The sequence below is a fragment of the Rosa rugosa genome, chromosome 5 (assembly GCF_958449725.1).
Source record: "Rosa rugosa chromosome 5, drRosRugo1.1, whole genome shotgun sequence".
Taxonomy (NCBI): domain Eukaryota; kingdom Viridiplantae; phylum Streptophyta; class Magnoliopsida; order Rosales; family Rosaceae; genus Rosa; species Rosa rugosa.
Genome location: NC_084824.1, coordinates 25,547,439 through 25,608,386, shown reverse-complemented (window position 1 = coordinate 25,608,386; position 60,948 = coordinate 25,547,439). Strand labels below are relative to the sequence as shown.

The 60,948-nt window shown below is 40.4% G+C and overlaps 3 protein-coding genes across 19 annotated transcripts in view; 1 reads left to right on the top strand and 2 right to left on the bottom strand.

The window, feature by feature from the left end:
- Positions 1 to 1,861: 1,861 nt before the first annotated feature.
- On the bottom strand, positions 1,862 to 21,158 carry LOC133708058 (alcohol-forming fatty acyl-CoA reductase-like). Of its 2 annotated transcripts, XM_062133506.1 has the most exons (10): positions 21,012 to 21,158; positions 20,829 to 20,932; positions 20,482 to 20,684; positions 5,509 to 5,609; positions 5,097 to 5,292; positions 4,830 to 4,991; positions 2,859 to 2,940; positions 2,499 to 2,768; positions 2,260 to 2,387; positions 1,862 to 2,164 (listed from the first exon to the last, which is right to left on the bottom strand). In XM_062133506.1, the coding sequence occupies exons 1-10, from the start codon at positions 21,088 to 21,090 to the stop codon at positions 2,008 to 2,010; spliced, it is 1,482 nt and encodes a 493-aa protein (XP_061989490.1). In that variant the 5' UTR covers positions 21,091 to 21,158; the 3' UTR covers positions 1,862 to 2,007. The 2 variants fall into 2 exon arrangements, with proteins under 2 accessions (XP_061989490.1, XP_061989491.1); XM_062133507.1 differs by lacking the exon at positions 21,012 to 21,158 and having other exon boundaries at positions 20,739 to 20,879.
- Positions 21,159 to 25,332: 4,174 nt separating this feature from the next.
- LOC133711434 (uncharacterized) lies at positions 25,333 to 27,167 on the top strand. Its single transcript, XM_062137560.1, has 4 exons — positions 25,333 to 25,719; positions 26,001 to 26,132; positions 26,360 to 26,695; positions 26,772 to 27,167. The coding sequence occupies exons 1-4, from the start codon at positions 25,333 to 25,335 to the stop codon at positions 27,165 to 27,167; spliced, it is 1,251 nt and encodes a 416-aa protein (XP_061993544.1).
- Positions 27,168 to 48,392: 21,225 nt separating this feature from the next.
- The window catches only part of LOC133707925 (uncharacterized), a 15,388-nt gene continuing 2,832 nt past the window's right edge, over positions 48,393 to 60,948 (bottom strand). For 2 of the 16 annotated variants that reach the window (XM_062133381.1, XM_062133383.1), the window contains 9 exons: positions 58,910 to 59,027; positions 58,492 to 58,557; positions 56,365 to 56,452; positions 56,088 to 56,224; positions 55,877 to 55,932; positions 55,164 to 55,287; positions 54,973 to 55,079; positions 49,220 to 49,289; positions 48,835 to 49,135 (listed from right to left, as the gene is read on the bottom strand). In XM_062133381.1, coding sequence (XP_061989365.1) covers positions 49,056 to 49,135; positions 49,220 to 49,289; positions 54,973 to 55,079; positions 55,164 to 55,287; positions 55,877 to 55,932; positions 56,088 to 56,172 — 522 coding nt within the window. In that variant the 5' untranslated portion in view covers positions 56,173 to 56,224; positions 56,365 to 56,452; positions 58,492 to 58,557; positions 58,910 to 59,027 and the 3' untranslated portion in view covers positions 48,835 to 49,055. Of the gene's footprint in view, positions 48,586 to 48,834; positions 49,136 to 49,219; positions 49,290 to 54,972; positions 55,080 to 55,163; positions 55,288 to 55,876; positions 55,933 to 56,087; positions 56,242 to 56,364; positions 56,453 to 56,956; positions 56,988 to 58,491; positions 58,558 to 58,909; positions 59,028 to 60,948 lie in introns of those variants that run through there. The other 14 variants (XM_062133389.1, XM_062133385.1, XM_062133384.1 and 11 more) reach the window with 13 other exon arrangements.

Here is a 60,948-nt window from a genome sequence, read left to right as displayed (position 1 = left end):
TTGTAATTCGATAGTTGCTTATGTGAGTTTGTTTAATTAAATTTGCTTTACAGAAAACTTTTATATGTTTATCTTATTTGGGTCGACACTTATAGGATTTGCATGTAATTGGTGCTAGGTTTAAGAACATAAATCAACTTTTTGCTTTGTGTGACTTGAATCAAAAGTAGTAAAGGTTTTGGACAAAGATCAAATTTAATTAACGAGGATTGCAATTAGGTGGACTTTTCCATACTAAGTTATACACTTGAGTTGATAGCCTTTCTCTATGTCTAATGCGTTAAACATGTCATGATTGACTAGCTTTCTAGGGTTTGATTACATGTTTGATAGGATTAATCTAGGTGCTTTCACTTAAGTTAATTAGCATTGAAAAGTAAAATATGGGAAATTGTTTGATTTCGAACGTTTCACATGATCAACTCCTTTCTCATGACTTAGATGAACAATATTAGGGTTTGAATCAATTTTAATCATAGTTTCGGTTTTGATCTTTGTTTCTCTCATTCCATCAATATCTTTATGTTTTTGCATTTTAATTGTTTTACTTATTTAGTTTTATTTTCTAAAAACCAAAAACAAAATCCTCCTTTTTCGTAAATAATGTTTATACTTGTGAATATCTTTGTGAATATTATACTTTGTTTTAATTTTAATTGTTTAATTGTTTGACAATGACAGGTGTACCCTCAATCCCCGGAATAGAACGATCCCTATTTGCGTATACTACTAACGATATTTTCAGGGTTAAATTATGCGCTTGCTCTAAGCGTGTCACATGCACACGTGGGATAACCCGCTCTGATACCATGATAAAGTAATTTGGGGGTCACATTCAAAACCAATTGGAAATTGATGAAGTAACCTAACCCTTATAAATCTATAGGCAATGTCTCATTTTTCCCATATGGCATGGGATCTATATATTCTCAACATATACAGCGATCATCAATGTTTTCATTAAAACCGAAGGAGACAATGGTAAGGCCGATAGCTAGCTTCTTCCACATCGATCTTCAGGTATATACATCAATCAACAATTAAAACCGAAGGAGACAATGGTATCATTGAACTTGAGGTACCATTGTGACTACATGGCCATCAAACGTGACTACATTGCCAAGAGCATAGCTTAATAAATACTTGCAATGTGCAGAATAGTACAATACAAGGAAATGAAAATGCCAGTAATTTGGTACACATTGATCCATTTCTATTTTATAATTGTGATGGTCTGGACACACCTTATGTTAAGTGAGGAGGTGAGAGGCAATCAAATATAGTTGCGCGGTAGTCTTCAAGTAATGTCGTTGTTGAAGGGTTTTGAATAAAACTTGTGGATCTTGGATTAGAGATGATTGGCATAGACCCATACAAAATTGATAGATCCACTAAGAAGTAAATAAACCGGGATCTAAGACAAGGTGCTGAGGCTTAACAAGTTGAAGGAATGATTCATTGGATGATGGATTGATGATTTCGGTGAGTTCAAGGAGAAGAGAAGAAGATGCAAGTGTAAGAGGACTGAAGGGACAGAATAGAGAGAAGAGATAAAGAAATGAATATAATAGGAATTTTCAATGACCATTATCAAGTTTTAGTACAATAGGAATTTCCTTATCCACAATTGTAAGAAGTCGTGAGATAAAATACCAACTACATTGCACTCAAACAGTGAAAGCTCCCACCATTGTTTAACTCGTGGCAAAGCAAATGTTGCATTTGCCGATTATTATAGTATTGAAATAAAGAATACATAATGTCATTTCGAAGACTAAATCGCTAAAAAAATAACACACCCTTTAAAAATATAAAAATAAAATAAACCCGAAACAACAAAGAAAAGCGATAACTCTTAATATTGAATCAACCACAACGATAAACTGATCATCTATATAAAGTATAGGAAAGAACTTTGGACCACCTAATTTCCTTATCCAAATATATGAGTTATAACAAGATTCATGTATGACGTGCGACAATGTATGAGCTTCTCAAATGTAGTTATCATTTGATCAAAACATGTTTTAGGAGGCCAGGAATGTGAGTGTGCATGATGTACTCTTCCCAATCTATGCGTGTCGCATCAAAATTAAAACTTTCAACCTCTATGAAACTCTCCCCTGCTGTCCTCCACAACTTCTCTGTATTGGTGTCATCAAAGCTACACAACACACCAAACATTTAAATGTCAATGGATGATTATAGTAAATATAAGAAATCATTAAACTAAAGAATTAAATAGAAAAACACACGTACATTCCTTTGAACAGCATATAGGGTTCGTATAGCTCTACCAGGCGCATAACCAAGTTGAGTTTCCGACTATAGTTGACATATATCTCTTGGAAATACTGGCAGACTGCTTTGTTCATGAACTTCAATCCCTGAAAAGAAGAATGAAATTAAAATATATTACAAAGAATAAGAATCGTTGACTGTTAAAGAAAAAGAAACAATTATTCCATGATATAAATTTGTAGCTTGCTTGAACAAACCTTCAAAGGTAGCATGTAGCGAATATTCATGTACATGCGAAAAGTAGCCATAGTCGTCAATATTGTACCCTTGGTAACAATGACAGGCTTACCGTCCTTATCAAGCCAAGGATTCTTGGTGAAGTATTGAAAGATAAAGTTGTGCATTTGAAATAATTTCAAAGGGTTTCTCAATGAGGATCCGACATGATAAATAATATTTCCAGAAGACTGATTTGCATTTGCCACCATTGCTATGATTATTGAATTTACCAACATGTCAACAGGAATCTGCGGCCAAAGTTCAAAATTTAAGTCCCTTTAGATTATTCACATATCAAGCAAAAAAAAAAAATACTGGTAATTAACTGAATGACTTACCATATCGAGTACTGTTGCAGGATCGGCAAGCAAGCATGTCAGCTTGCCTTTGCAATAACCAGCAATTACACTATCAATAGTTCTGCATACACCAAGATTGAATAGTTAGTAATGACATGATTAAACAATGTTGGGTGTTTGAATTAGACAAAATTAATTTTATCACCATATAAAACTCATAAAGTGCATTGAACACTACTAGCAAAATGGGCAACTCACACAGATTTAAATCTGTGTGAAATACTAGTATTTCACACGGATGTCAGTATGTAAAAGGCTGTACCTACGGTGCAAGCACGGAATGGTTTTTCGGTTGCCTTCGGAGGGGGCGCTAATGCTCTATTCACACGGTTTTGGGAGTCCGTGTGGAATTTGATGTGGGTCCCACTTGTCCGTCCACATGCATACTTAAATTGGGTTCAATCCGTGTGAGTCGAAACTAATATTTTAATATCCTGATCAGTGTGAAATAGTTTCCTAACTCACACAGATGTCTGTGTGGAAGAGTGATGGCATTCAAAAAAAAAAGAAAAATTCTGCAAATGAATTAACAAATAAAATTACATCAGCAATCTGATTTTTTTGTCCATCTGAATCTTTTGTCTATCCCAGCAACTACCCCACAAATGCTATGGAAACTGAAAAGTATCGAAATTCTTCTTCAGACTCTCTTCATATTCTGCTAATTGTACTGAAGCGATGTTCTTTCTCTTTTCATCATGTTGCATACCTGTGAAGGAGAGAAGAGAGACCATCATTATATACACCTCTGCAGAATATATACATATATATGATTAGCAGATCGGGACTATAGAGAGACAAAAAGTGAAGAACACCCTCAGCCTTACAAACCTCTTTTTTTTTTCTTTTTTTCAGTGACAATATTTGAATCAGAAATATTAAGCTTGAACAGATCCAGGGAAGAAAAAAAATTTTCCTTTCACCCCTTGGATTTTTAGACAAACAAAATGAAGAAACAATTAAGAAGTTCATTGTGTACCCACCAATATCAACAGTAAAGAAAGTAAACTATATAAGTCAATCAAACTAAATAGAAGAAGCCAACTCTCAGACCAGCAACATGAAACATGAACAACGCCCCAGGTCAAAATGAAGAAGGGGAAAATAAACCCCATCATGCCAACAAAGATTGAAAATTTTTACAAACATATTAAAAAGAAAAGGAATTAAATTGGGTAAACTTCACCTATGAATCAAAGTAGTTTGCCTCAAGTAGGAAAGCCAGAAAGTGAAGTCTTGATGTTGAAGCCGAGGGTGTGAGAATAAAAAGAGAACCCCATTTCAGATCCATCTCTCTTGTATTTTTCCTCTCTCAGACTACCTTCACCTTCACAAAAACCAAGTGACCGGCCTCTCATGTGATAATGGGTTTTTATCATCTCTTTATTACCCCAAAGCAAGTGGCAGCACAATTTTCTATGCCCTAAATTAACAAAGCACACGGATGTTTGTCTAAATAAAGACTCGGCGATATCAATTGTCATTCAAAATTTCACACAGATTTCAGTCTGTATTTCATTTAGACACAGATGTTTGTATGAAAAAAGCTTTTGTAATAGATGTCCGTGTGAATAGGTGAGAAAGAATCGTAACGCTGCCACTGAAATCTGTGTGAATTGGTTTACACACAGACATCTGTGTGAATAGGTGAGAAAGAATCTTAACTCTGACACTGAAATCTGTGTGAATTGGTTTACACACAGACATCTGTGTGTATAGGTGAGAAAGAATATTAACTCTGATACTGAAATCTGTGTGAATTGTTGTTTCACACGGATTTTTGTTGTTATTAGTTACACACATACTCATGTGGGCCCAATTCTACTTAGTTCACACGGTTATCAGTGTGAAATTGTATTTCACACATATATCTGTGGGTGTTGAAAATCTGTGTGAAATAAATCTGTGTGAGTTGCCCGTTTTGCTAGTAGTGGAAGCTGGTTATCTTACCTGAAACCTTGGATCCAACCGGAAAATGGTTCCTTGTTGGTGCTAGTAACTATTGTTGGACGTACGACCACAAGAGGCAAATTGTCTTTCGAGCGTTGTAGAAATATTTCACCCATTGCTTTTGTGAACACATACGTGTTTGGCCATCCATATAGTCTAGCCCTAAAGTTTAATTTGTGTAGACAAAAATCCAAATAGAAATTAAATAGTCATATTAATTAGTGTAGTAGCTAGGCTTTGTTAATGCATGGATGCTAAGTTAAAGACCTTTTAATGCCAAAATCCTTCATTGTGTTTGTAACAACTTCTTCTGAAGCATCTAGTGCTTTTAGTTCATTCAATTTCTCCTGCACAAGGCCCTTTTCCAATGTTTCAAAATCAAAATTACCCATCTCCTTTACCATCTTATCCATTGAAGATGAGTCTTCTGGTATGAGCCCCGCCCTTTCCCCACACACATAAGCTGGAAACATATAATTCACCATCAGTGAGGAATTATATATGAGATTTCTAATTATATTCTTTTTAGTTTATGTAGTCTTCTAGTACGAGTCTCGCCCTAATCAATTAGTTTTCTTTTTCACTATACTTGTAAGCAGGCCACCATTAACTGAACCAAACTACACAATTTATTATGTAGACCAACCCATCTTAACTAGAAAAGAAAAGTAATCCTAACCAGTTGATACATGGAGAAGTATCTGTAGTTTGAAACATTTGTTCGCAAAGCTCAACACTTGCAGAACTCCAAAAGTATTTACCGCCAGTGAAATATCATATCTGCACACAAATATATATGTAATTGTTACATTGTGTAATTATATATCATAGTAATTAAGAACCGCCCGGGGGGGGGGGGGGTTGTGTGCCGGCCAATCATGGCAATGCCTCTGTAATACCCTGGAAAATCCAAATTAAATTCCGTGGATTTTTAGAAATGATTTCACGATAGTAGGAGCGAGTACGAAGCTTGGAGAAGTTGTGGAATTAGTTCGAACGGTTTTATTTTCGAAAACGAACGTTTTTAGGGGGTCAACAAAGTTGACTTTTTATACGTTCAAAATTTGGGAAAACTTCCTTCATGAAAGTTGTAGAGCTCGTCGATACGAGTTCGTGGACATGTAGAACGCAATATTCGGAGTTCGTATGATTAAGTTATGAATATTTGAAAATTGGGAATTTTCTATAAATAGGAAAAATATCTGATTTTTCATTTAAGGACGAAACATTTTCATTTTTGCTGAACAGTCCCCCAGCTCTCTCCGTTCTCTCTCTTCTTTCGACCGTCAGACCCAACGGGTCTTAGCCGACCCGACCCGGATTTTCCTTCCTCCTCCGGCGTCCTCCGGCCACGACCCGGACACCATGGTGATCGCCGCTCCAAGCCCGGCCTCCCTCCGGTGTCGCCTTGCCCCGCCGCTGCCCCCAGATGGAGATCGAAGAAGCCAGCCAAGAGGAATCCGACCCGACCGGAATTCCATTTTTCCGGCGTTGCATGGGCCGATCGTTCCCATTTTCGTGATCTCCTCCTCCCCCTGATCATCCCCATATAGGCCTTGCTTGACGATTTGGAGTGTGGAGTGAAAGATCACGAGTTGAAGATTTCGACGTCCCTGATTCAATCTGGAATCTGATCAGACGCACGAGATTAATCCAACTTCAACGCTTGATCTAGGACGATCTAGGCCGAACCAGGCTTAGCTCCAGGTATGAAAGTCGACCACGCTTTCATTTTGAACCAGTTTGTAGTTGGTCACTTTGCCATCTGAGGTGGTTGACCGGCGTTGACCGCCCACTGACCACCGCTTGTGGCGGCGCATCAGACCATATTTCGAGTTTTCATTATCTAGGCGATGATCTATGCATCCATACGAGCGTTTTGATATATAACATGGTCATGTTAGAAAAAGTTGATAAATAGTGGATTTACGTTTTGACGTTACTATTTAACGTTTTTACGTTTATCTTCGGTTTACGATCTGTGAAGATCTGACCATCGGTTTTGCTTCAATTTTGGATATGTTGATCGTATGACTGTCCCGGTGACCTTGTGAGGTCATGGGCGAAGATCCGACCGTTGGATCTTCGTATAATTGAGAAATAGTGATTCGGAAGGCGATTCGTGAGAATCTGACCGTCGGATTTTCATATAATTTTGTGGAGATGTTAGTAAAGGCGATTCAGGAAGATCTGACCGTTGGATCTTCGTGATAATTTTGGAGGATGATCCTAAAGGCGATCCGTGAGGATCCGACCGTTGGATCATCATTAAATTCAGATCCGACCGTTGGATCATCGTTTAATTTGAATCTGAGCGTTGGATCGTCGTTTAATTACATATTTGAGTTGTTGGCTAAGTCAAGATCATTATTGGACTAGGTGATTGACGGTTTGAGTTGGTGGACGATTGTGGATCGTATTTTGAGCTGAATTGAAGACGCAGCGGGATTATCGAGGTGAGTAAACCTCACGTGGTTCATATTACGAACCCAATATATTTAATTGCTTTATTTTGCAATCATATGAACTATTGTTGGTGTATTAGACATTCCTGTGTGAATGTCTGTATATATATTATTACGTGAAATAATATGTATTGTTGGAGTTGTGTTGAGTTTATTGTTGAGAAACAATATATTGTGAGAGGTATTGAGTTTATTGTTGAGAAACAATATATTGTGAGAGGTGTTGAGTTTTATTGTTGAGGAACAATAAATTGTTGTGATCTGTGGAGATCACTAGGTCACGAGGTGACCATGGCATCTATTAGTGAATCACGCTCTCGTACCGGGCTGGTGGTTATTAATAGTATTAAATCGTAATCACGTCTGTGGCCGGACGAGTGGTTACGTTCAGTTAGAGCTCTAGTCTGTCTGCCAAATGTGGAGTGACCTTATGAGTGAAATTGAGAGTAACTCATAAGTGTCAATATATATATGGTAACCTTATGAGGGAAATTGAGAGTAACTCATAAGGGTCTATATATATATATGAGTCTGTCTACAAAATGTTGGGAAATCTTATGAGCGAATTTGAGAGTAACTCATAAGTGTCTATATATATATATGAGAGTGAGGGATCTTATGAGCTAAATTGAGAGTAACTCATAAGTGTCTACATATATATATGAGAGTGAGTGATCTTATGAGCTAAATTGAGAGTAACTCATAAGTGTCTATATATATATATGAGAGTGAGAAAGTAACGTGGGTTTGTGGTAGTCTTGAAATCTAATAAATCAACAGTTCTTTCTTGTTTACTCATACTGGCTGTAAAAAGCTTACCGGGTTTTGTGTTGTTGCAACTCCCGGTACACTATTCAAATTGTGTAGCGGGTAATCCTACAGGACAGGAGAACCAGGACGGTGATCGTGCGGTTAGAGCAATTGTTAGAGTTTTACAACAATTGTAAGTTGTGAGGTGTGTTATGCTCATTTGAGCTTTATAATATATTGTGAGAGTGAATTGTAATAATGAACTCGAAGTTTCGAGATTTGGTTTTTTTGTAATTGTAATTATTCAGGTTTCGGATTTGAATTTATCATTCAAAATCCGAGGCGTGACAGTTTGGTATCAAAGCGTAAGGTGCATATTTGGTGATGTGTCAATACCTTCCGAGTGATGGCCCGTCTGCAGCGGATCCCCATCGTGTGCTCTTCGGTATTGGCTAAGTCATTGGGTATGCGTGAGTGTTGGGAGTTGTTTAGGCCGCTAGGTCGTTTTAGGAACGTGAATACCTTCCCTATAGTATTGACTTGGTTAATATGAATTTGTATTTGACTTATACTGTGTTTTAGGTGTTATACATGTATTAGCCAAGCATACTATACTCCTTAGGTGATGGAGATTCGAAGGGGTTGTACTTAGAACCTTACAGTTGTCTTGTAGGTTCGTATTGGAATAAGTTCAGTGGCCGCAAGTTACAATCCTTGAGGAATAGAAACCTCTTGATTCAACTCTGTTAAGTCAACGAGGATTGTTTTATGGAAATGAGGTTCTTTTGATTGTTGAAGTGTTTGGTTGAAGGCATGGTGTGGACCTATGCTCGTCTGTAATGTGGATACGAGTATTAATCGATAGTAATTTTGCCTTTTTAAGTTGGATATACTAATGTTTTTGAATAGATTCTTGACTCATGTGGAGTTGTGAGTAGTGTTGCGGTTAGGGAAGGAATTATTGTGGTTAATTCTTCCATGTGTTTGTAAGTTGTTGAGCAGAGTTTGAGGTGCGAGAACGGAGTTTGATCTTGTGTTTGAGTGATTGAGACGAACGACTATATATTTAAGTTATCTACAAGTACCTATAATCATAAGGGTTATTGAAGTGGGACTAGTAGTAATTTTAGTGATTCTAAAATTGAATCGAGTTCGAGGAACGTGTTTTATATACGTGGTTGATGTTGCGAGCATCATTTTTGATTGATATTTTGCGTTTCACAAAGACAACTGGATTGGAAATTCTCCATTTGGACACCTTGGTCTGTTGACCTGACTATGACTTGTGGACATAGTTTTATTTAAGTGAAGGAAATTGATTTTGTGAACTAGTTTTCTTAAGTTTTGGATCGTAGTATGGAGTTGGACTGAAGTGAATTTGAGGTTGTTTGTGTTTTAAGTTTAAGTAGGCGGGACACTTAAAGTTTTGAAATGGAGTTGATTTTGGTGTAATTAATTGGGAAAGTTAGAATCAGTTCTTGTGAAGGATGTTGGATGAGAGTGTGTGCCTTTGGTGATTGATCTTAGGTGATATAGTTAAACGCAATTTCGGATATTGATTTTAGTGACTTTGTTAGGTATATCCATAGTGGTTCAAGTGAATTACTATGTGATATGGAGTTTGATTCGGTTTCTAAATCGTAAATTCATAGGGTATGAATTGTGGTAAGTTTAATGGAGCAATTAATAGAGGAAATGGTTGAGATTTTATAAGATTTGTATGGGTAACTCTAAGGATGTGGGTTTTTCCTAGCTAACTCAGGATGTGTTTAGCTTTATTAAACCCTAATTCTAACGACGAAATTGTTTGTGTTTGGTTTGACTCAGAGGATACTAGCTAGACCTCGATGCGACTTATTTGATTGTTGGATTCTTTTTGAGTGATTGTTTTTATTGCATCATTATGAAAGATGTGTGCAGTAGAGTTGTTTATGGTTTTGAAAATAGTATTGGGTGACCAAGGTTCGATCCTTGGTGTTGTTGTTGGTTAAACAAAAAGAAAAGAAAACATGCACACTATCTTATTGATTTTATATTACAAAAAAAAAAAAAAAAAACGAGGACTATGCTATACTAAGCCTAGTCAGCAGCTCCGGATGGATTTAGGCTGAGCTCAAGAGAAACGTTTGAGCCACTGTGGTAACCGCCTGAGCCACCAGAATAGTAACCAAAAGCGCTACCTTCCTCGGAAGTAGCCTTCAGGTTACCAAAGACGTCCTCGCCGTGCACGGGGAACAGAGGAAGAGTTTGAACCTCCTGGTGATCTCCTCCTCGTTGTTGCAGGGATGTTTGTCCTCCTGTTGTGCCAAAAGAGTTGTACTGGTATTAGTGTTGAAGTGTGAGGAAGAATACGAAACAAAATTTAAGTAAATAAATCCTTCATTACCAGTAGAATAGGTGGAACCAAAGTTGAGATCAATGGATCTACCATCATCAGTAGAACTAGTGGACCCAAAATTGATGTCAATGGATCCACCAGCTGGCCCAAAATTGATGTCGATGGATCCACCAGCACCAGTAGAACCAGTGGACCCAAAATTGAGATCAATGGATCTACCAGTACCAAGAGAACTAGTTCTCATGGGCACTGGAGCAGCCTGATTACACCTATTCATCTGCTTCTCTCGAGCCCTGACGTTCTGGAACCAAAAGTAAATGTTCTTACCCTCAACATACCCATACTGGTTCAGCTGGAGACAGATCTCGTGAATCTGCTCTGTAGTTGGGCACTTAAATCCCTTGACATAGTAAAGATCCTTGAGGATTCTTATTTGTTCTGGAGTAGGAATCCACCTGGTACGGCTTCGCCAGAAATCCATGTTGGCACTACTTCCAGCTGCTTGGGTGTTTCCTCCCTCCTCTGTTGGTTGCTGTTGTTGTGGTTCCATTTGTTGCGGGGTTTGGAGCTCCATTAGTTGCAGAGTTCGTGGCTCTTGGGTCATGGGGTGAGAGGATGTGGAAATCGAGGAATACATGGTTTAGTGTTTGAGGGAGATTTTGTTAGAAGGATTGGAGTTGTTGAACTGGTAATTGGAGATCTGAGATTCTCAGAGGAAAGATGAGATCGAATCTTCAAATGGAAGAAAAGATCTGAGAAAGAAGGATTGAAGATTTGGAGGAAAATATTGAAGATCTGAAAGTTCAGAGGAAAGATGGGATTGAATCAACTAGATGGGAGAGAAGATCAGAAGAGAAGGATTGAAATTGATGAAGGAAGGATTTGAGAAGAGAAAGGCTGAAGAGTTGAGAGAGAAAGACTTGAGCTCGGAAGAAAAATTTCTTTTCTTTTGGAGTGAACAGTTTTTCTCCAGAATGCACCTATTTATAGAACAAGGTGAGCAGATCTCCACCGTTGGATGAACGATCTCAGAATTTGAATCCACGCGTTGGATTAAAGTCGCCCCGAAACCCGGAAAAGCTGTTGGCGCGTGTTGAGCGTGTAAGGGGACAGGCCGAACCTCGAGACGCTGTGGCAGACAGCTTTAGCCGAAAGTGATTTGCTTTCCGTAAATCACGGAAGAGACGTGTCGTGGCACGTGGAGTGTACCGACAGTTTGTTGTTATTCTATCGCTTATGATAGAATAAATAAAAGAAGTTGCATGGATAGTAACGAGAGCAGCTGGTGCTCTAGTGGTTGAAGAGCAAGGCTCATGTACAAGAGGTCAGAGGTTCGAACCTTGCCTCTCGTTTATTTTTATTATGTTCGCTTATGACATAATAAGTAAAACATTTGTACACATTATATTAAGCACAGCTTGTGCTCCAGTGGTTGGTGGGCAAAGCCCTTGTGCAGCAGGTTAAGGTTTCGAACCTTGCCTCCCCCGTTATTTTATTTATGTCGCTTATGACATAATAAATATAACACGTGAGCATATATTAATGAAGGCAGCTCTTGCTTCAGTGGTTGGGAGCAAAACCTTCGTGTTTGAGGTCGGGAGTTCGAACCTTACCTCTTACAAATATTTTTGGATCTCGTATATGCTTGATATACGACGTATATACGGTATGTACGGTATACATACGTATATACGGTCTGTACGGTATGCATACGAATATACAGTTGTACGGTATGCATACGTATATACGATCTGTACGGTATGCATACGTATATACGGTATGTACAATTTCATACCGTAGCCGAGCTGGAAGTGGGTGGGCCGATTGGTAGGCCCAAATAGTAAGCCCAAATAGTAAGCCCAAATAGTAAGCCCGAATAGTAGGCCCAAATGTTAAACCCAAAGTGGTTTGGGCCGGTTCGAAATGTGGATGGTCCGATTTCTTCAGGCCCAATTGGCCAGCCCTAGTGCTTAACCCAAGGATTGAGCAAGCCCAAGTCATCATCATTGGATGACATAATTTATTGGCGTGCTTTTGGGGATGATTTGTTTTGAGTGATGCATCTTAAGTTTTACTATGGAGATTTACCGTGATGCTAATTGAGTAGCGAAACACTTTGTGAGAGTGTTTACTGTGCTTGTATGCCAGTACAGAGTGATGATCTATGTGAAGATCTATGTGAGGATCTATGAGATGATCCATGTGATGATTTTGTGTAATTGATGTGGATTGATGTTGAACAGTTGTGTTGTGCGTTTACGTTTGTGATGAAAGGATTTAGTGGCTATAGGAATGTATTTTTATACAAGGGTTGAGGCTTTGTAGATTACTACAGCTTTGGGAAAGATGGAGATTCGATGGTTAGGTCAACCTTAATCGAGAGGAATTGACTTACGCTCAAATTTCGGGACGAAATTTCTTTAAGGAGGGTAGACTGTAATACCCTGGAAAATCCAAATTAAATTCCGTGGATTTTTAGAAATGATTTCACGATAGTAGGAGCGAGTACGAAGCTTGGAGAAGTTGTGGAATTAGTTCGAACGGTTTTATTTTCGAAAACGAACGTTTTTAGGGGGTCAACAAAGTTGACTTTTTATACGTTCAAAATTTGGGAAAACTTCCTTCATGAAAGTTGTAGAGCTCGTCGATACGAGTTCGTGGACATGTAGAACGCAATATTCGGAGTTCGTATGATTAAGTTATGAATATTTGAAAATTGGGAATTTTCTATAAATAGGAAAAATATCTGATTTTTCATTTAAGGACGAAACATTTTCATTTTTGCTGAACAGTCCCCCAGCTCTCTCCGTTCTCTCTCTTCTTTCGACCGTCAGACCCAACGGGTCTTAGCCGACCCGACCCGGATTTTCCTTCCTCCTCCGGCGTCCTCCGGCCACGACCCGGACACCATGGTGATCGCCGCTCCAAGCCCGGCCTCCCTCCGGTGTCGCCTTGCCCCGCCGCTGCCCCCAGATGGAGATCGAAGAAGCCAGCCAAGAGGAATCCGACCCGACCGGAATTCCATTTTTCCGGCGTTGCATGGGCCGATCGTTCCCATTTTCGTGATCTCCTCCTCCCCCTGATCATCCCCATATAGGCCTTGCTTGACGATTTGGAGTGTGGAGTGAAAGATCACGAGTTGAAGATTTTGACGTCCCTGATTCAATCTGGAATCTGATCAGACGCACGAGATTAATCCAACTTCAACGCTTGATCTAGGACGATCTAGGCCGAACCAGGCTTAGCTCCAGGTATGAAAGTCGACCACGCTTTCATTTTGAACCAGTTTGTAGTTGGTCACTTTGCCATCTGAGGTGGTTGACCGGCGTTGACCGCCCACTGACCACCGCTTGTGGCGGCGCATCAGACCATATTTCGAGTTTTCATTATCTAGGCGATGATCTATGCATCCATACGAGCGTTTTGATATATAACATGGTCATGTTAGAAAAAGTTGATAAATAGTGGATTTACGTTTTGACGTTACTATTTAACGTTTTTACGTTTATCTTCGGTTTACGATCTGTGAAGATCTGACCATCGGTTTTGCTTCAATTTTGGATATGTTGATCGTATGACTGTCCCGGTGACCTTGTGAGGTCATGGGCGAAGATCCGACCGTTGGATCTTCGTATAATTGAGAAATAGTGATTCGGAAGGCGATTCGTGAGAATCTGACCGTCGGATTTTCATATAATTTTGTGGAGATGTTAGTAAAGGCGATTCAGGAAGATCTGACCGTTGGATCTTCGTGATAATTTTGGAGGATGATCCTAAAGGCGATCCGTGAGGATCCGACCGTTGGATCATCATTAAATTCAGATCCGACCGTTGGATCATCGTTTAATTTGAATCTGAGCGTTGGATCGTCGTTTAATTACATATTTGAGTTGTTGGCTAAGTCAAGATCATTATTGGACTAGGTGATTGACGGTTTGAGTTGGTGGACGATTGTGGATCGTATTTTGAGCTGAATTGAAGACGCAGCGGGATTATCGAGGTGAGTAAACCTCACGTGGTTCATATTACGAACCCAATATATTTAATTGCTTTATTTTGCAATCATATGAACTATTGTTGGTGTATTAGACATTCCTGTGTGAATGTCTGTATATATATTATTACGTGAAATAATATGTATTGTTGGAGTTGTGTTGAGTTTATTGTTGAGAAACAATATATTGTGAGAGGTATTGAGTTTATTGTTGAGAAACAATATATTGTGAGAGGTGTTGAGTTTTATTGTTGAGGAACAATAAATTGTTGTGATCTGTGGAGATCACTAGGTCACGAGGTGACCATGGCATCTATTAGTGAATCACGCTCTCGTACCGGGCTGGTGGTTATTAATAGTATTAAATCGTAATCACGTCTGTGGCCGGACGAGTGGTTACGTTCAGTTAGAGCTCTAGTCTGTCTGCCAAATGTGGAGTGACCTTATGAGTGAAATTGAGAGTAACTCATAAGTGTCAATATATATATGGTAACCTTATGAGGGAAATTGAGAGTAACTCATAAGGGTCTATATATATATATGAGTCTGTCTACCAAATGTTGGGAAATCTTATGAGCGAATTTGAGAGTAACTCATAAGTGTCTATATATATATATGAGAGTGAGGGATCTTATGAGCTAAATTGAGAGTAACTCATAAGTGTCTACATATATATATGAGAGTGAGTGATCTTATGAGCTAAATTGAGAGTAACTCATAAGTGTCTATATATATATATGAGAGTGAGAAAGTAACGTGGGTTTGTGGTAGTCTTGAAATCTAATAAATCAACAGTTCTTTCTTGTTTACTCATACTGGCTGTAAAAAGCTTACCGGGTTTTGTGTTGTTGCAACTCCCGGTACACTATTCAAATTGTGTAGCGGGTAATCCTACAGGACAGGAGAACCAGGACGGTGATCGTGCGGTTAGAGCAATTGTTAGAGTTTTACAACAATTGTAAGTTGTGAGGTGTGTTATGCTCATTTGAGCTTTATAATATATTGTGAGAGTGAATTGTAATAATGAACTCGAAGTTTCGAGATTTGGTTTTTTTGTAATTGTAATTATTCAGGTTTCGGATTTGAATTTATCATTCAAAATCCGAGGCGTGACAGCCTCCAAGTCCCCAAACCATATTTTCTTTCTAGGAGGGGGTATGGGTACTTTTCACCCTCCCTCTCCCTCCCCGCATTATTGCTTTTTTTTTTTTTTGGCAAAGCCGCATTATTGCTTTTGGCCTAGGGCAACTTTGATGGTCAGATGACCTGAATATCATCAGTAGGGTGATGATTTGATCGATCGGGGGAAATATCTAGTCCTGTCTTCATGATCAGGGTGGGATTTATTTAATTCTGGCCTCTGGTCTATGTTTTTTCTAGGTGTGCGCACACTGGCTGTGAATGTAGAAATGAGGTATCCCAACTACTGTGAATTTTATTAGGTACCCGGGTGTTTGTCATACACCTATTTTGTTAAATATTTTGGACCATTAGATTAGTAATATATCCAATGATTCAAAATATTTTAAGTTTGGTAACCTGTTTAGCCCTTAGCCAATTGATTACCAATTGACAATTACGTTTTTTCCTTTTCAAAAAAAAAAAAATTAAAATTAAAAAAAACCTTCTAACTTAGGCTCACCAAATTACAATTAGTTAAATAGTATTTATTACTAATTAATTTTATCATTAGCCAATTAATGTTTGATTAATACTAGATTATCAACTAACAATTACACAATTGACAATTACATTTTTTTCCTTATTAAAAACAAAAACCTTCTAACCTAGGCTCATGAAATTAGTATTAGTTAAATAGTCTTTATTACTAATTAATTAGATCATAAGTAGTTTTCTTAACCAAATATAATTCTTTTTACATGCATTTTACGACAACCACAACCATTAATGTAAAAATAGATATTCTTTGTTATAGCTGTAGTAACTACTTCACGTACAACTTGTTATTACTACTTTTTGAACTAAATTACAAATGTTACCACAATGTGTTATCATATAGGTAAACCATTATATTTTGACTAAAATCACGTATGTCTTCATTGGTGTAATGAAGTTCTCCCTTGCGTAATTAAAGTAATATATTGTGTAATTTCTGTTGTTGAAATTATAATTACTTTCAGTCCACGTAATTTACCACAAACTACAACAATTGATATAAAAACAATACTTTTTGTTCTAATTGTAGTAATTACTCCACCTACAACCTATGTACTAGTTTATGAACAATTTAACAAGTGTGACAACAAATTTATTGTCAGAGTGGTAAATCTTCATGTTTTTAACATTAATGAAATTATTACTTCAATGACTATGCATTTTACCATAATCCATGTCAATTGATGTAAAAGCGGTAATTTTTGTTCTATTTGTAGTAATTACTCCACCTAAACTAATGTACTAGTTTATGGATAATTTAACAAGTGTGATAACAAATTTGTTGTCACAATGGTAAATCTTTATGTTTTTATCATTAATGAAATGATTACTACAATGACTATACATTTTTACCACGACCCCCAACAATTGATGTAAAAGTGCTCACTTTTGTTATATTTGTACTAATTACTTCAAAAACTGCATCATTTTACAAGATAATCAACCATTTTACAATTCTGACAACAATTGTGTTGTGAACATGGTAAATTTAATATTAGACCAAAAGATATGTGTACTTTATATTGTAAAAAGGTTCTCCATTTGATCATTAATGTTCTCCATTTGATAAAAGTTGTTCAATTATGATATTTACATCTTTGACTACTCAATTACAAATTTACAATAACCACAATAAGTGTGGTCATAAGTCGTAATTTTAGTTCTACTAGGTGTAATTTATTATTTTGACAATATATGTTACATGTTTCTGAACAGTATTACATACCAAGATAGAATGAGTTGTTAATATAGTAAATTTTATTTTTTAAAATGACACATTGTGAGCCCCGGAAAATTTATCGAGCTTAAATTAAGATCGTTCAACAAGTTATTTATTTACGATCTCGATAAATGTCAAGATGCTTGAGGAAATTTTCAGAAATTTTCGTAAAGTGAAATCCTCGATTTGAGAGTTGGATGATAATGTACACGACACGATGAGTTCGTGGAAATTTTCGGAGAATTGTTCGGATCACCGGGCTATTTATCGTGGTTTTCCGAACTTTTGAGATTTTAGGAAATTAATTCCAGAAAGAGAAACACGTGGCGCGATCCTAGCCACATACCTTTTCCACCGCTTGATCCCAGCCTTCCTTCACTAATTGGACACATGTATATAAGATGGTGAATAGTAGGAAGGTACATGAAGTTTCGAGAGAGAGGGAGAGAGAGCTCGGTGCTCTCTAACCCGGAGACAACCGCGACCCGAGAGAGAAATCCGACCGGAGTGACGCCGTCCGGCCATCGATCGGCGATGTACCACCACCAATAGCTTCGTCTCGGCGTCGCCTACCTCCCTGTACCCTCAGATCGTCCATGCACCCGACGAGAAAGAAGAATCAACGGTGAGAATGTCCGACTGCTCCGGCGAGTTTCTGCACATTCCGGCGACCGTTTGGGCCACCTGTGGTATGAAACCTCACCTCCTCGACATGCTCTACACCCCAGTATGATTAGTTTTCCAATTAGATCGAGTTTTGACATTTTGGTTTCTGGGTTGTTTCTGCCTCCGTCGCGCTTCCTCGCTGCCGGCGAATTCTCCGGCCTTCTGGGCTTCGTTTCTTGCTCGATTGCAGGACTAGGCGAGATGGTGTGAAGTTTTCTGAGTTGTAGCACGAGAAATCATCGGTTCATCACCATTCCGGTTCCGGCAAGTAGTTTGGTGAGGCCGAGCTCGATCAACGTGGACTTGAGAAGGTATAATCCCAAACCTTGAAATAAAAGGTTGCTCTTGGGTTGAGTTCGAAACAGTGGACTGAAGTACTTTTGATTTATTTCTGTTTTGGAGAGTTGGTTCAATCATGGTGTTATGTGTGGTTTGATCGAGTTGTGTAGTTTGGTGGTTTGTGGATTTCGCTGCAGAGTGTAGAACTGGAGGTGATATTGAGGTTGTTGATTGAAATGTTTCTGTTTGCTTGGCTGGAGAATAGATTAATTTGTGATTGTTTCTGGTTTTAAAATTTAAGGTTTTGTTAGTGTGCGAAAGCAAGATATTTGAAATGGTGGTGAAATAATTGGAATAAGATTGGTTGGGTGTCCATAGTAATTTCGATAACTATGTGACGAAATTGTTAAAGGATACTCGAATTTAGTGATTATTGAAGTTGGGAATTTGTTATAACATTGGTTTGCATAAGCGTTTTGTAAAAAAAAAAAAAATGGTAATGAGTAAGGAAAAGAAATGTATATATATTGGGTGGCCTTGGTAATTTGGGTGCGCCTAATATATATAGTCGATATCGTGATTTAAGTAAAATGTTCGATAATTTGGGTTTGTTATCAAACCTATTAAGATTGGTCAAACGTGGTCAAACGAGTCCATGTTGGTCAAACTAAGCATGTCGGTCAAAATGTGGTCAAACTGGTCAACTCCTGGTCAAACCAGGAAAAGTTGGTTTGGACGATATATTAATCGTCGAGATTTCCTATAATTGTTCAAAAGATATTAACTATCGAAATGTCGGAATTTAGGACTCCAGTTACCCGAGGAACGGAAGGTTCGCGACTCTCGGAGTACGTGAGAGAAAGTATTGGAATCCAGGTAGGGATTAAGGACTCTCCTCGGTTGGTGATTTTCTTATATATTTTCTGATCTACGTGATGCATGATGAAAGTATATGTTAGTTCAAATTTAATATGTTTTCAAGTTAACGTGCGTATAAGATTTTGATGGCGGTGTGTGAGAGCGGAAAGGTGGTCAATGACTTCCTTGGGAATTAGCCACCCCTAAACCTCCGGAGGGTTAGCTACACCGGTCGGATGGTGCGTAATCGCAATGATGACACGGTTCCGTGTGTGTAGCTAGTGTGTTAAGTTTGGCGCTCTGTGACTGGTAAGGTCAGATGTTGGTTCTACGGAACCAGGCCATCAGGTAAAGCGCACGTAGTTTTCTAATCATGCATCGGGTTTTTAAAGTTTGTCGTTCTTTTAAATACTTGGTTTAAGCAAGTTTCATACTGGAGCTCCAAACATTTATCTGTTGATTTTCAAACCTAGTCGAGTTAGAGTTCCTGTTGAGCAGCGAGGACGAAAGCTCACCCCTACAATAGTATGAATGCAGGTACTGTGCACTGGTGACGAGACAATAGCGGATGGAGCTGGGTGTGCAGAACAAGTTCGGTAAATTACCGTGTGAACCTTATTCTAAATTCTATTTCTCGAACTTTGTGTTCTGGAACTTGTGGTTATCTAGTCTCGTGTCATCATTTAGTTGAATTCTCTTCAAGTGAAATTCAACCTTGTGTGAGTCTTTATCCAAGTTCTGAACGAGTGAAATAGATTTCAGCAACTCAAGTTTTTCACCTCAAGCATATTTGTAGCTTCCGTTGTGTTTATACAAAAAGTTTTTCAAACAAAATGCCTAGCGGTTCTCTAGGATGTAAATCGAGAGTTCGGTTTATGTTTTAGAGACTCGCGGCACTGTGACGTGCTTAAGCTGGTGAGGTGCAGCTTGGGGCGTTACACACATGTTAACATTTAAGTGAATAACATGTTAACCGGTTCAGTAGGTTTCCACTACATTAATTTATTAAAAATAAAAAAATAAGGGTATTATGACATACATCAAGGTACCCAAGACGACCCCTCTACTGTGTGGTTTTTTTTCTTTTTTATAATTTGTATTTGATATTAATTGACTCAAGTGAGCACATGGTTTGGGGGGGGGGGGGGGGGGGGTGGGTGGTGGGGCCGCGAACGAAAATTGACTCGTTAGTTCACTTCAAAAATCATCAAATTATAAACTACTAAAACATCTTAATCGAATCGAAACTTCAAAAGTAGACTAGTACTTGGATGGATCATTCAAAGCACAATAAATGTGGTGCATGCAGATTTCTCTCCCTCTCTCTCTGCAACCTCTTAATTTACAGTAGCTGCATGTGCATCTTCTCGTACTTATATGCAGGTTGCATGATGTAATGGGTTTACCTTTCGTCAAAGTTGGTGGTGGCTGCAGAGTTGAATATTATCTGTATTTCATTGTATAGTTCTTCCACCAATCTGGGTTCTTTCACTCCGAGGTTCTCGAAAGTGACATCTCCTGGGAGAGCAACAACTTTTTCGGAAATGAAAGAATCAAAATCTGCCCCCCATTTCTCCCTCAGAACCCTGAACAATTCCTTCCCTATAATCTGTATAAGATATTGAAGATCTATGTTAGTCAATTAATAATCATAACGATTTACCTGCATCACGTACAAATTACATGAAAATGCAAGTCGTTTAATCTCGTTACTGATTATGGCAGGATTGGCAGCTGTGAATTATGTACAGACCTCATCTTGCATGCGATGTGTTGCTGACTTGGTATCAGAGGCTCTTACAAGAAGATAGAGCTTCTTCACATTTGGTTGCACCCTTAGAATTTTCTCCACAAACACTGCATGCCATGCAATATCCACATATTCACAAGTACTCAAATGAGAGAGAGAGAGAGAGACAGAGAGAGAGGTATATACCCATTCCAAGGAAGCCGGTCGCACCAGTGATCAAAATGGTCTTATTCTGCAGATAACCTAGTATGCTGTCCAACCCCATTGTACGGAAAGAAATCAAACAATATAAAAACTTGGGAGTTGATTGCTTATGTTAGATGATTTAAAAGCTTGTTTAGGTTTTATAGAGGACGACAAAATTATAGATGGAGAATTTATTTCCTCAATTATACATTCAGATCGGACTCGTTTAAATTAAATGTACCTGCCAACAACTAACTGTGAGGAGTTTTCAGTTTTAATGTCTGACAAACTTAAGTTGATTGAGAGAATGTTGTGTGGGGCAGTCACACCAACACGTGGTGGGGCGGACTAATCACTGTCCAGCAGGGGGGTGTTTTTGATATTGCCCTTTAGGGGGGCAGTTTCGAAAAAGATGAAAAATTTCATTTCTTCTGATTGGGTGGCCCTAAAGCCATGTGGTGGGGAAACCCCACCTAAGAATTTTCCAAGTTGATTGGGTGGCTTTACCTAAGAATTATAGAAGTTTTTCTGTAAGTTGTGAGGTTTTGTGTTTTTCTGCCCAAATCAGTGATCCTTCTTTTTGGTAGAGATCAACAATCATCAGTCATTTGGTCGTCGGGCAAGAATAACGTGGAATCATATCAATATTGGAATGACAAGTAAACGTGGAATCATACGGACTTTGCTTCGTATTTCGCAAAATGAGACAGATCATGTTCAAATCTTCGGGTCCCATGCTGGTTGCAACAACACGCATTCAGCCATTAATGCATACGATTTTTGGTAGCCTGGTAGGTTATTTTTATACATCTAAATAGATGCACAAAAATGCCTATAAATTAACTCTACAAGAAAGTCGAAAATAGTATAGGTAAATAGAGATCGTTCCCGCAAGAGATTGTGGTCTAATCACTAATCTAAATACTCAAAACAAAATAAAACTTAAACTGTCCAATTATAAAGATCTGACTGGCAGATGACTCTAAACTATTTTAAATATCATGAAAATTTATAGACAGACTTTACACACGATAAACTAACTACCGACAAAGTTTGATAATTTTTTAAGATGTTTTGGTTAACAAAATAATTTAATAAAGACTAAATAATAAATGACTCTGAAAATAAAAAGACTTGATTCAGGGTTTTGAAAATTAAAGATAAAACAAGTTAGGGGATTTGCATCCACCACCAATCAATCATGCAAACTAATCATGTTCAACCTAATTATATTAATCTATGGATGAAGATGCTCAAGTTAACCCAACGATTGAATTAACCTATTGTTTTTCCTTACTTGATCCATGAAATTAAGATAGAGTTGCGTTATATCTTTCACATACCCTATTCATAGAAGGGACTCTACATTCGATCTCCACAGATCGGTGACCTACTACAGGAGCCACCTTAAGACACAAATATAACCAAGTTGGCAAGATTCCAGGGATGGGGAGTGACATGTTAGTCATGTGAATATAACACTGGTACAAACTTCTTCCAGTCTCTCCCATACTTGCAATATCCTTCATAGAAGTGGTTTAGGGTTTAGGTGGTTCATTGGGGGTCCTAACATGTCAAACAATAACTTTCTCTTTTGCACGTAGGAGGAGAGGGAGTAGCACCCATGGATAGTTAACACTTAAGGGTGCTATCTACTACGTACCAAAAACATTGCCTCAGCTTAATAGTATTCGTACAAAATTTTAATTATAATCTAAGCTTTCCTATATATCTTCCTACTTTTGTAACTCTGACAGACAATACAGGCTTCTTAATTGGGGAGTAGGCAAGTATGAGCTGGAAAATTTGGAGAGCAGATCCATTGTTCTGGTTCTGTTTGGCTCCAAAACCAGTCTGATACAAACTGTCTCTTTTGAGTGCGTGAGCGTGCCAGCACAGTGGGGTGCAGTCGTCGGGGAATCCCTTTACCTGACTTCTGAATCAAACGATGTGGACGAGGAGAGCACCAACCTCGTCACAAGGTTCTTTTCTATGCCTTCCGGAAAAGGACTTCTTGCCTTACGGGTAAAGGCTTTGGTTGCGATCTCTTGGCGTCACCGAATCGATACTCAATATTATAGATTGAGCAGAGCAATCACTGGGAAGTTGGGAGAAAGCACAGGGTTTGCTAAAGCGTGACTTTAGCTTCGCTGGGTTGTGAGGGCGTTACCCTTGCTTCGCTGGTTTGCAACTAGGTTGCAGGTAGGTTTGCTCCGGAGAGGCTTTGATAATCTGAGAGATTAGTTGATTTGAGAGTTGTCCTTTGTTCGTCCTTGAAACTTGGTATTTATACCTAGGGTTTCGACCGTTCCTTGCCATAGAAGGATTATTGATTGAAGTTTCCTATTCAATCTCCGCTACTTGACTCCAATAAGGGCTCGTTTTCCTTATGGATTTTGGAATGGGTGAAGCTGTAACCCAAACCCAAGTAGACTTATTTTTGGGCCGCAGGTATCAGCCCGCTACGCTAAATCCACTAAAGGATCTTGTAGATACCTCTACTAGTAAGGCTATGTTCTATGTCACGTACCAAGCATAAGTAACACCCTCTTAGGGGGGCCCACAAGCCACGGTGGGGCCCAACCGCGACATGCATCACATAGCCGGATGTCCAAGCTACGTCACGGTAGTCGGAAGCGGCCAATACCTCACCGGGAAGCCACCTTCCCGGCCTCCCCAACATACCTCCACAATATGACTTTCTAGACTAGAATAATGGTTTCTTATCCCACATTGGAAAACATGTAAAGGAAGGAGCCTCCCTCCCCTATAAAAGGAGACTCCTTCCCACTTACTCAACCATCCCATTACACACTTTGTAATCCCCTTGGGCCGCAAGGCCCAAACACACATAGTTAAACATTCAAGTGGACGTAGTCTCCCGCTAAGGCGGGAGACGAACCACTATACTTCTTGTGTCACTCTCTCTCTCTCTTTCTCTAAAGCTAACTAGAGCCTTCGGTTCTAACTTTAACAGATCTTGCCAAAAATACTTTTGGGCTCAAACATTGCCCCCAGGCCCCGAAATCAGGCCCGCGAAAACGTAACTGATTGAAGGGGACTAAAACGACACGCCTACCGATCGAAACGAGGCCATTAATGAGGGTTGCGTCCATTTGCTTTGCAAAACGTCTTTTCATCACATCTTTTCCCTTATAAAATCTCTTATTTAAATCCCGCAGCCACTTCAAACCAGTCACATCAGAAACTCTTTCAGTCTCCTAAACCCAGAAACCCTCTTATTCCGAACATCTTCCTCACAGAAACCTAGAAATGGCTCCCCCAAAGAAGATAATCATCGATCAAGAGGAGGAACTCAATGAGAAGGCTGCTCACACTTGGGGAACCAGCATCGGTGCCCGCTGTCACATCCACACCACTATCCAGAGACTTCTGCTTCTCAGGCTCCCAAATCGTCATGTCGGGCTTGGTCCAGCGCCGCGAGATTCCATCCCAGCCGACGCTATCGCCCTCTACGGCCTGCCCATTCGTCAACCCATTCTAGCCTCCGAAGGACCCCTGGAGATTTCAGCAGTTGGGATGCGCAAAAACATCGAACAAAAATAAGGCACTGGCCATCCTCCATTAGTGCGGCGGAGCTTTCCTGGTATCGCGAAGCGCGAGCGCGAGATCTGGCTCGCTGGAACGCGGCAGGTATCACTCAAACTATCGATCTTTGCTTTCGCCTTCCGCACGGTAGCAATCGCTCACCACTCGCCGCCTTTCTCTGTTTCTGGAACACAGCCACCAACACCTTCGATTTTCGATTTGGCCAAATGAGTATCACCCTGCTAGATATCCTCACCATTACTGGATTACCCATCGACGGAGAGCCCTATGTGCATGGCCAATTTGACTCCGTCACCTTCACTTCAACCATGGCCCAAAACGGTCGCAGCGCTCATAGCAGTTCCTATCCGCGGTGGCTGGCCTATTATCGCAGAGAACACAATGCGACTGGCGGAATTGCTTTTCTGGAGTATTGGCTCTGCAAGTTCATCTTCTGCACCTCCGCCAACAAGCCTACTGGTCCTTGGACTTCTCTGGCAACGGCCGCCGTGTTGGGCTCGGACAACCGGTGTTGGGCGCCCTCTACCGCACTCTATACCAGGCCACCATGCATCCTTTCGAGACCAGCATTTCAGGCCCCTTTTGGATCCTTGATTTCTGGATTCAAACTTACTTTCCATATTTTCGCCGCGACAATATTCCACTGCTTCCACCGGCTGATGAACTCTTGGGTCAATGGCTCAGTCGCGAGGAAAGGTACATATCCCCTCCCTATTCTGAGTGTTTCACATATCTGTACCTTCTGTACGAAATGCCCTACTGCGACTTAGTGCTTGGTAGAAGATTCCCACCTCCGCTTGAAAATGGGTTCCTTCCTGGGGCTCCTAACTACAGTGATCGTGTGCACTTAGCTTTTCGCCGCGCGATCTCCTGTTCAGACATTAGGCTTGCTGTTGATGAACTTAGTTACGAGCTTTACGCTCCTAACCACTTTGCTCGCCAGTTTAGCCTCATCCAGCTAGTGCCATTTCCCCTCTATGATTCCTGGAACTACAACACTTCTTGGCGCAGAATTGGTCCCACTTCTGGGCCTCCACTAGCACAAAGCATGCTTGCACTGGTCGATCTTCCTGACTGGGCCAATGACATCGCTCCCGTGGATTGGAACGCTGAAGGATACGAGCGATGGTGGTCAGAAGTCTCTGTCAACTGCTGGAGATAAAGGGATGACGAACTCTTCGCGGTCATCTTTGAAGAGTTGAGATATCCCTATGATGATGATATTGAGTTGCTTGCTCGCTTTCCTGAAGATGAGGCACGATCCCCGCCACCTGAACCGGCTCCGCGACCCAAGCTATCCTCGCGCCCGGTCCAGGCTGGGATTGTAATTCGCGAGCCCCCTCAAGAGGTAATTGCCTTAGATTGTTCTTCGTTCACTCTTTCTGCTTTTCCCTTTTAACTCAAACTTTATTACATCAGGGAAGTGTGCCACCTTCTGGCATTCGTGCAGTTGATGCTTCTCCGGCCACTAGTCAGGCCGCTAAGCAGAAAGCAATAGTGACGGAGCCTGAAGTCGAAGACTCCTCCTCTGATGATGATGACCCACAAACAGTAAGGATCTCCCCCTTATAAGGTCTCGACATTTTCTTTCCAAGTCTAATCTTTTAATCCTGACAAATTGCCGCCGCTTTGGCCCGAAAGCGCAGTCGCTCTGATCCTCGAACTGATCCGTGGGCAGAAGATGAACCACTCGCTGATCGACTGGTAATACACACTTAAAGCGAGCACTAGAATCTTCGTTTCATTATGTATGACCGTATAACGCTCCTCACTTACAGGTTCGTCGTAGGTCCTCCAGACAAGTTGGGGAAGGATCCTCCGCTGCTGGCAACGACGCGTCTGCTTCACACGCCCAAGCACCAACTGGTTCCAACAATCCTCCACCTCCTATCAGTGCTGCAAACAATATGCAGTTGGCCCTGGTACCAGTTCAGGTCATAGATGACAGCTCGCCTGAGGTCGAGGAAAGAATGCCGCTCCCAGACACATCTCGCGAGCAACCAACTGCAGTACTCACCATGGAACAAGTAGCGCCTGATTTGGTTCCAGTTTCTGGCGAGGTCAATCAAGAACCAGTGCCAATAGCAATTCTCCGCGAGCCACCTGTTGAAGAGGTACACCTTCTTGCAAGCAAGCACTATATTCTGATTCCTGCCTTAATCTTTTGACATTTTAACCATTCACTTTTAGAATCAGAACCCTGGCCCTATCGAGCAAGTGGCTGCTGCTACCGTAGAGGTGCTTGGCGAAAGTCCTGCTGAACCAGATGGCGCAGACGCGGATAACCAAGAACCCGTCCCCGATGCCCCCCAAGCACCTGAAGTAGGAAATGGAGTGAACCCTGAGCCGGTGATGGAAGCGGTTCCTGTTGCGGAGCCTCTCGAGGCTCCTGTTGCTGCTGCCCCAAATCCGCTGCCTGCGCCTCCTTCCAGACTGGAAAGGCTAGCTCGCGTGCTTGAAGTGACTCCTCCTGGAGTTATAGATGATGCTAGAGAATGTCTCCGTCGTCTCTTGGGACCCGATATTCTGACTCCCGGCGCGCCCGCGAGAGCTTCGGAGTATCTGAGGGTACTTCTCTGCGAATGAGCCATTACTGAAGCTCAGTTTATTGATATTGATCAACTGCTGTAGGATCTCCCCCAATGGCTCAATGAGAAGGCGGCCGCGACCGCGCAGGCTAGGCAGACCCAAGCACACTATCAGACCCTTGCTCAACAGACGGACACTTCGCGCAATTTCTTGGGCGATCGGGCCAATCTCATCAGGGATTTGACGCTTACGAGAAACCATCTCCGGTCCCAGATTCAGGATCTTCAGGCCTAATTAACTGCTGTGACGGCCAGGCTTGCCCATGAGGAAGCTCAACTGGAGCAACCCCTAGCCGCTTTCGAGACGCTGTCTCAAGAACTGCCCAAGCTCGCGTGGCAGCCCAACAGGCCGCTCAAGCTGCTGCTGATGCTAGCTTTCGCCTGGATGAACATTTCCTCCGCCTAACTTATGCAGGCCGAGGACTTTAGGCCTCTAGTATTAGGCCCATTATTTTTTATTAACAATATTAATATTAATATTATTAAGTTATTATTTAGCCCACTTCATTGGCCCAAATTTATTTACTCTTGTAGGCAACGAAGCGTTTAAGCTTGCCTTAACTGTACATAACACAGTTACCTTGAAATGGCAAGAAAGGATAACCTCGAAACGGAGCAGTTACCTCCTTGGAGATCGCTCTATCGTCCACGCGTATTTAATTTCGTTCATTTCCGAGATCATAGCATTGAATTCCCTTGATGACCCCATTGATGGCGTTGAATCTACTTCAACTGCCCAGATCAAAGGGTTGAGGCCATTGAGGCTGGCCCCTATAAATATCTGTACTTTGGAGAAGTGAAAACATACGCCAACATGGCTTACCCAGAAATAACTCAAGCCCTGCTTCTTTTCCTTCTATTTCTGAAATCTTCTCCTTATGATCTCGCCCTTAGCCTCTAAATCTTAGGCTTTATGGCTTAATCTCAATGCCTGGGTAGGCCTTATGGCCTAATCTCAGGTCCAGCCGCATGTCTTTGGTCTCTGGAAATCCGGATGGGATTCACCAGTTTCAGTTAGGCTGAAGAACACGCGGCGTTCCTAACGCGGGGTACCACATTCTGGGGAGTCCCTCTCCTCAGATTTCTTCGCGTGGAGCATAACGAAGAAGGGCGGAAGGCCACTCGAGGCCGACTGTTCTTCTTCCGCGGTCTACCTCTGGGGTTTGACGAATAGATCGACTTCTGTTTTTCCCCTGGAGGTAGATGAGGCAACTGGGCTGCACTCCGCTCTGCTGTCCATCTCCATCCTGGAGGATAAACTACTAGAAGGGTTGGGATGGATTATTTCCTTCCCTCTTCTTCCAGTACAAATGATAGCAGCTGCAGTCCAGACTCAAGAGATGTGGGTGAAGAGAGGAAGAGTAAGAATGATCATCTCACTGCCTCTTCCTGCCACAAGATCCAGAAGCTCTTAGAAGATCTGAAATCCTTATGGTTTTTTAGCCACATTCTGGCTTCGTAATCCTACAAATGTAATCTTTGCGAATGTACTTGTATTGCTTTTGGCCACAAAGCCATTTTATGAATGCAAATATACTTTATGTTTGTTTTCGCTATCATCATATGTTTATAATAAGGCCTCGTTACACTGCTTTTTTTAAAACTTTTGTCAAAAAAACAAAAAAAATCTAAACAAAATTGAAAGATCTGAACAGTAAAGCCTCTGATATAGGCCTTGTTACACTATTACAAAATTAAATTGAATCAACATCTAATATTGTAAAGGCCGCAAGTACAAGGTCTGAATGCATATAGACTGTTGCCCCCTAGTGTTCTTAGGTGAAGTGAATACATGAGAATGAGGCCACAGAAAAGGCCTAAATGGAAGGGATGAGGCGAGCCAAGGAAGACTATGTTTGCCCCCCTGTTCGAGGAACAGGCTGATCCGGTGGGTCTTCAAACTCCCAAACATTGGGGTAATACTTCTTTAGGAACCTACCGTTGATGGGGTTGCGGTGGAGGTCACCATCCAAATCTTTGAGGTGAAAAGCCCCGCGTTCCAGAATTCTGTGAATAACAAAGGGCCCTTCCCAGCGCGAGGTCCATTTACCACGACCGGTCAACTTCTCGCCAAATGGAAGTACTGCCTTCCAAACCAGTTCGTCTTCTTTGTAACTGCGGCCGCGCGTCCTCTTATCATAGGCGCGAGCTATGCGTTGCTTTTCCATCACTAAGTTGTCCAAAGCCTCTAAGCGCTGTCCGCTAAGGTCTTCATGCTCCTGCCACATAGCCTGGACATAATCTTCACCGATCAAATGATGTTGATCTTGGACGCGCAGAGATTGAACATTGATTTCCAAAGGCAAAACTGCATCGTTACCAAACATGAGCGCATAGGGCGTTGTGGCGGTAGGATTCCACTTGGAAGTACGATAAGCCCACAACGTCTCATACAATGTTTCGTGCCATTGGTGAGGGTTTTCAACAAGCATCTTCTTCAGGAGGGTGATGATAATCTTGTTACTGGCCTCCGCTTGACCGTTGGATTGAGCGTAGTAGGGTGTGCTATGGATAAATTGGATGCCTAAGTCATTCACGAGCTTCTCTACGTCGCCACCCATAAATGCTGCCCCCTATCCGATACCAATACTTCAGGGATGCCAAACCTGCATGTAATATTTTGAAACATGAATTGGCGAATGGTCGCGCCAGAGGCCTCCTTCAAAGGCTCAGCTTCCACCCACTTAGTGAAGAAATCAGTAGCGACGATGATGAACTTGTGCTGGAGTGAAGAATGAGGGTGAATCATTCCAATCAAGTCCAATGCCCAGCCTCGTGCAGGCCAAGGTTTAATAATAGGTTGCATGGGAATATTGGGAATGTGCTGGACTAGTCCATGAGCCTGGCAATCTTGGCAGCCTTTCGCGAACACGATACAGTCCTTCAAAATGTTGGGCCAATAATACCCATGTCTCCTGATGAGCCAGCGCATCTTTGGACCCGCTTGATGGGCTCCACATATGCCTGCATGTGCTTCTCGCATTAATCGTTTTCGCTTCGCGGCCATAGACACACCTGAAGTCGACGCCATCTTCGCCACGTCGGCATAACTCGTCGCCTCTGAGGAAGTAATTTAGTGCCAGAAAACGGATCTTTTTGTCTGCGGTGGGATCTGGCTGCTTGAGGTAAGCGATCAAAGGATCACGCCAATCCACGTCAATAGGATCTAATGCTGCCACTGTTGGTTCGTCTGGCGGGTCAGGCCGCGCGAGCCACGAAGGCAGCGTGCGGCGCTCAACTTTCAGAATTCGCTCGCGAACCCCATATTTTAAAGTAATGCCTGTAGCCAGTTGAGCGAGTTCATTGGCCGCAAAGTTGCGCTCGCGAGGAATGTATTCTAAATCCACGTCATCAAATTGGTCCAGAAGTTCAATGGTGCGACTCAAATATGGTACGAGCAAGCAGCTTATACACCTGTACTTCTCACGAAGCTGATTGATCACGAGCAAAGAGTCACGGCGTACCTGGACGTCTTTCACTCCTAGTTCCAGCAACAGTTCTAGGCCTATAATGAGGGACTCATATTCTGCTTGGTTATTGGTGCACCGGAACTCTAACTGGAAATAATATGAAAAACGATCGCCTGCTGGGTTTTCCAGAACAACCCCTGCCCCTGCTAGTGTGTCTATTCTTGAGCCGTCAAAAAATAATACCCAGGGTTGAAGGGAGACTGTGGCTTGATACCAGACAACATATTCTGGAATGCACGCCAAATCTGGTCGAATTGTGGTTGCTGTCGTGATTTCTAACTCTTTCACCGCTGGGACATCCAGCATAGGGTGATGTGCCAGGAAATCTGCGATGGCCTGTCCCTTTATTGCTTTCTGCGGGACATATTGTAGCGAAAATTTTGATAAGGCGAGCACCCACTTGCCAATACGACCTCTCAGGATAGGTCGCGACTGCATATATTTGACTAGATCGGTTTGAGCAATGATGCAAGTAGTAAAGGATAACATGTAGTGTCGCAACTTGCATGCTGAGAAGTATATGGTAAGACACAGTTTTTCCATGGGAGTGTATCTTGTTTCGCAATCTGTGAGTGTCCTACTGAGATAAAAGATAGCGTGTTCGACACCTTCCGCATCATCCTGAGCAAGTAGGCTGCCAATAGAAGCCTCAGCTACTGAAATATACAGTTTCAATGGAAATCCAGCTCTAGGAGGAACAAGCACTGGCGGGCTCACTAAATAGGCCTTGATCTTGTCAAAAGCCTCTTGATGTTTAGGTTCCCATACAAACTCGTTCTGTCCTTGCAACTTTAGTAGCGAGGAAAAGGGCTGGATTTTACCTGTAGAGTTAGAGATGAAGTGTCTCAAAAAGTTGATCTTACCCAGCAGTCGTTGTAGCTCTTTCTTCGTTCGCGGGGGAGATGCATTGATAACTGCGCTTGCCTTATCTTCAGGGACCTCAATTCCTCTCTGGTAGACTATAAATCCTAGAAAGTCACCTGCCTGAACTCCAAAAATGCATTTGGCGGGATTCATCTTGAGCTTGTGTTGCCGCATGCGCTCGAAGACCTTTCTGAGATCTACGATATGGTCCCCTCGATTCTTAGACTTCACGACCACATCATCAATGTAGACCTCTAAAATATTCCCAAGTATGTCGTGGAAGATCATGTTCATGGCTCTCTGATACGTGGCCCAGCATTCTTCAAACCAAAAGGCATGACCACATACTCGAAAACTCCGGCGAAACATGGGCAGCGGAACGCGGTCTTGTGTCTGTCTTCCTCCGCGACCGGAATCTGATGATACCCTGCGGTACCGTCCATGAAGGAGTGGCCATGGGGTAAACATCTTTAGGAGTGGCCATATTAAGGCATGTCCTGCTACTGCATCTACCAACATATCCGCGACCGGCATGGGGTAAACATCTTTAGGAGTGGCCATATTAAGGTCTCTGTAATCCACACAGACCCTCATCTTGCCATTCTTCTTGCGCACAGGCACTATATTAGACAACCACTGATTGTACTTGGCCACCTTGATAATGCCTGATTTATACATTTTCACGACTTCTTTTTTAACTAGAACTTGGGTATCTGAATTCATTCTTCGCGACTCTTGCTTCACAGGCCTCTTGTCAGGGAGTGTTGGTAGCTGATGGCATACCAAGTCCGGTGACAGGCCTGGCATGTCTTCGTATTTTTCCGCGAAGCAATCCTTGAATTCTAGCAATAAGTCGATGAGCCTCTCCTTCTCGCTAGGCTCTAAATAAGCGCTGATAGCCACTTCCATGGGCTCATCAGTTGTTCCAAGATTGACCTTCTCAGTAGGGTCCCTGACCTTAGGAGGGGTATCATCCAGCGCTGCCGGAGCCAGCTGAATCTCTTCTTCTTCTTCTTCTTGGTCAGAAAACTCTTCGTTGACAATTTCTAAGGTCGCGACTCGATTATAGGCCTCCTTTTCCACCAGATACGCGGATAGTCTTTCGTACAACGAGTGGAAGGTTGTAATCCATTAATTATTTAAGGGTTTGGGCACAGCGTGGCCAGGCCTTTCCAGACCTTCCTTCGCGAGCGTGAGCCCCCACTGTGCCAATTCAGAGGCCGTCACCCCTGTGGGGCGGCCTTTGTCATCGATTCCACTGACCTGCAATGGAGTAATAGGCTCCAAGTAGTACCTAGCATCTACGTAATTTGCAGAAACAGGGAATAGGCGAGGATCAGCTTTAATCACTTCAGCCTTATCCGTAGCCTTGTTCCACATAATCAGTTCCTGATGAAGAGTTGACGAAACACAATAACTCCGGTGGATCCAGTCTCTGCCTAGAATGGTGTTATAAGCCGCGTAGCAGTCTGTCACAAAGAAAGCATAAACTCCCTCTGCGGGGCCGACCTTGATACGCAGGAATAATAGGCCCAATGTCTTCGTTACAGTCCCCGCGAAGTTCTTAAGCGTGAGGGACGTAGACTGGATCTTCTCCTTCTTAATTCCAAGCAAGTGCATAGTCCTTGTAGTAATGACATTAACTGCAGCTCCAATATTGACCATGATCTTGCTAACTTTGGTGCCGCCAATTTCCGCCGTGATATATAAAGGTCTCATGTGTTGGACCATAGCTGGTGTTGGCCTTGTAAAGCTCATGATCTTGCTAACTGTTAGCATCCTCTGTTTCAAGGAACACAGCCTCTTCAACAGGTGTCGCTGCAGCTGAAGTAATCTGCAAAGGTTGTTCACTATTTTCCTCAGTTTCAACACATTCTTGCGCGGCGACTGGCAGTGCATACTTTGCAGGAAGCACGTAAACCATGTTGCAGGAGGTGTCAACCATATTCGTCTCGTCCACGTCCTCCTCAAGGTTGAGCTTGGGCTCACCAACCGGGATGTCAGTGTTGAACTGCTTAGCCAACCGATCTACCAATGATTCTTTTGTAAGGTCCTTGACCTCACACTGCTTATGTCGTTCCTGCATCGCGTCCACCTGCTTTGGGTAGTCCGACCTTAGTTCCCCTGCTGTATTCTCCTTTGGGGGAGCGACCACTACACTTTTGACCTTTTTAGGTCTCCACTATAAAGCTTCTGCGGTGTTGTCTTTGCCCCCATTCTCTCAAAAACTGAGGATTTGGTTTCTGGTTCTTCGCGAAACAACCTGCGCTTGACATGTGGCCGCCTAGTTGGCGAGCTTTCTTTCCTAGCTGGCGGAGGTGTCCTTTCTTTCATAATCCTACAGAAAACACTAGGCTTAGAGGCCTCTGACTCCGAGCGCACTTGCTTTTGAAAACTGCGGGGGGCTACCAATGGCTTAGCGGCTAGTGCCTCCATCTCCTTCTGATATTGTTCAGGAGATTTGACCAGTTGCGAGGGATTGATCTGGCCCTGATCCAGAGCCCCTAACATGCGCTTGGCTTCTCCAAACCTGCGCTGCAGCTTTCTTTTCTTGGAAGGGCTAATTTCAACTGCCTTGCCCTTCTCTCTGGTGTACGACTTACCTTCCTTAACGGAGGATGTTGAAGAAGGTGGAATGTAGGGTTTGGTCAAGACGTCTCTATACTCGTTCTTAGTTCTCCCCTCTTGTTTCTGTTCGGTCGCGGCCGCTTTCAGTTTCTTGAACAAGTTGGAGCCCTTTGGGGATGGCGGTGACTCAATTTTGTCTCTGGCTCTGGGACTAGAAGGCTGATAATTTCGCGATGGCGAAGCCCACTTGATTGGCGGGAGAGAGCCAAAACGAAATGTCTGCTCGACCTCTTCATGTGACACTTGGATGCCACATTCTTCTTTGCATCGCGAGCATAGGACCACTGGTGAAGCCTCACTGACAGGTCTAGGCTTCTCCTTTTCTGGGACCTTGTCCTTACCTTCCTCTTTTCCCTCAGTGGTCAAGTCTAGGGTTGGTTTCCTCTGGTTCTGCTTAGTCCAGTTCACATCGACCATATTGACCCCAGTGTCAGGAAAAGGGTTCAGGTCTACTAGTGCCGCTGCGGTCGCCGGAGCTTCCACCTGCAAACTACCATTATTGAGCCATACCTGAATCTGGTCCTTTAGCTTCACACAGTCAGCTGTATTATGATTCCACAGGTTATGGAATTTGCAGTACTTTTTTCCTTTCAGCTGGTCTGGTCGCGGGAAGGGTTTGAAGTCTGTCTTTACCATTTTCGTGGCGATCATCTCATCTAAAATCTCGTGTGCCTTATTGGCATCATAAGTATATGTCGCGAACTCAGGTTTGGTGAAGGCTACAGACTTGAGTTTGACAGGTTCCTTAGATATTTTCAATTGCTTAAGGGCTGAGTTTTTCCTACCTATCAGCTCTAACGCGGAGACGTCATTCTCCTCTTCCTCATCTTCATCCTGGACAATTTCTTCCCCTTGATGGTGGTAGTAAGGATCAAAGGTAGTCGGCTGGTAGTTCAACGTAGCCACTATACGATGCTTCCCCGGCACGTATGTCCCTTTAGACGCATTCTTTCTGGCATCAGTCTCTCTGAGGAGATGCTCAAAGCTACCTACCTCTGTGATAAGCTCTCCCATTGACTGGATCATACTGCCATGCTGCTTCTTTCGCTGGCGTGGTTCCAAGCCCTTGATTGCCAACTTGACTAATTCTTTCTCAGGCAGGATGATACTCAGCTTGGCCTTCTGAATCTGGAAGCGTTGAAGATAAGCAACAGCAAACTCGGTAGGCTGTTGGGCCATCTGAGTGAGAGAAGCCAAATCAATCTCAGGCTCCATGGCTCCGAAAGTTTCTCGGAAGAGCTTTTCCATCGCTGGCCAATCAGCCACTGTTCCTGGTCGGAGCTTAGAAAACCATCTAAAGGCAGCTCCAGCAAGAGAAGTGCCAAAGATCCTGCACTTGAGGATGTCATCATTCTGATACTGACCGCATTGCACCCTGAACCTGGCCAGATGGGTTGCCGCATTCTCAGTGTCCTCTCCTGAAAAAGTAGAAAATATTATATTTTTGTAACCTCTAGGAAAAGGCGCGAGCATAATATGCGGTGGGAAAGGCCCTTCATAAACTCCATCGAGTTGGGCCCTAGGATTAGCCAGTCTGATCATCTCATCTACCTCTTCGCGTCTCACATACTCTGGACCAGGAGGAGGAGGTGTCGCCACAGTCTGGCGAGCAGCTTACAAGGGTATAGCTTGGCTAGCAGTCGCCGTTCCTTCCCCTAGGCGAATGGTCCTGGAAATGGTGGGTTGCTGAAGAGTCATTGCTGGCGCGGTCACATCCTTTACCAGAGCTATTATCTTGATCGGGTTGCCTGTTTGATCAATGCCATAGTAATTTCCTGGAAGTTCCTCATACACATTCTCCGCCCCGTCGCTGTCATATTGAGTGCACACGACAGGATCAGCAGGACTGCCTTCACCGGTTTTCAGAATCCTACTCTTCTGCGGGGCCGGTGGAGTGGCCTTGTTACCGCCAATTACCAGGGCTCTTTCGTTGCTCTTAGCTGACGTGGCCGTGGCCGTTGCGGAAGGCGTAGCCGTGCTGTTGCTAGCCTTCTCCCGAGCCTTTGGTGGTATATACTTGCCAGAACCAGAGGGTTGGCCAAGCGATCTGAGGATGGCATTAGGGTCTCCTAACGCTTTGTTTAGTACCTCTTTAGCCTGGTTCAACTCAGCTCTCTGCATGGCGACCTCTGTTGCCAGGTTAGAACCATCTTTGCGAAGAACTGCTAATTCTGACGCAGTATGCTTGCTCTAAGTAGCCTGACTGGTCATTATATCCACGAGCTCCTTGTGGTTTTCCTGGCTTTTCTTATACATGTCCTGCCAATGTACCTTCGTCTGTTGCGAACTTGCCTCAAGATTTCGCTGTGAGATAGAAAGCTCATCAAGCCTTCGGTGCTCTTCCGCGAGGGCTTTTTCCATCATTTCATTAAATGCAGCATTATTCTGTAGAAAGATAGCAAGCCGTTCCTCAATGCTCACATTCGCCGGGGCGATAATGAGCACAAAGGAATCATTTGTCTCCTCGCTCGCGGCCACTTAGGCAGTGTTGGACGCATTGCCAGCCTCATTAGGCTGGACAGGAGGATTTTCATTGCCCTCAATAATGGGCTGGGGAGTTCGATCAGTGCCTCACGGCCTTGCAGGAGTGCCTCAAGAGGAAGGCCGGTGATCCCAAAGTAATTCTCTCTCTGATTTGTTTATCAGGATTTTCGTGTGTTTGTTTCTTGTTTGAATTCAATTTATTTGTTTCGGTGAAGTGATTCTGTTTTTGAGTCAATATTGTATCAAATTTTTTTACTGACTTCCCAATCCTAATTCCCTACTACCTATGACAAAGAACCCCAAAGCAGCAATCTCAGCTCCAAAGCCTTCTTGGTTCTCCCCCCGAAAAGGTACGTCTTTCTCAATTGAAATTTCGGGTTTCCTGAAATTAATTAATTATGTATCTTTCAACATCAGCATTGATGATGGTGTTAAGGAAATTAGAATCCTTCCCGTCAAGGCTCACAGAGTAGACTGATAGAAAAGTAACAAACCACAATACAAGCAACAAGAGAACACCGAGATTTAACGAGGTTCAGCATAAATCTATGCCTACGTCCTCCCGAGAGATACCCGTTCTTCACTATGAGAATAATTACAGTACAAGATACATTGAGCTAAATCACCATAACCCAAACCCATAACCCTTGTACACCCACACTCATAGAATTTCCCAAGAACTCACTCTCACCCAAGAGCAGTATTCACTCTTGACATCTCTGCTCCCTTACCCAAGAGATATACACTCTCTTGTTGATGATTGCATGCACCGACCATACCTTGGTTTACTACCCATGCCCTCTATATATAGGCACCCCAATTATAATCCAATTGGTAGTAGGAAAACCAAACCTTCTTGTACAGGAGAAAGATCCTATTCCTTATAGGAATAAACTTTGACATCAACCATGTCCAATTAGGAAGACTAACCAAGTCCAACTAGGACTTGCCCTTCCTAATTAGTTCTCATCACATCCTAACAGATGAAGCTGGAAAGTGATCAAAATTTTTAAACTTTTGCCAGGTTGCTGTTAATCCTGTGTCTGGATAACTTGATAAAGAGGTGAGTAATTGAGGTATTCTCACTGATAACTTTTATCTAAGCTGTTATTGGTGTAGGTTGGTTTTGCATCTTACTACATATTAAGAGGATTATTATGATGTTAGAGTATTCACATTAAGTTGATTACACATGATTTCTTGTATTTATTGGCTGTATTTGGCTTAAGATGGCTTGTTTCTTACAGGGGGGGATTTTAAATTGAACAACTTTCAAGATGGTGTTCTATCATCTGCGTTTATGGTTGGGCTTCTCGTGGCCTCACATCTTTGCATCCTTGAGAAAGAGGTGAGTACTTGTGTAACTGGATGCTGTGAATTTATTCGAGATGTGATTTAGCCTATTTGATTTTTAAGTTCATGTGCACTGCAACCATAATCCTTTTAGGCTGATTGGACTTGGGTTATCTATTTGGACATTTGCCACAGCTGGGTGTGGTAGTATGTGAGTGTGACTATCTTTACACTATGTTTTGCTAGCTTTTAGTTGGCTTTGTATTACATCATTAGTGTCTCTCTGTACTAGATACTGAGTTATCACTGGGTTTTGCCATTGTAGGCTGGTTGGAGTCGGTGAGGCATCTTTGATAAGTCTTGCAGCTCCGTTCATTGATGACCATGCCCCTGCAGATCAGGTTTGACTCCTCCCCCTACATCTTTATCATTTCGTATTGGTATTCATAATTAGGAATTAGGATTGGGAAGTCAGAAATATGAGTTCTGTGGTAGGGAATTAATTCTTTGTAATGTGAGTTGTTGCCTGCCACATTCTTGATTGGATGTACAGAGAATGACTTCTGGAGAAGAAACCCACCTTATGTGTCAGCTAGGAAGATATTGAGGCATAAACAGGTTGTCAATTGAATGAGTGGTTCAACCACTTTTTGGTTTTGTCAATTTCTATATCAAATAATAATTGCCTGTATGCCTTACTAAAATTATTTCTCTGTTGAAGAGAGATGTTCAGGCTAAGTCCTTGAATATTTAGTCTTACTTTTTATCTTTCTCTCACAGTTTTTGTCAAATATGAAATTGTTAGAGGGTTAAAACTATATGATGTTTTCCAGCTCGGTTGGTCATTTTGTGGTCAGAGAAAAGTTTATAATCTTTTGGAATCATGTGGAATGCATTATAAATTAAAGTATGCAAACTGAGTTTACTACATGTCTTAAGGCCATCCAAAGTAGAATACTTTGTGAATAATTGAATTGAAGGTCTGTGTATATTTGTCTATGTTCCTTTTCAAGAGATGTAATAATGCTCTTTCCTTTCGTTTGCAGGCATCTAATCTGTTGTATGTTGACCAGCCTATTGGTACTAGATTCAGTTATACTTTTGACAGAAGTTAGGGCTGTCAATGGGTCGTGTCGGGTTGGGTTCGTGTCGGGTCAATGTATTTGTCGTGTCGCAAGATACAAACTCAAACCCAACCCATTTAATAATCGTGTCAAAAATTTAAACCCAAACCCAACCTATTTATTAAACGGGTTACCCGTTTCCAATCCGCTTAACTCATTTAATAAATAGGTTATGTCGTGTTTGACAAAATTACTCATTTAAGGGTTAACAATGCGACCCATTTAACTAAAAAAATGCATAAATTGATTAAATTCACTAAAAACTCCATAAGACGAAGAATATAAATAATTATATATAATTCATAAATAATTAAATCCAATAATTATAAAGCAAAATATTTCAAATTGTCTAATTCTATGATCAAATACTCCCAACGTCTAAAATTTCAGAATGAAGTATAGCATAATCGGGTTATATGGGTTCACTTCGTGTTGGCGGGTTGACCCATGGCTAACCCGCTTTTTAATCGTGCGGGTTCAACCGGCTTTATTTTATGCGGGTTTCGAGTCGTGTTATCGGGTCGTGTCGGAATTGACAGCCCTAACAGAAGTGATATTTGTCACTCTGAAGATGGTGTTAGTAACAACCTCTCTGACTTCTTACAGGTGTGTCATTTAAAGGATGTAATTGATCAAATCATTAAGTTTTTTCAGAGTAATACAGCTAGTCAGAAGATAGCTATGGATACTGCAGCTGCTATGCAAGTTCTTTTCCCCTTATGCTGTTTATTTAATGGACTAATTTCAGTTTACCCCCCTGAGGTTAGAGGTCGTCATCATGTTAGTCCCTCTAGTTTCAATTTAATCATGTTAGTCCCTGTACTCTCAAATTTCATCATCCGTGTCCAATTTCTACTATTCCGTCCAATTTGGACCGTTAAGTCTGACTTTTGAGGGCTAAAATGGTCATTTCAAGACAAAAAAAAAACTAATAAAAAAAAAAAAAGATTTTTTTTTTTTTTTGCATTTTTTTTTTCTTGTTTTTTTTTTCTTTTTCTTCGCTTATTATTATTATTATTTTTTTATAATTTTGTCTTCAACCTATACACCACAAGTTATAATAGGTTTATAAAAAAAAAAAAAAAAAATACTCTAGCTGGTTAAAAAGCCGCTCGCTGGTCTACGATATTTGTGATATATCTCCGATAAAGCGAAGAATTTTAGAATATATCTGTAAAATATAATAGGTTTATAAAGTGAAGAATTTTAAGATATCCTCAATAAAGTGAAGAAATATCTATAAAATATGATTAAAAAAATAAATACAGATATTTCTTCACTTTATTGGGGATATATCCTAAAATTCTTCGCTTTATCGGAGATGTTCCACAAATATCGTAGACCAGCGAGCGAAGAATTTTAGGATATATCCCCAATAAAGTGAAGAAATATCTGTATTTATTTTTTTAATCATATTTTACAAATATTTCTTCACTTTATTGGGGATATATCCTATTATTCTTCACTTTATAAACCTATTATATTTTATAGATATATTTTACAAATATATCCTAAAATTTTTCACTTTATCGGAGATATATCACAAATATCGTAGACCAGCGAGCGACTTTTTAACCACCTAGAGTATTTTTTTTTTTTTTTTATAAACCTATTATAACTTGTGGTGTATAGGTTGAAGAAAAAATTTATAAAAATAAAAAATAAAAAAGAAACACCTAGAGTATTTTTTGTTTTTGTTTTTATAAACCTATTATAACTTGTGGTATATCTCCGATAAAGTTAGAAATGCATTTTTTTAGTGTTTAGACAAATATACCCTCAATTTACATTTATTAGACTTTTTTCAATTTTTTAAATTTCTGAGATTTCTAATAAAAAATGATTTTTTTAACTTAAATATAATTTGAAAAAAAAAAATTGTCTTTTTAAAAAAAAAAAAAAAGTTAGAAATGCATTTTTTTAGTGTTTAGACAAATATACCCTCAATTTTAATAGCTTTTAACGGTAGAATTAACGACAGTGAGTTAAGTGAAAGACGGATGTAAAACTGAGTGAGTTAAGTGATATTGTTGAAAATACAGTGAGTTAAGTGTCGAATAAGTCATAACTCAGTGACCATTGGTGATGTTTTCCCTTATTTTTTTAATCATTTCTACAGATATTTCTTCACTTTGTTGGGGATATATCCTATTATTCTTCACTTTATAAACCTATTATATTTTATAAATATATTTTACAGATATATCCTAAAATTTTTCGCTTTATCGGAGATATATCACAAATATCGTAGACCAGCGAGCGGCTTTTTAACCACCTAGAGTATTTTTTTTTATTTTTATAAACCTATTATAACTTGTGGTGTATAGGTTGAAGACAAAATTATAAAAAAATAATAATAATAATAAGCGAAGAAAAAGAAAAAAAAACAAGAAAATAAAAAAAATGCAAAAAAAAAAAAAACGAAAAAAAAAAAAAATCTTTTTTTTTTAGTTTTTTTTTTGTCTTGAAATGACCATTTTAGCCCTCAAAAGTCAGACTTAACGGTCCGAATTGGACGGAATAGTAGAAATTGGACACGGATGATGAAATTTGAGAGTACAGGGACTAACATGATTAAATTGAAACTAGAGGGACTAACATGATGACGACCCCTAACCTCAGGGGGGTAAACTGAAATTAGTCCTTATTTAATATATGTTGTCCCTTAGAGTGCCTTCAAGTTTGTTGGTATTGAGCATGTTAACTATGATAAAATGTTTCATTCATTGTGTCATTTGTGTGTTGTTGCATTCTTTTTGTTTATGTTACCTACAACACTCTAATGCTGGTTTAGATAGAAAAAATTAAGTACACTATATTAGACATAATTCAATCACAGTTCTGTATTATGGATTAACATATAATATCAAATGACATTTCAATTGTTTTCAGGAGTATACATAACATCCTAGGTGCACACTGTTTCCCTCTAGCATGTTTAGTTGAATATATTATCTTTTAAAGATCAATACAGTATTGATGGGTTAAGCATATCTTCAGTCGTTTATTCAAAACTCTAATGTTTTAAGAAAATTCTGTTTTACTGCAATCTTTAAAGATATTGATATCTCCAGTGGTATATTTTTTTGCGAATATAGGATTTTCGGTTATTTCATTCATGCCCACATGAGTATATGCTAAATATTTAAAGCACAAAGCTAATTAGACCTTCACTCGGTGGTTCTACTGAATATCGTGATGCAAAATTAAGAAAAATGCACAGTATGCTGTCAAGATGGTATATATCCCAAAGCAATTTGCATATTTCCTAACATTCTTAAAAGATTGAATACTTTAGCTAACATAAACAGCATCACTTTCCCAACTACATTTTAAGCACTACTTGTTTTCCTTGGTCTCAGTAAAGCTAGAACTGCCTTGGTTACCAAGTACTTTCTATGCAAGTAATACTATACAAAAATTAGAGTTCTCTATTCTATATGAGCTAATTAATAGTATTAACTTTCTTTCTGCAGGTTGAGATTGAAGTGTAAAGGTTGGAGCAGCTCAAGTAAAGTAAGCTCAGAGATCATTCTGAAAAGGGAAAATTTTAAGAACAGTACATGAAGTATAGGCCGTTCCGAAGTTCGGTGTATTTGGTTTCAAAGAATTAACTTTGGTACATGAAGTTCCAATCCCGACCCACTTTTAGTACATGACGTCAATAACACCGTTAAACCTATGAAATTATTCAATTTTCAAAGGGTAATTTTGGGTTTTCACCTCTCTCTCTCTCTCTCTCTCTCTCTCTCTCTCTCTCTCTCTCTCTCTCTCTCTCTCTCTCTCTCTCTCTCTCTCTCTCTCTCTCTCTCTCTCTCTCTCTCTCTCTCTCTCTCTCTCTCTCTCTCGGACACCCATTTCTGGGTATCTTTCTTCTTCTTCCTCCTTTTTCTTCTTCTTATTCCTTCTTCTTCCTCTCTCCCTCCCTCTCTCGGACACCCATTTCTGGGTTTCTTTCTCCTTCCTTCTTCTTCTTCCTCCTTTTTCTCCTTCTTCTTCTTCTTCTTATTCCTTCTTCTTCCTCTCTGCCTCCCCGATTTGATTTGGATACCCAGATTATTTGATTTTTTTTCCTCCTCCTTATTCTTCTTCCTTCTTCCTTCTCCTCCTCCTTCTTCTTCCTTCCTTCCTCCCTCCCTCCCTCTCCGATATCAAGTTTTATTTGGACACCAAATCTAATTTTCTTCTCCTTCTCCTTCTTCCTTCTTCTCCTTCTTCTTCTTCTTCATTCTTCTTCCTCCCTCCCTCCCCGATTTGATTTGGACACCCAAAATCTAGGTACCCAAATATGATTTTCTTCTTCTCCTCCTTCTTCCCTCTTCTTTTTCTTCTTCTTCTTCCTCCTTCTCCTTCTTCCTTCTCCTTTTTCTTCTTCTTCTTCTTCGTCTTCCTTCTCCTTCTTCCTCCTTCTCCTTCTTCTGCAATTTTTTTTTGTTAATTCATGAAGAGACGAATTTGCCCTTACAAATTTGACTAAAATCAGATTGACTAACGGGGGCCGTAACGGCATACACTGATTTTGGGTCGGGATTGTAACGTCATGTACCAAAGTTAATTCTTTGAAACCAAATACACCGAACTTCGGAACGGCCTATACTTCATGTACTGTTCTTAAAAATTTTCCTTCTGAAAAAGAAGTTGGAACTAGAGGACAAGTTGTTGGATGCTCCACCAGACACACTAGGTGCTGCTGCCTTGGCACTACACTATGCAAGTGTGGGAGAACATTAGTGGCAAAGTTTCTCTCAATAGCTACTATTTGATTGTATCAGCTTTTGCTATCTTTCAATGTAATTAGCTAGAATGCAGCAGCCATCAAGCTAGCTAGAATGCCTTCTGGATACATGAATGTATAGACGATTGACAAATGCTAGCTTTTTTGGTAGTTGACATATGCTAGCTCTTTTGGTACATTAGATGGTTGAATTAGAGTATTCCAATGTCTAAATCTTATATTGTGCATTATTTTTTAGCAAATATTTCAGGTAAAGAACCGAAAGTAATCAAACAACAGTCAATTACATTACGTTGTATGAATACGCATATATCGTTAATCACACAACAAATCACTTTTAATCACACAACGGTACCTATAAAATTTTGTCGATCGTCTCATTAATACTCACACAACAGAATAAATAGGTATCAGTTGTCCAATGTTAAATCACACAACGGTTCCTATATTTTTCTGTTGTATGAGAAGTTAACCAATAACAGTATGGTATTACTTTCGTTGTCTGAGTGTCATTTTCGGTTGTGTGAGAAGTTAACCAACAACGGTCCATACTTACTTCTGTTGTCTGACCACCATCGAAACAACAATTGAATGCGCCGCATCCAATTTCTGGCATTGGCATGCACAGAATCGGTGCAACGGTTATAACTGAAGCGTTGTGTCTATGATATACACACAACAGTGATTCACCGTTGTTGGAGTGTGCCCATCACACAACACCGAGATAGACGACAGACATGTCCCAAATCACACAACAGATTTCCACCGTTGTGTGATGCACTTTTTGTAGTAGTGCCCTTACCCATAAAGACTCTAATAAGGTCATCCCTACTACTAATTTTGTTTTTTTAAAAAAAAAAAAAAAAAAAAAACTATTTTACCCTCACCCCTTTGTTACATAGAGAGAGAAAGAGAGAGAGAGAGAGAATGGAAGAGAGATAAGCTATAGGAGACTTCGCCGGAGTTCGGTCACAAGCCACCGGAATCCGGCCAATGATCCCCGGATTCCCGTCACTGGCTGCGGGATTCCGGCCATCGGAATCCGGTCACCGGTCGCCACCCACCGGACTTCTTTGAAAACCTCGTCGGAGATCCCCAAAGAGGTCGTTGGAGATCTCATAGGTCGCCGAAAATGTTTATTGTCCCCCTCCTAATAGACATCTATTGTCCCCCAATAGACTTCTATTGCCCCCCAATAGACGGGCAATAAACCTCTATTGCCCCCCAATAGACCTTTATTGGGGGGCAATAGAGGCTTATGAAACTTGGCCAGAAATCTCCAAAGAGGTTGTTAGAGATCTCATATGGGGCCGGAGAGGTTTATTGCTCTCTCAATAGACCTGTATTGCCCCCCAATAGACGTCTATTTTCCCCTAATAGAATTTTCGGTCGCCGAACTAAGAACTAATCTCCCTATAATTAGACAAATAAAACTTTGATTAAGAGAAAAAAAGAGGAGATTATATCAATTCAAAACATTTATTACCCTCAATAGACATCTATTGCCCCTAATAGACTTTTAACAGACCTCCAATAAACCTTTGAAGTCCACATAAACAAATTCACAAAAGAGTAGAATAAGCTAGTAGCAATTAAATCACTAATGCTCCAAAATAAGAAACCTTCAGAATATTATAGGAATTTTTTTTTTTTTTCAGAATATTATAGGAATAGAATCCTGCATTTCCCAACTTCTAGTTTACACTTTACACATGTCAAGGTGAGAAGGCTATCATTTCTATGTTATATATCAACAAGAGCACGTGATGGCCTTCTTTTCTATGCATGTTTTATATCAACAAGTGCAGAAGGGTTTATCTCACCAAATAGTAAACTCACATTGGCCAGGCTGCTGGCTTGCTTCGCCTCTATTTCCATGGATGCTTTGTTCATCTAATTAACCTCTACAGAGCTCCAGAGCATAGCTAATCTTTGATTTAATTTTGTATGAGACTATGAGGGCTTCGTTATGAAGAGAAGAGAACCAAGTGAACCTCCAATTCAAGACCCACAACCAAGGTAATGAAAACCCACAACCAATTGAACCTCCACGACAACGATACAGAAGAGAACCAAGTGAACTAACTCATGCCGGTTGCCGGAATTGAACGCTTTGACCCCAATGTCCTCGATTATGATTCCTGGATACCACTTCGACTCGCCAAACCGTCTTCTACCTCTGGTACGACGACATTTGACGCCAAACTCGTTCACCAGCTACAGAATCATCTCCAATGTGGCCGGGTCAAACTTTACCCGGTACAGCGAATCCGGTGAAGGAGCAAACGACTCCAATTGCCAGGCCTAGTCCTTCACCGGGGAGAGAGAGAGAGAGTTGCTTGCTGTGATCTCACCAAAAAAAGAGTATTGTGGAAAAGATGGAAGACCAGGAGGTGTAGAGAGAAAATAATAATAATAATAATTGGGCAAAATTGTGTGCCAAAATATGAAAGGAAGTCCAATTAATAATTCAGAGGGAAAAATTCACCAACGGTGTCTGGACACTTAGGGGACTTTCAGAATGATACCTGAACTTACAAAGTTATCAATGTGATACCTAGACTCATTTTTTCGTATCAACATCGTACCTATGACCAATTTCCGTAACGGCTCCGTGACTGAAATTGGCCGTAGGTATCACATTGATACGAAAAAATGAGTCCAGGTATCACATTGATAACTTTGTAAGTTCAGGTATCATTCTGAAAGTCCCTAAGTGTCCAGACACCGTTGGTGAATTTTTCCCAATTTTGCACGTGCGATGCACGTGAGTCACTTAATGAAGACAAAAGGACTGATTTACCCTCAAATTCTTTCTTTCTTTTCTTTTCTTTTTTTCTTTATTCTTCTTTCTCTCTTTCTTTCTTCTTCTTCTTTTCTGGTTTCTTCTTCCCCTGATTTGAATCATCAAGATTCAAATCATCTTGCTCGTCTGATTCCCACCACCGATCGCCGATCAAACACCGCCGCTGCGTCTGAATCCACCTTCATGCACCACAGATGTTTCTGGTTCCCCCAACTTCAAATCCTATAGAAAATTGAAATTGTGCATTGAGGCTTCACCACTCACTCCGAGTTCATCCCCGCCGCCGCCGCCAATGACTTGACCACCACCACTCTCGTTCTCTCCTCCGACCCCCTTTTATACACCATTGATCAGAAACTCAGACCCCGCCAGCCCTCCACTCTCAAATCACAGCTCCAATCCCACCCCTCCATCCTCTCCTTCGTTCCCGACATGCAACACCACCTCCACACCATCCTCACCTGCAACTTCATCGGTTTAGCCGACAACTTCGGCCTCTAGCCCAACTTCGATCAGAGGCAATTTTAGGCAGACAAAGATTAACAACTTCGGCCTCCACACCATCCTCACCTGCAGAAAATTCGACCTGTTCTTATTCACCAGCTTCGCCACTCCGCTGCTACCCACCATTGTGCCTCGCCGATTAGTAGACAAAGAACTAGGCGCCTCCACCATCGAGAAATTGAGGCTCACGTTCTGCGTGTCCTGCGCGGCGGATATCGGCATCGTCGGAGAAAATGTTGTATGAACATAAATTTAGTTTGGGTTCCACGGTGGCAGCTAGTCGAGCTCGTTGATTGCGGCCTTGGCTTTCTTGATTAGCCAATCGACGACCTTGCTAGGCTGGTCGTATCCAAGCCGGTCCTGCATGTCGTAGAATTGAATGGCGGTGTGGGCGACGAGCCTGATGCTGCGGTCCCTGGGGCCTTTGGTGGTGCAAACCTTGCTGTGGCGGTCCTTTCGGCCGGTGGTCCTTAGAATGTGGCCTTGAGCCTCCACGATTTCGCTAGCGGTGGAGGAAGAAGCAGTCCTTATCCCCAAACCCAATCGAGAAGCAGCGGAGGACGTTGTTGTTGTGCGGTGGTGGAGGTTGTTGTGGTCAAGTCAGGCGACGGCGGCGGGGATGAACTCGGAGTGAGCGGTGAAGCCTCAATGCACAATTTCAATTTGCTATAGGATTTGAAGTTGGGGGAACCAGAAACATCTGTGGTGCATGAAGGTGGATTCAGACGCAGCGGCGGTGTTTGATCGGCGATCGGTGGTGGGAATCGGACGAGCAAGATGATTCAAGATTCAAATCAGGGGAAGAAGAAACCAGAAAAGAAGAAGAAGAAAGAAAGAAGAATAAAGAAAAAAAGAAAAGAAAAGAAAGAAAGAATTTGAGGGTAAATCGGTCCTTTTGTCTTCATTAAGTGACTCACGTGCATCGCACGTGCAAAATTGGGAAAAATTCACCAACGGTGTCTGGACACTTAGGGACTTTCAGAATGATACCTGAACTTACAAAGTTATCAATGTGATACCTGGACTCATTTTTTCGTATCAATGTGATACCTACAGCCAATTTCCGTCACGGAGCCGTTACGGAAATTGGTCATAGGTACGACGTTGATACGAAAAAATGAGTCTAGGCATCACATTGATAACTTTGTAAGTTCAGGTATCATTCTGAAAGTCCCCTAAGTGTCCAGACACCGTTGGTGAATTTTTCCCTAATTCAGAAGGTATGAATAGAATCACTCATGTGGTTATACATGGTTTTTTCACTCTCAGTTCTAGACGGAAATTTAAAATATCTAATAGAAATTGAAAGTTGCATCCCCTTAATATGGTTATGTATGGCTAGATTTTCCCATTTATGAAATCGAAATTTCAACTATGACTGTTTGTTCCATATAATGGTTCTCCTCGGTATTATTCAGCCAGAATTTGCCTCTGCAGGTGGATTTGATCTCTGAAGCTATTGCAGGTCCTTGAGGAAGCTTAAATCTCCTACAGTAAAGATATGGACCCTGCCAATTGTAGGGAATGCAAGTTTAGTGCAGTATGACCATTTGCATCCATAAGGTTGCGGTAGTAACAACTTTGTTAGAAAATGTAGTCATACTGCAAATATAAGGGTAATGTGATTGATGCCTCAAAGTGATAACCCAATACCCGTATTTCCTAGTTGAATACCGACATCCAAATTCATCCTAGAGTGACATATTTCATGCACCCTATTTTTTCAAGGGTGTGATGGAGATAGAGGCAGGAGAGAATGTCACAAAGGCCAATTTATGGATAAAATTACAGTATTACTTCTAAAACATAAATATTGATCTGTAACAAGTTCCATGTGTTGTCAAATAATTTTCCAGTCTAATCAAATCCCTAATGCAACTAGTTTGCTACCTAGGAAGAAATCAAATTATCTTCCAGAAATTGTAAGGTTTGAATTCCAAAAAACCTTGAGAAAGATACATCATTGATATGGTTGAGGCTAAGAGGTTCTTTTCGGTGGAGACATGTTACTGATTAGAGAAGTAATTGTGCTCACTGTAAATATTTGTACCAGGAATCCTGAGAAATTTAAAACATGAATATTATTAGACTTCATCCAGCATTAGTTCTATTAGCATTGCACAAAGAGAAGTATAGACTCACCAATTGCAGTGCGAGCAGCCTCAAGAAGTTCAAACTTGTGTGTTTCCCATCTAGTGGGAGTTTGGAAAACCTATTCAGCATTCAAACAACAATCAGGAACATCCACAATAACAATTTGGGAATGTATTGAGTAAGCCTATGGTATGTTAACATTTCTCATACATCAACTATTTTTACCATTTTAAAGACTCATTCTACCACTTGAGGACTGTTGTGTTTTTGGCTCATTGATACAATCTGAAAATTAGGATGCAGAATTCAAATCCAAGTCTAGAAAGGAAAGAGGTTTGCGCGCAGCTTTTCTATAAGTTCTAGGAAAGTTAGTCTTTCAAGTTCTATTAGGATTTGTATTAAAAGCTTAGTCTATTAGGGTTAGGAATCCTAATCCCATGTTGTATCAGCAGCCTCTATGCCCTATAAATAGGAGCTGCAGTCAGTTTTCTGAAATAGAAGACAGAAAGTGCAGAAAACTGAGAGTCAAGGTGATAGAGAGATAAGAACTAGTCTGAGGGGTTTGAGGGATCTGCAATAAGTACTTGTAAACACCTAAATTCTTCATAGTGCTAGTGAATCTCTCAAGAGAGATCACGAAGTGGACGTAGGCTAAAGTTTTGGCTGAACCACTATAAAATCTGCTGTGTTGTTTCTGTTTTCAGTTCATCTATTTTCTGACTTTGCTTAAGTAGTAAAACACAACGATCCTAAAGGGGGCTTACACAATAAGTGGTATCAGAGCTTAGGCTCAAGGTGTTTTGCGATGGTGAACAACAAAGTCATTGTCGAAGCAGGAGATGTGAAACCGTCCATTAAGCCCTTTAATGGCAAGGACAACTTCACGCTTTGGCAGAGGAAGATGAAGAACGTTCTGGTTCAGCAAGAGGTTGATGAGGCAATTGGAGATAAGCCTGCAACAATGACTGAAGCAGATTATACGAAGAAGAATAAGAAAGCAAAGAGCTCCATTGAGCTGCATCTTGCTGATAATGTCTTGCTTCATATTGGTGAGAATATGACTGCAAAGCAAGCATGGGAGAAGCTTGAAAGCGTCTACAGGGGTAAAACTATCAGCAGCAAGCTACTCTTGAAGGAACAGCTCTTTGGCCTCAAGATGGAGGAAGGGGATGATCTTAATGATCACATATGCAATTTTCAGAATTGCATATCAAACTTGGAGAAGGTTGGAGCAAAGATGGATGACGAAGACACGGCTGTCATGTTACTTCATTCGCTTCCACCTTCATTCAAGCACTTCAAAACCACCATGATATTCAAAGATACTATCACACTTTCTAAAGTGTGTGAGAACTTGGAATCATATGTCAAAATGGACAAAAATGAAGAAAGTTCTCAAGCACGGGGACTTCATGTCCGAGGCAAGGAGAGAGGAAGGTCCAGGAATAGAGGTGGTGGATTTGAAGAAAAAGGCAGGTCTAAATCCAAGGGGAAAGGCAAAGAAAAGAAGAATGGTTGCTTCGAATGTGGTTCACTCGACCACTGGAAAAGGAATTGCAAACAATGGAAGGAGAAAAAGGCGCAGATGTTAGGAGAAAGCTCCAAGTCAGCCAATGTCGTTACTGGAAATTATAGTGACGATGGAGAACTTCTCGCAGTAACAACCAGCTCCGGCGCGCTTAAATATTGGACCTTGGATACAGCCTGCACATTTCATATGTGTGCACACAGAGATTGGTACGACACATATGAAGAAAGGAACACCGGGGAAGTGTTGATGGGAGATGATTCACCTTGTAGAATCATGGGAATCGGAACAGTAAAGATCAAGATGCATGATGGAATTGTCCGAACGCTGGGAAACGTCCGACATGTCCCAAAATTGAGCAGAAATCTGATTTCATTGAGCACTTTGGATAGGGCTGGATTTTGGTATAAATCTGAAAAAGGACAGCTCAAGGTAGGAAAGGGACAAATGGTCTACATGAGGAGTGTGATGCAACCAGATAACATGTATAAACTTACGGGTTCTACAGTGGTAGGTGGAGCTGCAGTTTGTACGGAGGAAGACAAGACTGAGCTTTGGCATAAACGGCTAGGGCACATGAGTCAGAGAGGGTTGCAAGAATTACACAAAAGGGATCAGCTGGAAGGTGTAATGAGCTGCAAGCTTGAATTTTGCAAGTATTGCACACTAGGAAAGCAGACCAAGGTGACGTTCAATATGGGCAGCAGTGAGAACAAATCCAAAGGAGTATTGGACTATATTCACACAGATGTTTGGGGGCCTACACCAACAAAATCAAAGGGTGGAGCCAGATATTTTGTCTCTTTCATAGATGATTTTTCAAGGAAGGTTTGGGTATATTTTATGAAAACTAAAGACCAGGTTTTCACTAAGTTCAAGGAGTGGAAAGCTGAAGTTGAAAACCAAACAGGCAGAAAAATCAAGTGTTTGAGAAGCGACAATGGAGGTGAATATAGAGATAATCAGTTCTTACAGCTATGCAAAGATGCAGGCATCACAAGACACTTTACTGTTAAGAAGACTCCTCAACAAAACGGTGTTGCAGAAAGGATGAACAGAACTCTCATGGAGAGAGAAAGAAGCATGAGACTTCATGCGGGGTTGCCTGAAACTTTTTGGGCAGAAGCGGTTAATCATGCATGTTATTTGGTTAATCGATCACCTTCTAGGGCTATTAACTTCAAGTGTGCAGAGGAGGTATGGTCTGGAAAGCCAGTTGATTATTCCAACTTGAGAGTGTTTGGTTGCAGTGCTTATGCACATATTCCCAGCGATGAAAGAACCAAACTGAAACCTAAGTCCCATGAGTGCTTGTTCATCGGCTTTGAGAAAGGGGTGAAAGGTTATAAGTTGTGGGATATAGTCAACGACAAAAGGGTGATCAGCAGGGATGTAATCTTTGATGAGAAGACTATGCCATTGAATGAGGAGGTTAATAGCAAGAAGGAGAAGATGGCTGTTGTTGAAGAAGAAGCAATCAAGATTTCATTAGCTAAACCATCAGATGAAGATTCTCAAGCTCAGGTGGAGCAAATTGAGCAAGTAGGGAATGATCAAGGAGCTATTGAAGAAACAGAGCAGCAACAACAGTCACCAGTTAGGGCTCAGGTGGAGCAATCCCCACAGAGGGGTCGAAATTCCCCTATCCCACAAGCACCTGAGTCATTTAAAAGAAGCATAGCACTTGACAAACCTAAGAGGAATCCAAGAAAAATACAAAGGTTTGGATTCGAACAGGAAGAAGATGTGAGTCATGCTCTGAGTATAAGTCAAGGAGATCCAACTACCTATCAAGATGCCATAGAAAGTGAAGAACGGGCAGGTTGGATTGGTGCTATGACGGAAGAGATGGAATCTTTGTATAAGAATTCCGTGTGGGAGTTGGTTCCTAAACCCAAAGAAAGAAAACTTGTTGGCTGCAAGTGGGTGTTTAGGAAGAAAGAAGGAATACATGATGCTGATGCCATAAAGTACAAAGCACGTTTGGTGGCAAAAGGGTATTCGCAGAAAGAGGGAGTGGACTATGACGAGATTTTCTCTCCGGTCGTCAAACACACTTCGATTCGGTTATTGTTGTCTATAGCAGCTCAGTATGATATGGAGATTGAGCAGATGGATGTGAAAACTGCGTTTCTTCATGGGGACCTCGAAGAAGACATTTATATGTCGCAGCCGGAGGGTTTTGTCGAAACAGGAAAAGAGGATCTGGTTTGTAGGTTAAAGAAGTCCCTATATGGACTTAAGCAATCACCAAGGCAGTGGTCCAAGCGTTTCGACACATACATGCTGAAAATAGGCTACACAAGGTGTCTATATGACTGCTGCGTTTACTACCATGTATTCGAAGATGGGGAGATTATTCTACTACTTTTGTATGTAGATGACATGCTAATTGCATGCAAGGATATGTCGAAAATTCAAGAGCTTAAGAAGAAATTGGGAGCTGAATTCGACATGAAGGATCTAGAAGCTGCACAAAAGATCCTTGGAATTGAAATAAGGCGGGATAGAAAAGCTGGTAAAATTTGGCTTTCACAAGAAAAGTACATTCTGAGGGTACTTGAACGCTTCAACATGGATGGAGCTAAGGTTGTTTCTATCCCATTAGCTGCACATTATCAGTTAAGTGCAAAACAAAGGCCATCAAGTCAAAAAGAGATTGATGCGATGAAGGATGTTCCATATGCAAGTGCAGTAGGGTGTCTCATGTATGCGATGATTTGCACAAGACCAGATTTAGCTCAAGCATTGAGCGTTGTCTCTAAGTACATGTCAAATCCGGGTAAGCCCCACTGGGAAGCAGTGAAGTGGATTTTGAGGTATTTAAAAGGGACTAGGCAGCTTGGAATCATGTTTGAGAGAAAACAAGAAGTAGCATGTGTGGCTGGTTTTGTGGATGCAGATTATGCAGGAGACTTAGATAAAAGAAGGTCCACAACAGGTTATGTTTTTACTTGTGGAGGAGGACCTGTGAGTTGGAAATCAACTCTTCAAGCAGTCACAGCTCTATCTACTACTGAGGCAGAATATATGGCATTAACAGAAGCTTCAAAGGAACCTATTTGGTTGAATGGGCTAGCAAGTGAATTTGGAATTCACCAAGAAGGCGTGGTAGTGAAGTGTGACAGTCAAAGTGCCATTCATTTGGCAAAGAATCAGGTGTTTCATGCAAGGACGAAACACATTGATGTTCGCTATCACAGGATCAGAGATTGGGTAGAATCTGGAAATATCTTTGTGGAGAAGGTTCACACAAATGACAATGCTGCAGATTGTCTTACCAAGCCCGTTGCTGTAGAGAAGTTCAAGCATTGCTTGAACTTGCTCAGTATCACAACATGCTGAGTTGTGGTGGAGCACCTCCTCACTTGAGGTGCGTTGAGGCAAGAAGAGTCTTGCCAAGGTGAAGGTTCTTGAAGGTTTGTTCGGGATTACTTCAAGAAGTTCAAGACATCATGAAGGTTGCAGCAATCGTTTTGGTATCAACTCACCAAGGTGGAGATTGTTGTGTTTTTGGCTCATTGATACAATCTGAAAATTAGGATGCAGAATTCAAATCCAAGTCTAGAAAGGAAAGAGGTTTGCGCGCAGCTTTTCTATAAGTTCTAGGAAAGTTAGTCTTTCAAGTTCTATTAGGATTTGTATTAAAAGCTTAGTCTATTAGGGTTAGGAATCCTAATCCCATGTTGTATCAGCAGCCTCTATGCCCTATAAATAGGAGCTGCAGTCAGTTTTCTGAAATAGAAGACAGAAAGTGCAGAAAACTGAGAGTCAAGGTGATAGAGAGATAAGAACTAGTCTGAGGGGTTTGAGGGATCTGCAATAAGTACTTGTAAACACCTAAATTCTTCATAGTGCTAGTGAATCTCTCAAGAGAGATCACGAAGTGGACGTAGGCTAAAGTTTTGGCTGAACCACTATAAAATCTGCTGTGTTGTTTCTGTTTTCAGTTCATCTATTTTCTGACTTTGCTTAAGTAGTAAAACACAACGATCCTAAAGGGGGCTTACACAATAAGGACTCATGTGGTAACTAAGAAAATTTATCACTTTAAAGACTCATATAAACACTTTGAGGACTAATATTATTATTTTGATGACTCATTTTACCACTGTGACACAATTGTATGTATGTCATATGTTAACATATTGTAGAATTTCCCATATTAGTTTTACAGCGTTAGGCCTGTCATTATGAAGAACTTTCTCTGTCATGAGAATCTTTTAGATCAAAACTCAATAATACTCAAAATTTGAAATGTATAACAACTTACCTCTAATGTTACATTCCCCTTGGCAACACAAGCAATGGAAAGAAGCACTCCAATAGATGATGCAACCATGTAAACTTTCAACAAAGTTACTCGACTACGCCTTCGACCTTGGCTCAACAAAAAATTGTGGTATAAGAGCAGATACAATAATGAAGTCACTTAAAAGAGAGATGCAAGATCTGTATATCTACCCAAGTCCCCAAGTATCAAAGAAATTGAACCAATAGCTATAGAAGAGATAGCAATCACATCGGGACCTTCCCCTTTGGAAGTAAAAAGAAATGTATATAGGACTCCTATCAGCTGAAAGACAGCCTGCAGCAACAAAGAGAAAGCTATAAAATAAAGAGGACAGAGAGATTTCATGAAAACTGAAGCAACAACAATAATTAAGTTGTTTTATGTTGGTCACTGAGATTCACCATACTTGCTCAATCTATCTGCACTCTGGAGTATATGCCCAAATGCAAATTTTCCCTTTCTAACACAATCAAATGAGATCAACTTGGCCAATTTGTTTCGACTGCATAGAGAGTTTTGAGGAGGAGAAGAAGCAACTATGCTATCCAATTCTTCCACTGTAGGTTTTCCTCAGTGGAAATAAACTCTTCCAGAACCATAAAAGTTGTCTTATTTTCTCTATTGATTGTCAATTTCTAATTCTCAGACTATGAACTCTATTTTATTCTATTGCAAGGGACGTACCAAAATTGATTTACTAGTAAATGCCAAGCAGTATCCTCACTCCTCAACAAGAATCAAATTCCTTTATACAATAACTTCAAATATCTAAGAACATTACTTATCCGAATTTTACTTCAGACAAGAAAAAAATTGAAACCTGTTTAGTAAAGTACAGCTCAGTACCCATTGCAATGCCAAAACATTACAGAGATCTGAGTACCTGAGTGAGAATAAGCGCATAGAGACGAGATTTTCCATCAGCTACTTTTTGATACCCTGAAATTCAAAGAAACCAGATGAATTATGCAAAGATCTATATAAAAATTTTGGGAACCTATAGATCTGTTTGGTTGCAGAGAAAGTGAGAGAAAACCTGAAGAGAAGGGAAGAGGGGTATTGGTGCTTTTAGAGTATAGATTACGAAAGCTTACGAGAGTCAACAACCATGCGGTAGTTGAAATCTGAGCCATCTGTTCCAGTAGGCCTCCCTGATGATGCTAATCTTCTCTGCTGCATCTTCTTCTTCTTGTCTGATACAGGTTTTCAACTTCCAATCTTAAACCTTACTCTGTTGAAAATCAAGCTCTGTCGAATCATGTTTCATACTTTCATACATTAACGGGTGTTTCACTCCCAATTATACAGAAGAAACATCAGATATTCAGATGAATAGAAAAACCATACAATCTGAACAAAACAATTCAATACCTGGGTTCCTGAGTAAGCAACGGTTGCTGCTGGGAGTCGCTGGAGTTGGGGCTGCGCTGTCCTGCCCTTGCTTGGTAGAGTTGTGGGTCTGCAAACAGGATTCGAGGTTTCAAGGATTTATTCGCTACTGGTATTATTAAAAATACAAAATAAATATGAAAGGGGAGAGAATTAGAAAGTTTTGAGAATAGTTTTAGGGGGGTGAAATTTGCACACCCCTAATTACAAATGGCACACCCTTTCATTTTTTTAATACTACTAGGAATTGCCCCCGCGCGATGCTGCGGGTTTGCATGTTTTTTTCTTGCAAATTTCGCATGTAATAGTGTTTTATAACAAATTTTGTATGTAATGCAGTTGCAATCATAAGCTAAGACACAGTAGCTCAGAATTTTATATCTATAAATGAGATAATCATACTAAGGAAACAACCACAAATTTTGTGCTGTATTTTTATTGATATGCTAACAGAAGTTACAATTGTAGTAGAAATCGATCACTAAAGTGATGACAGAAAATAAAGAGATCGATATGTACCAACAACACAATTATGTGTGATTAAAAATATCATATGTTAGCTAAGGTCTCATACCCGTATCCTCCCGGAATCAAAGTTATCGAAACTGCAACATTTAATTACCATCAAAATCACTAACAATCACAAACATTTGTACTAATTTTGAAAAGATAAACTGAAATTGATACAAACCAAAGTCCCAATTTTGTTGACGTCAGATTTTTGTTTAAGATGAAATCAAAACATAAAAGATGATGGGGCACATGAAAAAGATAATTATTAGAACCCAGAAGTTATCTTGACAATAACATAAAAATTGAAATCAAACACCGTCTGGAAATAGAATTTCCTTGACAATTTATTACAAAATGTGCACATCAAAGCAAAGGGCAAACAACATTTCTCTCTCTCTCCTTCTGTAAGTGCAGCAAATAATACCAAACAACACTGTTAAGCGAGACGATGCTGATCTTAAAAAAATCAGGGAAAGTAAATTGAAACAGCGAAATCCTTTTTCAAGAAAGTATATGTTTTGAGAAGCAAAAAGTTCCTTTCCCTTCTTATTTTACTTTTTGGCTGATATTCTGTTATTCCCTTGCCAGTATCTTCTTTAATTCTCTTCAAGCCTTTCAATATCAGTAGAAATGCTACTCTTTCGTCAGTCAAACACGTTCGCATTACCAAACCACAGAAATCCATACTCCAACTATAAGCAAATTTCACTAACTCGACTCTAAAAATAGACCAAATTCAGAAGCCAGAAAACAACATATAGCTGTTCTATTCTTTCAAATTCCCTTCAAGCCTCTCAATTTACATGAGAAAAAGACTCAATTTTAGTTTGACTGTGATTGTACATTGGATTCTATAGTTTAGGTTTAATGCTCATATCCTTAAAGTTTCTAATAGGTCAAATTCGTCCAAAACAGATGAAATTTCAGTTAAGTTAACTGAAACGATGTGCCATTCAAAGATTTGGATAAGGGCTAGATAGAATCTGGGGGAAAATATAGGAATTAAAGTTTGATTTCGGTAATAGAAAAGTGATGGCTTATTGCGTTGTGTTAACAGAGATTGATGAATACCAATTTGACATGATTACAACTTGGAAGTAATGGTAACCCTGTTGAGTTTTAAACTGTAGGAATTAGAGCCAAATTTTGTAAAAACACAAAAGTGAATTTGGCCAAAACAATTGTTGCTTCACAGCTTAGTAGCCTAAATATATACTATAGATGGTAAACCAACAACTCAGCAGTGGAAAAACTTGCTATTCCAATCACTTTCCAACCCGGATTAAAGGAGATGGGAGCTCAAGCCTGCTTGAAAGTTCTTATGCAAATCCATTCACAGCTACCTAATTAGTGAATAGTGATGGCTGAGATCTGCTCTGTGCTCTAGCAAACTTTAAAATCCATTTCTTCAAATTCCCATCAATTCCCTTAATTTACATGAGAAAAGAATCAATCTTTATTCTTTCACAAACCCAAATCAAATTTCTCAAGCTATATTAAACCAAGCTAACCAAACAACGAAGTGGAGAAGCAAAAAAAATATGAAGCAAAAACAACCAGTGAAAAACAACCAAAACGTAGCAAGGAATTCATTACCTGATGAAGCTGCTGTTGTTTGGTTTAGGAGGCAGAAGGGGGAAAAGAGAGAGGAGAAAACTCGGTCTGGGAGGCAGAAGGGAGGAAGAGAGAGGAAAAAAAGGTCAGTGGTAGAGCTGTAAAAAAAATGCAAATGAGGGCAAAATTGTCTTTTTGCTCATGAATGAACAGTGATTAATGGCAGCTTCGTATTTTTCCACAAATGAGAGGGCAATAATGACTGTTCACTGTACTTAGAACAGTGTAACAGTGCATCCACGCTTAATATATAGAACTAGAAAATTCTCCCGCACGATGCTGCGGGTTTAATTTTTTTTTTTTTCCCTCAAATCTTGATCTACATAATATAATACAATTACAATTTTACATATTACAAAAATTGGTATTTCAATCGTAAAGAGAAAGATTCAGCTAACACCTGGTATTTTAAGCAAGCTGGTATCAAGTTTCTACAATGGGGGTTTAGCACTGATCTAATTCATTGGCAGACTCAAATGCATCTTCAACTAAAGTGGACTCATCTGCAGATCCATGGACTGTACACACAGAAAACCATTCACAGTTACCACTTAAATTTGTCCCTTTCCTTCTTGCCAAAAAAAAAAAAACTGACCAAATGTCAACAATATATTTATCATCGAAACTTTGTTATCCAAAGTGTCACCAAGCATATCTGAAGTTAGCCTAATTTAAATACTATGAAACTTTGTGATTCATAGAATTGGCTCTGATACACTCTTTGTTGCAGTTGTGTATTCTAACAGTTCAACTCCAATTCCATTGTAGATGTTTTGAAATAAGTTATGGGAGAGAAAAACAAAAAACAAAAAACAAAAAACAAAAACAAAAACAAAACAAAAGAAAGGAAAAACAGTACTGCAAAACCGTTTAACATGGTGATAAAAAAGTTTATATACCAGATAACATGTGAAACAGTTTGAAACAAACTAATCTAATTGTCTAAAAATTTAGTAGTAATCAAAAAAATTCAATAGCAGACAACATCACAACCACAATGACTTTCACTGTTTTCATCTTCCAATCCAAGAATTTTATCTTTGTAAATCCTTAATGTGCATATAATCTTCAAATAAACGTTACTTGAGATCAGTAAACACTAACAGTCACCGATAAACAATAAAGGATCCAAATTCCGAAACCTTGAAATAAAATGAATCAGAAAGCAATCCCAAATTTGGATAGATGTAGAGAAAAACAATCGAAATTTTTTTATTTTATATTTATCATCAGAGCCGTGCTCGAAAGCAACAACATCTGTAAAAAATAAGCAAATTATGAAAACATTACAGCTATGATCAATGTTGGAGATGCACTTATTCAGGCTACTCGTATTTATAATCAAACGAACCAAATCAACAGCCTTAAAGAAGTTGATGAAAATCAGAAGATTAATATCAATTAGAAGCAAGAAAACAGGATCAAATGCTCAATCAATTTTCTATCAACTGATCACTAAGTACTTTTTCCTATAGACCAATCCTTATTGCCAAGTAGAAACAATTTCAATCAGAAAATTTGAGATTAAAAAACAAAAAACAAAAACAAAAAAATAACAAAGCAGAAGCAGAAATTCCAGAAGTTTGCAAGGAAGTTCAAGCAAAGTTCGAAAAGTACAGAAAATCCATTGTTCTGATACTAAATAAAAGCTGTGTATTCAAAAAGAATTTTGCTGTAATTCCTTTATTCAAGTCTATTGTACAACAGTCTGTATGCTATTGTTCTGAGAGAGGGAGATAAGAGACTAAATCGTAATGGAGAAAAGCCAGGACAAATTTGTCATAAATGCAGTTTCCTGTCTTAAGTGATTCCATATGAAAGCAAGCTAAGGTCAGACTTAGCAAGTTCAATCTTTTTAAGGAACCTATAGCAGAACCTATGTTCCTTCAAATCTATTACGGGAATTAAAATGAATGAGAAAGCAATCCATAAAGGTACAGGAAAACCATTGAACAACTTTTATTTTATATTTATCATCAAAGCCATGCTCAAAAGGAACAACATCCGTAAAGAAGTTGATGAAAATCAAAAGGAATATTTTCAAAGGTCAATTATGAAAACATGGTGAAAACAGAAGATCAACACCAATTAGAAGCCAAAAAACAGGATGAAATACTCAATCAATTTTCTATCAACTGATCACTATGTATCTTGCTTTGGACAGACCAATCCTTAACCCTCCCAATCTAAACGTTGTGATATGCAAACCCACAACACAACCCATGCTTATTAAATCACCCACAAAACCCTGAATCAAAATGAACAATCCAAAACAAAGCCAGAGATGAAGTCATGTGACCCAAAAACCAACAACAAAACCCATATTCGTTAAATCAGAGACAAAACCCTTAATCGAATTAATGAACATAAAATTTAGATAAATTGAATCACACACAAAACCCTTAATCGAATGACCGTAAAATTTAGATTAAAAAACTT

Bases quoted from the DNA above. Each gene is read 5' to 3' on its own strand.
- LOC133711434 (XM_062137560.1), top strand. From the start codon at position 25,333: ATGCCCTACTGCGACTTAGTGCTTGGTAGAAGATTCCCACCTCCGCTT. The intron at 25,720-26,000 runs GTCTCTGTCAAC...TTATTACATCAG, and splicing joins ACGAGCGATGGTGGTCAGAA to GGAAGTGTGCCACCTTCTGG. The intron at 26,696-26,771 runs GTACACCTTCTT...ATTCACTTTTAG, and splicing joins GCGAGCCACCTGTTGAAGAG to AATCAGAACCCTGGCCCTAT.
- LOC133708058 (XM_062133506.1), bottom strand. From the start codon at position 21,090: ATGGGGTTGGACAGCATACTAGGTTATCTGCAGAATAAGACCATTTTG. The intron at 2,941-4,829 runs GTAAGATAACCA...TGGTGTATGCAG, and splicing joins GGTTGGATCCAAGGTTTCAG to AACTATTGATAGTGTAATTG. The intron at 2,388-2,498 runs GTTTGTTCAAGC...TCTTCTTTTCAG, and splicing joins GCTACATGCTACCTTTGAAG to GGATTGAAGTTCATGAACAA.